The 72,089-nt window shown below is 37.9% G+C and overlaps 1 pseudogene; it reads right to left on the bottom strand.

Moving 5' to 3' along the window:
• Positions 1-32,405: 32,405 nt before the first annotated feature.
• LOC130034158 (RNA-binding protein 39-like) lies at positions 32,406-45,941 on the bottom strand (annotated as a pseudogene).
• Positions 45,942-72,089: the final 26,148 nt, after the last annotated feature.

Below are 72,089 nucleotides of genomic sequence, written 5' to 3' on the forward strand. Positions count from 1 at the left end.
GAGCTTGCCAGGCTCTGCTGTGCATGCAGGATACTCTCAGTAGCTTGCCGTGCTCTCTGAGAGGACCGGGGGAATCGAACCCGGTCGGCCACATGCAAGGCAAACTCCCTACCTGCTGTGCTATCACTCCAGTCCCATCAGGAACATATAAATAGAAAAAAAGGATTTTGTTGCTTGAAAACAACCTAAGTTGGAAAGCACATCCACCAGCTCTGGCTAGAGATCTGTTTCATATAAATGGAATAGGGGTCTAGTTTTATGTCCTGCAGAGAAAGAGTGATCAAACAATTTACACATATTTTAATATTTTTAAGGAAATTCATACATATTCACAAGGGATAATTATGAGAAATCACAATAGAGGAACGTATAGTAAACATATGTTGTGTGTACAGAAAATGGTAGTGAAATATTATCAGGGAGATTTTTTTTTAATATGGTAATAAGGAGCAAGAAAGCTAAGAGGTCAAGATGGACTTACTATGTGTTCTCCACTGACCAGTACTGTGAAAATTTATTATCAGTGCAGAAGTGTTTGCAAACAGTCAATAAATAAACAGGCCAGAGCAATAGTACAAAGAATAGGGCCCTTTCTTTGCATACAACTGAGCCAGGTTCAATTTCTGGCATCCCATATGGTCTTCCAAATGCCACTGTAAGTAATTCCTGAGTACAGGGAGAGGTGGAGTAATCTCTGAGCACCATAGGGTGTGGATCAAAAAACAAATTACAAAAAGAGTCAATAAGTAGAATGCTACAGGGAAGCTTCTAAAGACAGGTAGACTATAGAAGTTTTCTTTTTTTGTATAATTCTTTGCTCTTACTGATTTTAAGATTTTTTTGTCTTGAATCTTGTCATTTTAATTATTAAGTATGTTTATGTGCATCTACTTGGTCTTATTTTGCTGGGAATAGTAGATTTACTGTATCTGAATGTCATGGCTATTGTATTGAGAAAAAAAACTGTCCCTTTTCCTGTTTCTTCTCCATCAAGAACCCCTATTCTGCAAATGTACCTTTTTCTGTTGTTTTACACCCTGTTGTCTTCATTTATTTTTCATGTTGCTAGTATTTTTAGTTGATAGCCTTTATTCTACGATTATATTAATATGATTTTGAGCTTTTATATTTTATGTTGAACCCTTACATTATTAATATTCTATTATCTTTCTAGCACTGCATTCTTTTTTTTTTCTTTTTTGGGCCACACCCAGCGATGCTCAGGTGTTATTCCTGGCTCTGCACTCAGGAATTCCTCCTGGCAGTGCTTGGGGGACCATATGGGATGCCAGGGATCGAACCCAGGTCGGCCGTGTGCTAGGCAAACGTCCTACCCGCTGTGCTATCGCTTCAGCCCCTAGTACTACATTCTTTAGCTCTATTTCATTTCTTTCTCACTTACTCTGTTCTAGTAATTTCCTCAAACATTAATCTCACTTTAGTTATCATCATTAAGATTGGCACATGTAAGCATCCAGGAATTTGAGAAAGCTGCACTATTTTGGGGTTCTTCCATGACTGTTGTTTTGATCTATTACTATGGCTAAATTTTCTGTCACCTCATTATGTCTTATGCTTTACAAGAGTATAAGCCAGGGTTCTGTGTTCCAGCAGTCTGGGTAACTATCATTCACTCAGAGTTATGTAAGCTAGAATGCAGATGGGGACTCCGGGTACTGTGAGTACTTTGTGATCATAAGCGCCTCTTACTAGCTGGAGTGCTCAGATATTTAGGTTTGGTCAGAAACCAGGGTTTTGGTAACTCTTCCCCAGCAATATCTGTAGTGCCAAAGTCAACGGGGCATGAAGAGAAACCTGGATTTCTATAATAATTAGTGCCTGAGTAAAGCTGTGGTGTTAAGCATGATCCTGACAGAGTCTAGGGGTTTGAGATTGATGTTGGTAGGGTGCTGGGTGACTTATGTAAAGTGGGGAGGAGGGAGGTGGCAGGCTCAAGAAGGAAATCTTTCATTTTCTGCTACCCTGTTCATGGCTGGGGGAAATCTAGGACTGACAAGAGCTGGTTGTGAGCCTTGCTCCTTGCAGAAAAAGTCAGCCCTAGAACTTAACTAGGTCTTTCGGGTCCCTGTCTTTTTGTCGCAGAAAAAAAAAGGGAAGGAGATAAGCAGTGATGTATAACAGGTTTTATCTAGAAGTTTTAGAGGATGGGGTGGGGGAGGAGAGAGAAGAAATCATGCTCCAGAGAGAGTGTGGGTTTCTCCAGAGTGGAGAGGGAACCCCAGTACACATATCAGCCTTAGATGTGAAAGTATGAAAATACACATCTTGAGAGGGGAGGTGTGGGTGGCACATGTGCTTGGGCACCACATGTGCCTGGAACGAACACATGGGCACAGGCAGCACATGGAATTCAGCAGCATATGTGCACATTTCCTTTGTTCAATTTGGCTTTTATAGAGTTTCTCCCAAGCTGCCTCACGTGGGGTTTTCTCTCTAGATAAGAGTCTATTGCTAGGGGGCTTGCCAAGGAAGTAGTTTGGAGCAGTTGTTGGTTTTCTTTGCTATATTCTTTCTTGGCCTTTGTTCTTGCTAGAGCTTCTCTTGGAGAAACTGGGGGTAAGGAGTGGTGGTGTCCAGTCTTAGTTGGGTCTATGCTGGAACCAGGTAAAGGTCTTATAAGGCCTTAGTTTCTGCATCCACAAGGTGGGATCCACAAGGTGGCCTAAGGGCTAGTTTGGTTGTATTACTTCTCAGGAGTTCATTGTCAAGAAGGGACCCTTCCCTATCAACCCTGCCTGCCTGCTTCAAGATTATAGCATCTGGCAGTTTCTGGAGCACTAAGGTTAAGAAGGTATGAGTGGCTGATACCTGGAGATTATGATCATGACCTGCATGGACCTGAGTAGTGTTCAACATTTCAAGATCAGTTTCCCAACAGAACTATACAAACTGTAGTGGGTCTGGGAGGTGACCAGTGAATAAAGCTCATCAGGTAGATCTGAGTGCTCATGATGGCTTCTATACTGTGGATGCCTCCCAGTCCCTAGGCTGCCATGATACTGGATACATGTTCAGTGACTGTGAAATCATGTTAGGGCAATTTTAAGAAGTCTGAAGTGTCAGTCTTAGCTGGTGACAAAGACATTATTTTAGGCTGACTATGGAGTGGCAAGAAAACAACAGTCAACAACAGTCAGTCAGTAAGACCCCTTGATAACTGGCTGTGCTTCAGCAGGTATGTGAGATGTTTGCTCTATGTACTGGTGTGGTTTGGTTGCTAAAGTCAGATGAGAATTGAAAAAGACCTGTCCACTTATCTGCCAGGAGTAAATATCCTTGATACTTCTTTATCAATTCCCAGACTATTCTATTTTCTCGTCAGTAGAGTGGTTGGGTGGGGGGGTGATTCTTTAGGATTTGTCCTCAGGGTCCATTAGAACAGTGATATCTTTTACGAATTTGTCAATACTATTATCAGGAAGGTTGTCAGAGGCTGCCAACAACTCCTCCTGAAGGTTGTCAGAATCATGCCAGCAACTCCTTCCTTTGCTTCTACTCTACACTTTCTTGCCTCCCATTGCATAAATACAAGATCACAGGAATGGTTGTGTTCAGCACAAACTTTCACCTTTGTTTCTGAGGATAAAGTTCTATACATTAGCAATCTCATTACAATTTCAATTTATTACCCAATGGAATGTACCCTAAATCAGTTTCTATGTAAATTGATCCAAATTTTGATAAAAATTTGGAATGATTACAGAAAGATATAAATACCTGTCTGTCATCTTGACCCCTTGTCTCTTCTGCCTTTTAATTGATTTTTCCTTCATTCTATCAGTTTTTAAAATATATTTTGGATAATAATCCCTTATATTCTGCTTTGAAAATATTGTCTCCTATTTAATATGTTGTCTGTTTTTTGGTCTTTTTTGCAGTATAGAGACTTTATATATGCATATATACATATATATGCATATACACATATACGCATATATGCATATACATATATACATATGTATATATGTAAATAGTGGGTCAACCAGTCATGCTTGGGAGGCCCAAGTGGCTGTTCTTGACAGTGCTCTGCAATGCACATATTGGTGGTGCTTGGGGCACAATATGGTGCTGGGGATTTAATTCAATTAATCAAATAATGCTTCTACCATTGCAATAAATTCCCAAACCATAGGAGCTTAATGTACTCCTACTGCCTTATTTTTAATATCATATGTTTGGTTTACTTGTTTTGTTTGTCAGTTGGTTTGGGGGCCACACCTAGATGCCCTCATGATTTAGTTTTGACTCTACACTCAGGGTTCACTCCTGGAAAGGCTGGAGAGACTGCATGTGGTGCCAGGGATCGAACTGGGTTTAGCCACATGCAAGACATGGCATTATCTGCTGTAATATTCTCTGGCCCTGTATTGTAATTTGAATTATTGATTATGCATCCCAAGGACCAGAATATCCCTATACCTGTTCATTTTATTTATGAACCTCTAGCAGATATCTTATTCTCTCCCAGATTACTTCGTGTATCACTTTGTCACTGTCACTTTCCTCCTGTTGTTCATCTATTTGCTTGAGCAGGCCCAATAACATTGTGAGACTTGTTACTGTGTTTGGCATATTGAATACATCACAGGTAGCTTGCCAGGCTTTGCCGTGTGGGTGAGATTATTTCAGTAGCTTGCCAAGGCTCTCTGAAAGGAGCAGAGGAATTGAACTCTGGTCAGCCTTGTCGGCCGCATGCAAGGCAAACACCCTACCCGCTGTACTATTGCTCCAGCCCGTGTATCACTCTAGGGAGGAAAATTCAAAAATAGTCATTTTAGCAATAAGCATAAATTCCATCTCACAAAATCTGGAAATAAAAAGTCACACTTTTATGAAGATTTTCACAGTTTTAGCTGCGAAATTCCTTGGTTTCTCTATATACACTCAAATTTATTATGATAAAAATTTTTTGTTTTACTGTTTATCATGGGGGCTGGAGCAATAGCACAGTGGGTAGGGCGTTTGCCTTGCATGCGGCCAACAAGGCTCACTGGAGTTCAATTCCTCTGCCCCTTTCAGAGAGCCTTGGCAAGCTACTGAGATAATCTCACCCACACGGCAAAGCCTGGCAAGCTACCTGTGATGTATTCAATATGCCTTGCACGCAGCCAACATGGCCGACTCCAGTTCGATTCCTCTGCCCCTCTCGGACAGCCCGGCAAGCTACCGAGAGTATCTTGTCCGCACGGCAGAGCCTGGCAAGCTACCCGTGATCTATTCGATATGCCAAACACAGTAACAACAAAGTATCCAATGGAGACGTTACTGGGCCCGCTCGAGAAAATCGATGAACAACGGGAGGACCGTGACCATGTTTATCATGGGCTGGAGTGATAGCACAGCAGGTAGGGCATTTGCCTTGCACGTGACCTACTCGGGTTTGATTCTTCCAACCCTCTCGGAGAGCCTAGCAAGCTACTGAGAGTATCCCACCGCATGGCAGAGCCTGGCAAGCTCCCCGTGGTGTATTTGATATGCCAAAAACAAGTCTTACAATGGAGACATTACTGGTGCCTGCTCGAGTAAATCGATGAACAACAGGAGGACAAAGCTACAGTGAACTGCAGTGCTACTGTTTATCATGTTTTACAACTGTATTGAAGTAATTGTTTTATACTTCTAGTGCTTCTGCATAATTCCTCCACAAGTGTCCCAAGGTTTCTTCCCATGGTTCAGCCTTAGTCTCCTCAGTTCTCTGTTTTCAGTTCTTTTGATCATATCTCCAGATGGATTTCCACCAGCATTTTTCAGATCCCATGCTTTGTTTCTTTATACTCGCATATTAGAGACAATCACCCAGTATTTGTGTTTGACTTTCTGAATCACTCCACTTAGCATGATGTTCCCTAATCAAATCCAAGTTGTAGTAAATGGTAAGATTTCATATTTTCTCATAACTCAGTACTATTCATTGATTATATACACCAAAATTTCTTTATCCACATATCTCTTGGACAATTGGGTTATTTAAATATTTTGCATATTGTAAATAATGCCATGATGAACAAGGTGTGCAAGGTGTGCATACATTCTTGCAAATTAATGCTTTTTCAAGTTAACAGTAGAAGCACTGGGTCAAATAGAAGTTTTAGTCATAAATGTTTTATTAGCTTTGTACTATTTGTGCACCCAAGCTACTTGTCCATGTTTTCTTGTGACCCAATTATTAGCCAATGAATATATTTTTAACTTCTTGACTGCAGGTGGCTGTTTTACTTGAAGGGACTTTCTGGTTTCTACTGGTATTATTTCAGGTTGTATCTAATACTCAAATAAGTTTCTCTGTAGACTACATAAAAACATTTTACTGAAGCAACACAATTTCTTCATTAAAATAAAACTATATTGTTTCTAACAAACAACATTTACCATATATTTCCAGAAAGATAAAAGCTAAAAAACTGGAAAATCTGGCAAAGATTACAGTCAGAAATTCCTTCAGAGTATTGAAAAAGCTGAACACCAGTGTAATTTTTTGTGTTGTTTATTTGGTAGGAATTTTGGCTACATTAATGCTGTGTCAACATATTCAAGAAAACTGCTTTCTCAGATAAGTAGTTACTTAATGCTAAATTTTCTGTAATGGTTCTTCTTTAACACAAACTTAAAAAAAAAGTAGCAAAAGAACAAAATATACAGGATGTTACTCTGCGATTTCTTCAAATTTACTCCAATTAGAATATAAATTGCACATTAAGACGTCAGTGTCCTTTCAAAGGAAGTAATAAAACTCAGGACAAAACTCCATTTTATCCAATGATAGTCTACATATATGAAATTCTTGTGTTGTGATCTTTGCTTAAACACTCTAATAATGCTAAAATTCAGGAAGTGAGGATAGTTCTGTTATATTTTTTGACCTAAAACAATGTATTCATAAAGTTTTTCTCTCTTCTAAAGAAAGAACATTGCTACCAGTTTTGTAGTAAAGCTATTTTAGCTAAATAAAATAATTGAAATTTCACTGAAATGCCCATGTCATAAGGTATAATCATGTATATGTCATATAAAACAAAATTTACCACACGCTAGGGGAAAAGGCAGCTCAGATAGAGAAGGGAGCACCAAATAAAGGGTGTTGGGAGGATCCTCCCAGGATGGGAGAAGCATGCTGAAAGTAGACTATAGACCAAACATGATTGCCACTCAGTGCCTCTTTTGCAAACCACAACACCCAAAAGGAGAGAGAGAACAAAAGGGAATGCCCTGCCACAGAGGCAGGGTGAGATTGGGGAAATGGGGGGTGGGAGGGATACTGGGATCCGTGGTGGTGGGAAATTGGCACTGGTGGAGGGATGGCTATTTGATCATTGTATAATTGAAACCCAAGCACAAAATTTGTAAGTCTACGACTGTATCTCATGCTGTCTCACTAACAAAAATTTTTTAAAAATTAGTTTTGTTGGGCTGGAGCGATAGCACAGCGGGTAGGGCGTCTGCCTTGCACGCAGCCAACATGGCCGACCCGAGTTCGATTCCTCCGCCCCTCTCAGAGAGCCTGGCAAGCTACCGAGAGTATTCGATATGCCAGACACAGTAACAACAAAGTCTCCAATGGAGACGTTACTGGGCCCGCTCGAGCAAATCGATGATTAATGGGAGGGCCTTACTTTACTTAGTTTTGTTGAAGAATATAAAGAAGTTTGTGATTCAGCCCAAAACTTTTTCATGCCATTCTCTACCAGCAACAATTTTCTTGAAGTCACTTCTCTTTGGTCAAGTATAAGAACAGCTTAAAATTCACTGATGAATTAAAAATATTGTTAAAATTTATATTATGTTTAAAGGGTATAAACATGAGGTCTACACACTTCTTGACTATTAAATCATTTTCAGAATTAAAATATATATTAGAGGTCTGTGAAAATATTAACACATAATTTTAGTCTTAGTCATATTATTAATATATCATAAAACTCACTTTTTAATATATAAAATTATATAATGTCTTTAGGATAGAGACATATAACTGTTCACAATATCTATTTTTAAGACATTTTCATTACTTCCTACAATAAAGGTAAAATTCTTTGGTGATCAATACCTGTCTCACTATATATCCTTGTATTAAGCAGCAACTAAAAGTCTATTTCTGTCTTTATAGATTTAGCTATTTAAGAATTTAATTTAACTGGAATCTTATAAGGAGGTATATTTTGTGACTTTTTATTTAACATAAAATTTTCCCTTTTATTTATAACTTTGCTGGGATACAATTTAAATACAAAGTATTTCATATATTTATTGTGAAGATTTGATAAGTTTAAATAAATGATAATATATATTCAATCAAGTTAATAAATATAACTAATACTTTCAAGTGTTCCCTTGCATCCCTTTGTGTGAGTGTTATGAAAACACAAGCTCTATATTTAATACAGTTTGAAGGACATATATGCCTACCTACAGGCACTATATTATAGCAGCATACTATAAATTTCATTGAGCATAAATGAAATTCTTTACTTACTGAATAACAAACGCCTTTCCTCTACATGCTATAAGAAAATACTTATATTTTTATATGAGTTTATTTTATTTCTTTCATTGGAAGTTTGGCGGTTTCACACTAACTTTATTCAGACCATACTATTGACTCTTTGCTCAAGAAGCACTTCTTTTGGTGCCTGGGGTACAGTGGCAGAGATTTAACCAGTTTGGGCTATGTTCAAGGCATGCTTTTCACATTATAGTATTGCTCCAGCCCTTAATTTCACTGTTTTAGATATCTTATATTAGCTGAATCATGCTATGTTTGTCCTTCTGCGACTGACATTTTACTTAGCACTGTTTCTTTTTTTTTATAATTTTATTTTTATTTTTTTCTTTTTCTTTTTTTTGGGGGGTTTCGATTATACAATGATCAAATACCCATCCCTCCATCAGTGCCCACTTTCCACCACCATGGATAAAATCCCTCCCACCCTCACCCCCCCCCCCCCCATCCCACCCTGCCTCTGTGGCAGGGCATTCCCTTTTGTTCTCTCTCTCCTTTTGGGCGTTGTGGTCTGCAAAAGAGGCATTGAGTGGCAAACATGTTCAGTCCATAGTCTACTTTCAACATGCATCTCCCGTCCTGGGAGGATCCTCCAAACACCCTTTATTTGGTGCTCCCTTCTCTATCTGAGCTGCCATTTCCTCTAGAATGCCCGGCTGGCCTCTAAGCTATGGAGTAATCCTCCTGGTTAGCACAGTTTCTTTAGGTTTATATTTGTTGTGCAAATCCATTTTTGTTTTGTTTTGTTTTGTTTTGATTTTTACTTTTTGGGTCACACCTAGCGATGCACAGGGGTTACTCCTGGCTCTGCACTCAGTAGTTACCCCTGGCAGTGCTCAGGGGACCATATGGGATGCTGGGAATTGAACCCGGGTAGCCGTGTGCAAGGCAAACGCCCTACCCGCTGTGCTATTGCTCCAGCCCCAGGAGTACCTTTGTTTTAAGGTCACATAATAAAATTTTATTGTATGCATATAGAAGTTTTGTTTTCTGAAATTTAATTTACAATCAGTCAATCACAGTCTAAAAATGTTATGGAAATGATATTTCAGAGCAAATCCTCATTCATATACCTTTAGCATATATTGCTAAAATGGTCTGATTTTATTATTGCTATTAATCTCTTACTGTGCCTAATTTATAATCTCTGTAACAGGTATATATACAGAGTAAAAATAGGGCTACCTGCTGTTTCAGGAATCCCCTTTGGGGTTCTGGAACATATTTTCCATGGATAATGGGATACTAGTTCATATCACAATTTCTTTATTCATATATCTATTGAAGCTACCTGAGATGTTACTATAGCAAGAATATTATGAATAGTGCTACAATAAAGAGGGAAATGCGGATACTTCTTTAAGAATCTGATTTCATTTGCATCTCCCAGATTATTAGCAATGTGGAGCATGTTTTAATGTGGCTTTTGACCATTTGTATTTCTTTTTTGAGGAAGCTTCTGTTCATTTCTTTTTCCCATTTTTTGATGGTATTGGAGGTTTTCTTCTTGTACAATTCCACTAGTGTCTTGTATATCCTGAATATCAATCCCCTATCAGATGAGTCCTCCCGTTGTTCATTGATTTGCTTGAGCGGGCCCAGTAACGTCTCCATTGTGAGAGAGAAGTCTCCATTGTGAGACTTCTTATTACTGTGTTTGGCATCTTGAATACTCTCAGTAGCTTGCCAGGCTCTCCGAGAGGGGCAAAGGAATCAAACCCGGCTTGGCCGGACTGGCCGTGTGCAAGACAAACGCACTACAACTGTGCTATCACTCCAGCCCCATACGAATTTCCATACGATCCTGCAATACCACTTCTGGGAGTATGTCCCAAGGATGCAAAAAACCACAGTAGAAATGACATCTGCACTTCTATGTTCATTGCAGCACTGTTCACAATAGCCAGTATCTGGAAACAACCCGATTGCCTGAGAACAGACGACTGGTTAAAGAAACATTGGTACATCTACTCAATGGAATGCTTATGCAGCTGTTAGCACTGTAGCACAGTAGCACTGTCCTCCCGTTGTTCATCAATTTGCTCTAGCGGGCCCGGTAGCATCTCCATTGTGAGACTTGTTGTTACTGTGTTTGGCATATGGAATACGTCACAGATGCAGCTGTTAGGAGAGATGAAATCATGAAATTTGCTTGTAAGTGGATAGTCATGGAGACTATCATGCTAAGTGAAATGAGTCAGAAAGAGAGGGACAGACATAGAATGCACTCATTTGTGGAATATAAGATAATGTAACATGAGACTGACACATAAGGACAGTAGAGACAAAGGTCAGGAAGATTGCTTCAGAGTTAGAAGCCTGCCTCAAGAGCTGGGGGAAAAGGCAGCTGTAATAGAGAAGGGATCACTAAGGCAATGATGGTTGGAGGAATTGTTCAGAATGGGAGATTTGTGCTGAAAGTAGATAAAGGACCAAACATGATAGCCTCTCAGTATCTGCATTGCAAACCATAATGCCCCAAAGCAGAGAGAGAGTATGGGTGAAATTGTCTGCCATAGAGGCAGGGGGAGGATGGGAAATGGGAGTACACTGGGGAGATTTGTGGTAGAGAATGTGCACTGGTGGAGGGATTGGGTATTTGATCATTGTATGATTGTAATTCAAACACGAAAGCTTTGTAACTATCTCAGAGTGATTCAATCAAAAAAAGAAAGAAAAAAGGAAAAAAGGAATCGGATTACAATTATTTTGTATGGATACTCAGAATAATTTATGAGCTCAGCAGATAATTCTTTTAATTTTTTTAGATATATGTATGTTGTCTTTCACAACTTTTACATTGATTTACTATCCCAATATTAGTAAGGCAGGGTTCCAATTTCTCTACAACCTTGCTGGAACTTGTTGTCTTTTGCTTGTAAACAGGTTTTTTTAACATGAGAAAACTTGATTTTTCTGATTATGAATTATGTTTATCATCTTTTCACATTTCTATTCTTTATCTTCAGAAAAATAACTGTTCAAGTTCCTGACCATTTTTAAGTATAGCTATTTTGTTTTTACTTGCTATGAAATTGTAAATTTATGATATATGTTGAAAGTTAAGCACATTAATTATACATATATATCTATGTATGTATCCCTGAATTTTTTTTTAGTGAAACACCATGAAGTACAGTTATAGACTTAGAAATTTTTGTGCTTGGGTTTCAGTTATACAATGATCAAGTACCCATCCCTCCACCAGTGCCCATCCTCCACCACCACGGGTCCCAGCATGCCCCTCCCTCCCCCCATCCCACCCTGCCTCTGTGGCAGGGCATTCCCCCTTGTTCTCTCTCTCTTCTTTTGGGTACTGTGTTTTGCAAGAGAGGCATTGAGTGGCAATCATGTTTGGTCTATAGACTACTTTCAGCATGCTTCTCCCACCCTGGGAGGGTCCTCACAACACCCTTTATTTGGTGCTCTCTTCTCTATCAGAGCTTCCTTTTCACCTAACACGTGTGGCTGGCCTTCAAGTCATGGAGCAAAATTCCTGGTACTAATCTCAGCCATTCCTGGGTGTTAGTCTCCCTTTTTGTTGCTTTATGTTCCCCAGATGAATGCAATCTTTCTGTGTCTATCCCGCTCTTTCTGACTCATTTCGCTTAACATGATACTTTCCATGTAGTACCATTTGTATGTAAATTTCATAACTCCTGAATTTTTTTATGTTCCTTAAATTATTTCTTTTTTATCATTTTGATAAATTCTTTTGCCAAGCAGAAACTTTTTGGTTTGACATAGTCCTACTAATTTAATTTTAATTTTGTTGTTTGTGTTTTTATGCAAAACACAATAAATCATTGCCAGAACAAATGTTAAATTTTTTTCTATGACTTTTTCTTTAGGAGTTTAATAGCTTCAGACCATCTTTTGGGAGTCAATGAGGCTAGGCCACACCTGGCAAAACTCAGGGCCTACTCTGACTCTGTGCTCAATGATTCTGGGCACCATATGCAGTCCTGCAGACCATAGTGGAGTCAGGAGCATGTAAGTCAAGTGCCTTAACTCATTTACTATCTCTTTTGGCCCCAGTTTCAGTCCTTAGTCTTTAGTCCACAGGGACAATAAATAAGTCTAGAATCTGATATTCATAACAGTACATTAGAACTGGGTGTTCCTTCCCGGAGTCCCTTGGAGGGGAGCGGGTTGAGCTTTCCTCCCCGCCCCGACCAGGGCTACGGCAGCCGAAGACCTACAGGACCAGCCACCACCATGCTGAGACCACTCTCCGCACACATGAAGGTACTGGCAGAGGGACAAAGCCACGTGGGTTCCGGGGCCGAGACCTCCAAGCCTACTCGAATTGGAGTCGAGCATCTTCCACCCAGATCCTCCAAATTCCAGTAGGCGGGGGTCACACCCACCACCTGGCCCCCTGGCGCCGTGTAATCCCATCAGCGGCCAAGACTCAGAGACTATAAAATCCAGATCCCGGAACCGCGTGGCCGCATTCGCGGGCGCGCGACATCTTAACAGAACTTTTTTTATGACATCTTATTGTCTATTTCCTACTTTGGACAAACTTGCAGGCTATCGAATGTAGCCTGCCCACAGGGCAGAGTCTGGCAAACTCCCCGTGGCGTACCAAATATGCCAAATACCAGTAACAATGATGGGTCTCATTCTCCTAAATAGCCTTGTATATAATCTCAGGGCTAGGATGAAAGAAACGTTACTGGGGCCTGCTCGAGGCAATCGACGAATAACATTAGAACTTGCTGCTGAAAAATCATTTTCCTCCCTATAGTCACTTATGTTTGTATTTAAAAAATCACAATAAGACTAATTCTTTTGTAAAATAAGTTAAATCTTTTTTTGGGGGGGGGTTGATCACACCCGTCAATGCACAGGGGTTACTCCTGGCTCACACACTCAGGAATTACTCCTGGCGGTGTTCAGGAGACCATATGGGTTACTGGGAATCACACCTGGGTGGGCCACATGTAAGGCAAAAGCCCTACCTGCTGTGCTGTTGCTCCAGCCCCAAAATAAGTCAAGTTTAAGTTTAAATCTCCTTAAACTTGACTTATTTTCACATGTGAAACAAGAATACTGATTGACCATATAGGCTATTTTTAAGTCCACCTTTATGATTTTCTGAAACATTTAGTAAAGACTCTGAAACTGAACTTTTAAAATTCAGTCATGTCTAGAAAAAAACTCAAGGAATTTTTATTACATGTTGCCCATAGTATCTATAAAATTGTTTATCTTATTCTCTCCATGATGCTCCAAACATATCTTGAGTTTCCTAAAACCATTAATTGACCTTCCTTATTAATCTGTAAGGGTGGGAATCCTTTAATCTACAAAACTAGCCAGATTTTTTTCTTTAAAAGGTTTTATGAACACCATGAAGTCAACCTTAGTCCTCTAAAATTGTGTGATTGTCTCCAACCTTAAGCACATTTTCAAGTAACATTCTATTCAAAGTCTGACTAAAATAGTTCATTTTTCTAATTGTCTCTTTTGCAAGGAAAGCAGATTCTTACTTATTTTATGCAAATAAATACACCACTATAAAAAGATGAATACTCAAGAAGAGTTTCTTAATGCTAGAGTAATCAAATGGGGAGGAAAATATTTTTTGTTTTTAAAAGTATCATATTAGTGAGGTATGGCTGGAGTGATAGCACAGTGGTAGGGCGTTTGCCTTGCACGCAGCCAACATGGCCGACCCAAGTTCGATTCCTCCGCCCCTCTCGGAGAGCCCGGCAAGCTACCGAGAGTATCTTGCCCGCACAGCAGAGCCTGGCAAGCTCCCCGTGACATATTGGATATGCCAAACACAGTAACAACAAAGTCTCCAATGGAGATGTTACTGGGCCAGCTAGAGCAAATCAATGAACAGCGGGAGGACAGTGACAGTGACAATGAGGTATATGTAGCATTGCACTGTCCTCCCATTCATCAATTTGCTCAAGAGGGCCGAGTAACGTCTCCATTGTGAGACTTGTTGTTACTGTGTTTGGCATATGGAATACGTCACGGGTAGCTTGCCAGGCTTTGCTGTGCAGGTAAGATACTCTCGATAGCTAGCCGGGCTCTCCAAGAGGGGCTGTGCTGTCGCTCCCTTATTGTTGAAGCACAAAATATTAAATAACCAATAATATGTCAAACTAAAAAATCATAATTTTTTATAATTATTTTTATCAACTCATTTAGTCCAACTTAACTATCTTAATTATCCATTTAATCAAAGTGACAAAATATTTAAAAGGCAAATACAGTTACATAGTTGGGAAAGACTAGCGTTTTTACTGGAGAAAACTCAATTTTCTTCATCAAATATATGCAATGTAAGACATTAATTTGGTAAAACACAAACTTTTTGTTTCCTAAGAAATTGCTTAACACATTATAAGAAAAGAAACATTTGTCCTTTTAACAATAAGTCCAAATTCAATTTTAACATCGTGTGCTTTTGATACCAAGGTTCATTTCTGAAATCTCTACGATATATTTGTTCAATTTTTGCCAACTTGGTCACACAATATTTTTTCTCTGCTATGTTCTGTTCTCATCTATGTTCTGTTTTTATCTTCTCCCCTCATAACTCTATTCTACTCCCTCTCTTTCTAACTTTCTTATACATTTAATTGCAGTTCATTATCCCCAATTTCCAATTCTAAACAAGCATTTTACTGTCTGAATTTTCCTTTAATATAACACATCATGTAAGCCTTATATTTTTACTTACCAAAACCATAGCTTACTTTTCTTATTTATTTTGAAAACAGTAATATTCCATATTGTTGCTGATAATTGTAATAACATGCATTTGATTAGAATCATTAACCTTTAGTAACCTCACTTTCTTAAGAAACATAGAATTTGAGAAATCATGAGCTATCTGCCGCATCAGCATTCTTTCTGCTTACTAACAAATATGTTAATATAGCCTTTCATAATTTCCAGAAGTATGTGCTTCCTTCTAATGTAATTTTCTGTATGCAAAGGCCATATTTAATAGTAGACACAATTTCTAACAATAAACACAGATATCTTTAGTCTCTGTAAAAATCAACAAAGCAAAAGTAGACAAACACAAACTTAAGATGAGCAATTAACATTTCAATATTTTATCTTATTTGAAGATCTACAAATAGAAAATGAGATGTGGCGAGCATAGGAAATAAACTACTACTCAACCCTAGTAATAGAGAAAATCTTTCCATATGCAAGAGTGAGAATGGGTGTTCAGGAAATTATGCTATGAGCAACAAATCAAAGAAACTCGAATATAGTATGGTTTCATTCATATTAAAGAGTTAAAAATAATGCAAAGGAATAAATCAAAACCAAGTATGACCATCATATTCTGACTTCAGAATAGTTTAACAGAGGGGAAGAAAAATAAGGGGTGGATAAAATATGTGAAGATCAATCATAAAATGTCATATAGAAAATAGACTTTTAGTGGTAATTGCAATGTAGTAGGTACAAATGTCAAATTATAAAGTTGTATACATGAAATTTACACAATGATTTAAATGAATACTGCCTCAGTAAAAAATACTATGTGTATTTAATGAGTTTTAATTATTCAACTTGAATTAGAAAAATTCTAAGAGTTTAAAAGTCATCAAAGAGATTTGAAAAATTCTTATATTACATTTTATAAATTATTTAAAGTAGATATATTATGCAGAAAAATCATTGTTGAATAAAATTGTTACTACTTCCATTTATTTAATGCTGTTGTTTTAAACAATTTTTCTTGGCTTAATCATAAAAATTCCATGAGATGTTAAACCTACAATCATCATCTTTTTTACAACTTAGAGATAACATGAGTTTATTTGTTTAACAAATCTAAGTAGATTTGCTTAAGTAGATTAAAACTTTTGTGTTTATGTATGTTTAAGGTAAAGGTAAAGGCCCTCCCGTTGATCGTCGATTTGCTCGAGCGGGCCCAGTAACGTCTCCATTGGAGACTTTGTTGTTACTGTGTTTGGCATATCGAATACTCTCGGTAGCTTGCCGGGCTCTCCGAGAGGGGCGGAGGAATCAAACTCAGGTCGGCCATGTTGGCTGCTGTAAGGCGAACGCCCTACCCACTGTGCTATCGCTCCAGCTGACATGTTTTAAGCTGACAAATCTAAAAGTATATTCAATTTCTCCAAAATAATAATATTCTAATTTACAAAACAATGATCAAATCCATACAAACACGAAAAACATCTACGTTAGTTTCAATTTTTTGAAAGAATATTCAATCTAAAGTTATTTTTAATCCAATAAATAAAGCTTTTTTTCAGATTAATTCTTGAAATATCATCTGGAGTTAAATAAGATATCACATATCCATAAAATGTAGAAATATTTAAATCAATAAACTTAAATAAAATGTCTTAAAGCTCTTAAATAAAGTGTATTAAATCTCTCATTTAAGACTTTGTTTTATTTTGTGGGGTCCATATGCAGTGCTCAGAGTTTACTTCTGGTTTGTTGCTCAAGGATCACTCTCGGCTAGGATTCAGGAGACCACATGAGGTGCTAGAAATTAGACCCCAGTCTACCATGTGCAAGACAAGTGCTTTACATGCTGTATTATCAATCTAATGCCACTTTTCAATTGTTTAAGCTTTATTAGGTATAGCAATACAAAACTCACAAATTTTCAAATAGCTGGAGTTCAAACTGAATTCCTGGTAGATCAAATTAAGTTTACTCACATAAAAGTCCCAAAACATTATATTATTATTTGTGGAGAAGACTTCACATTTTTATCACTCTCCAGTTTGCCTCTACATAGGTACCATTATTTCCTGATGAGTCATCCTTTTGATTTTTGAATTTTATATAAATAAGTCTCAAGTTCTAGTGGATATAGAATAAAATTTTTATATCTTATTTATATAGAAAATATTTAACTTTTCTCTTAGAAGGAATATTGGGTCATAGTTACCTATATATAGATATAAAATAATTAAGTTTATTCTTTTATGTCTTTCAATTTATTGTTTTGTCTCCACTTCTCTTGATTAGTGTTGCAGTGACAGGAGTTCACAGACTTAGATGTTATGCTTGCACACTTTAGACTTGATGATCATCAGGAGTTGTTCTCTTTAGTGCTTGCTTGCACTCACTAATTGCATTACACTGCAGATTACATTTCATTGTATCACCAGAAATTAAATATGGCAGTGGAAGTGGAATTGCATTTAGCAAGTCATGCAGTCTCAAGGATAAAACTCATGGCTTCCGGTCTGCTAGTGAGTCAGTCTGCCACTGAACTGGACTTCTCTGTTTTAAATGTGCTGATCTCTTACAATATCTGCCAGCAATTTGAGATGATTAGGAGTGGTATACTTTGAATTACTTCTAGAGCAGCATTATTTGAACTACTTTATTTGTAAGAAAAGGACAACTGTCTTTGATTTCTGAAAAGAATGGGCCTATATCTAGAATTATATAGAAGTGCAAAAGACTTATATAAAAGTGTCAAAGGGATGACCCATCTATACAACTGCATTACTTTTAATTTTCATCTTTATACTGGGGAGATTCCAACTAAAATGGAAATCAAAGATCCCCATGTTCCAGATAAAGAACTGAAATGTAACTTTTGGAAATGAATAAATAAATATTAATGAATCAAAATGTTTATTTCCCCTTAAATAAATGATTCCAATTTAGTTTATTGAAAAATATGCTATAAACAGTTCTGAATTCATTTCAGCAAGATGGAAGAGAAGGATATCTTTTCACTTGTTCCCCCAAATAAATCATTTTGATTGGGGCCAGACAGATAGTGCATGTGCTTGCCTAGCATGTGTTAAACCCCACTGAATGCTATTAGAATCCCTAGTTATTTCTATGGTCCTTCTAGCACTGCCTGGTTTATTCCTAAGCACAGAACCAGGAGTAAGCCTTGAGTACAACAGGGCAAAACTACTCCCCCCAAGTAATCAACAGGATATCTATCCATTAATAAAACAAAATTCTATGATATTGTAGATCTTCAAATTAATTTGGCCTACTGTCTCCTCTTCAGAAAAATAAACATCACACAGAGGTCCTGTTTAAACACATAAAAAAGTGCCAGATAAATGTATCATATTTTACTACAGACTCCCTGGATCTTTCCAGTACCTCCGTTGGGGATGGTATTGCACACTTTGGGAACTCTAGACTACAGTTAAGAATCTACCAAAATAAAGGGCCAGAGAAATAGAACAGTTAGCAAGGCACTTGCCATTTATACTTCCAACCTAGTTCGATTCCTGAAACCCTACTTGGTCCCAAGCACCAACTGAAGTGATTCTTGAGCACAAAACCAGAAGTAAGGGATTGTACACTGCAGTGTGTGGGGCCAAAACCAAACAAAAAAGATCAGGGATGAGGGTGGATAAAGGGGGAGAGAGAAAGAGAGAGAGAATAGCTTCACCAAAACAAGGCTGTTTCATTTTTCCTTCATCAACCATCCTCTAGGTAAACACAACTCAATTCTGAAAAGAATCTCCTAGCTCTGTATTTTTTCACTGTAGAGAAAAAGGTGAGCAATGACTAGCTTTCCAAGGCGTTCAAGGTACTAAGCAAGCTCTATCTAAAGGATACAAGGAGATTTTACTCCACTAGATTTTTCAGGAAAATCAGGATAGATGAGGTATGTGAAGAAGGAAAGGAACAAAGAAGGGTGAGGCTCTAGAAACAGCTATGGGAGGGATTGGCATCGTTGGCTCCAGTGATTTGCTCTGCCAAATATCTCAGCAGCCTCTGCTGCTGAGAAACCGAACAGAACTAGAAGTCACTATGGACATCATGCAATTCTCACTAGAGGACTCTGAATTGTTCACCATCTCAGAGGTCTCCAATATTCATTGCTGCTGAAGAAATAAAGAGCCACTGCAAGTGCTAGCCCATCAGCACTAGCACCAACCCTGACTACAACCTTAGCCACCAGTCTCATCAAGCACATTGATAGTCCTCATTGCATCATTTCTTGCCCCTACACCCATTTTCCCAATGCCACTGGTCATGGAAATGCTGCTGAGGAACATAGTATCACTCTTAGCCACTCTTGATCAATCTTCAGTAAAAAACTCTATGTAGTTGTCAACAACATGGACATATGCCTGAATAAACTCCTGTGACATCACAGGATGACATATCCCTATCCTAAACCCAGAGTAACCAGACACCTAATATCATCTACATACCTGTCACTGCAAAGGTGTGTTCCCATGTAACCCCCAGGCTGTAATCTTGCCATGTTCCCCATACTGCAAGAGAAGGTCTTTCCTAACCACATTCAGTTCTTAAAGCCTGTAAGTGTAAACTGGTTCCTAAAAAGTACAGTTAGTAGGCCGCCTCTGAGCTTTTGGGAAAGCCAGGTATGAGCTGGTGGTGATGGGCCAACTGCAACCTCATGGGAAGGGGGGCGTTCCCGGTTCATCCTTCATGCCCTACCAAAGTCACGAGTTGTGCCCCATGTGCGGCTTTCCGGCACGGCCGTGGCTCCAGAGGCACAAGGACTTAATGCAGAACCTGGAAGCTTGAGGCAGAAAAATGAATGGATTATGCGTTAATCCACAGTATCATGCCTCCCTGGGAGGGAAGGGGCTGTCACTCCCTTCCGCCTTTTTCCCCCTGGGCAGCAAGATGGCGGCCTCCTTGGAGTTTTTTGATAAGCCCGGTATGAGCCAGTGGTGACCCGGCAACTGCAACCTCATGAGAAGGGGGCGTTCCCAGCTCGTCCTTCACACCCTACCGAGGTCACGAGTTGCCCCCCACAAGCGGCTGTCCAGCACGGCCATGGCTCCAGAGCCACAGAAACCAATCTGGTAATTATCTGGATCTTGGCATAAATCCCTCCAGGCTTAATAAGTAAAATATCAGAAATCCAAATTTCTGGACATCATACGGTTCTCATAACCAGCTGTAGAAGACAAATTATTTCACAATGCCATTTTAGCAGTTCTGATTGTTGGGTATAAACTCTAAACAATAGTGGTGCATCTTTTGTTAAAATGAATGTAATCAAAGTAGATAAGTAGAATTTATTTGCCTCACAGGCATTGGGAGGGGTGGAAGGGGGAGTATATTGGGGTTCTTGGTGGTGAAAAATAAGTACTGATAAAGGGAAAGGTGTTTGATTATTGCATGACCGAGACTTAAACCTGAAAGCTTTGTAACTTTTCCCACAGTGATTCAATAAATAAATATAAAAAAAAGTACAGTTAGTATCACAAGTAAAATAGAAACACCAAGAATGAGGGAAACATGTCACTATGGAATCTTTTCCACAAGTTTCATTTCAGAGACCCAAAAATAAGTTTCTAAATAGATCAGAATCAACAATTAATCTTGGGCCTGCACAAGTCTGGAAAATGGAGTACATAGGAGGGAAGCGGGTGAGCCTATCCCAGCCTAATAAAAGCCCCCAATAGATGCTTGTTCCCACAATCCACAATTGCTGCCATACTCCCAGCCGGACTCCACTGTCTCAGGACAAACCTCACCAAGATATTAATCTGCTGAAATTCCGGATATGAAGTTTGTGTGACTGAAATCTCTAGGCTCTCTCAGGTTGGGTTTGGAATGGGCTACCTCTCCCCATATCCCTGAACCTCCCTAAGCTCTGGCAGTCACATCCACAACCCAAAGCTTCTACCAGTTGCAAACCAAAATGCACAAAAGGAGAGAGATAGAGAGCAAGAAGTAAGATGTCTTCCATAGAGGCAGACGGATGTAGAGGTGGGAATGGGTTGAGAAGATGGAGCAGGAGTGGGATATTGGTGGTGGGAAATGTACAGTGATGGAAGGATGAGAGCTGTAGCATTGTATGACTGAAACAAAAAAAAGAAAAAAGAATTAGGGAAACATGGCAGTGCAAAGAAGCATGATAATTTTCTACTACTCAACTTCACAGAAATGGAGTTCCACAAACTATATGAAAATAATTCAAAGCAAAGTACATTTTTATAAGACTTAATTATAGTTTATGCAACATGCTTACAATGGTATTAACATTTATGTTATTGATACATAACCTCACCTAGGGCTGGAATGATAGCAGAGCAGGTAGTGCATTTGCCTTGCATGCGGCTGACTAGGTTTCAATTTCCCCATCCCACTTGGAGAGCCTGGCAAGCTACCGAGGGTATCTCTTCCTCATGGCAAAGCCTGCAAAGCTATCTGTGACATATTTGATATGCCAAAAACAGTAAAAACAAGTCTCACAATTTGTTGTGAGATGTTACTGGTGCCCATTCAAGCAAATCGATGAACAATGGGAGCACAGTGCTACAGTGTTAATCTCATCTAAGCACCACTAAAATGACCAAGACTTTCTACCAACACCATTTTGTTACTTCCAGATGTCTTCAAGTCTGTAAAAAAAACACTATGAATATTTCTCAAAAAAATAAGAATAGAGCTTCCATATGACTCAGTGATTCTACTTCTAGAATCTACTACCCCTGTCAAAAAACATGTTAATTCAAATGATATATGATATATGCATACTTATGTTTATTGCAGCACTTAGTACAATAGTCAGGATATAGAAACAAACTAAATATCCAACAATAACTGAACAGGCAAAGAAATCAATGTACAGATATACAATGGAATACTGTGCATATGTAAGAAAACATAAAATTATACATTTAACTGCAACATGTATAGAACTAAACTATATAACCAGAGGGATGAGAACCAATACTAGATGGTTTCCAAACAATAACTCTAAAGAAGCTCAGCAATCTATAAAGGTACACAGATAAATAACTTCATTGAATCAGTCAAAAAATAGAAAAAAATAAGAATTTCAAAAACTATATAGAAAACGTGAGAAAAAAAAGAACAAAAACCCTGGAGACCATGAATATAATGACTGAGTATTTTTTTCAAAGAGTATGGAGGCCAGAGAGAGGGTAGAGTGGGTAGGGCACTTGTATTACACACTACTTACTGGGGTTCTATCCTGGCTCCCTATATCATGTCCAAATCCTGCAAACCTTCAGCCCTGAGCATTACTGGTTGTACCCCAAAATCAAAAAGAAAAATTAATTTAGAAATAAAAACATAAATAAAGTATAGAACTTCAACAGCACTTTCAATGAAGAGTAAAATAATTAATGAAATCAAAGATACTACTCTCAAATTATGTAGTTGGAGGAGGAATAGGAAAATAAATGAAAAAGTGAAGAAATGCGTTGAATTAATGTGATACAACAAGGAAATAAATTTGCATTATGAAAGTCCCAAAGGGCAGATAAAGAAAGGAACATATAGATTATTTCTCAAAGTTGGTAGGGAAAAATAGGTTTATATTCTGGAAGACCATAAGATCATCAATTGATTAATTGAATTCTCTGAGATCTATTCTCTATCCATAGGTATACACTATATAATTAACCTGAAAATATTGAAAGAATTTTAAAGAACATAACAGAGTAGTTACTCTTCACTACAAAGTCACTGTATAAGTAGTTCAAATCAACAGGAAGTTCTATTAATTGCAAATGGCAGTTGCATGTCACTTAAAGAAGATATATTCTGAGAAAAGTTAGGCAATTTTGAAATTGTGTACATTTCATAATACTAGATGGCATTTTCTACTACACACCTAGGTGATATGGTGTGTAGTAGATATTGGAACCACAGTAACATGTGCACATAATGTTTTTAAGCAACAAATGACTGTATATGCACTCAATGTTGGAACACATAAATAAGAGAAATAGTGACAAATCTGAAGTGAAAGAATTTCAAGAAAATGACACTAAGAGCCTTCAATAGAGCAAATCGATTAAACAGACCTAAATGAAGTGCAAAATAAAAAGAAATCAACCAAACTAATAATTCATCTTTTTAGCAAATAAGACAAACCATTTGCTAAACTAATTCAGAAGAAAAAATTCAGACTAAAAACTCAGAAGTATAAGAAAACATTTAATGGCAGATGACAGTGAATAAAAAAATAATCATATGGGACCATTATGAATAATTATGAGCCAACAAACTGAATAATCTGGAAGAGATAAATATGTTCCTAGATGTATACCACCTATGAAGTCTGAGTTATAAATATATTCAAAGCCTCAAAAGATCAATAGCAAAAAAAGGATATCAGTTAATAATCACAAATCTCCCAAGAAAGAATATCCTGAGACCAGATGGCTTCATGTAGGCATTCTATTCAACATTCAAATAGCAACTAGTATCAAACTTCCAAATTTTTCCATAAAATGCAAGAAGGAACACTGCCAAATTCATTTTCTGTGACTACAATCACCCAGATTCCAAAACAGATGACATCACAGGACGACAATAAGAACAACTAAATAGCTATAGGCCAATATCACTGGTAAACAGCATTGCAAAAATCCTCAGTACTTACAAAATAAATGCAATTGCATATTGAAAGGATTGTACACACTGGCAATAATTCTCTGTATGATGCAAAGGTGTTTCACATATAAAATCAGTAAACATATAATACCAGTAGAATAAAGAATGAAATCCACAATATCTTTTCAATATATGTAAAACAATTATCAAGAATGCTTATTCCTTGCAGACAGATATATACCACTTCCTGTCTTCTGCAAACAACTACTAACATCTCTCCATCCACGAAGAAACTCACAGAATTCCAAAAGCATAGCCAGCTAGCAGGGAGAGGTATTATTGCCTCTTATACTACTTCGACAGTCTATAGCCAACCAGGTTATGCTCCTTTCTTGTAGAAGTACATTACTAAGTGGGACTTAGACCCAAAGCACTTTCAAACATGCTTTAGCCACTAGTCAGATCTGTGGAACAGTGGCAGTCTAGTGACTGCTGGTCACTCATTCTGACATCTAACCCTTGTCAACTGTTCTTAAAATTGACACAGCTATCATCAGACAATTAAGGCACCCTCAATCCTTGTTTTCTGTTCACATTACTTTAATTATAGCCCACAATGTCACTTGGTACCCCAACTTGATCCACCACTCACTACCCAGACCAATTCAAACTTGATAGCACAGCCCACTCACAAAGTCATACTGCCTGCTAAACTTCCCTGCTCAATACTGGCACACAGGAACTTACTGTCACACGTGACCTAGATCCCCAATTGCTATCAAGGCCATTTGAACTGGTGCTTCAGACTTGCAGGTTACTTGCTGCTGCCTACCACTGCATAACACCAGACTCACTTGACCTTGATGCTACAGCCTCTACCAGGTAAGTATGATCCAACAAACCTTAGTCATCAACCGGGAATGCTGATAACTCAATATTGACACATTCAAAACTGAATGTCCTGTCATTTGACTTTGATCCAGGTTGACACACAGGGATTCTAGATGTTGGAGTTACAACTGTTATGCACTAGTGACCTTAAACCTTTGTTCATTGCCCAAGTTCACTCAACCTAAGAATATAAGTCACTGTGGGACAGCAGCAAGTGAAAACCCAGGCATTAGCTAAAGACCTCACAAATTGCTTGAAACTTATGACTGTTAATGCCTAAACTGAGAGATCCTGGCCAGAACAGCTCATAGAACTTCCATGCACTGCTCATAGCAACAAATATTATGAAGAGATATAGGAACTTCCCAATACTTATGGATAAAGACAAAAGTCTGGGAAGAACTCCAAAAACAGCAGAGTTATATAAACTTTCTGAAGAAGACTTCAAGGCAATTATTCTTACTATACTGAGATAAATAAGAGAACTTCAACATAAAAGAAAAATGTATGAGATAAAATATAAAAGTCCAAGCAGAAACCACAGAATTGAATATAGTATTAGAAGTAAACAAATATTTTAGAACTGCTTAAAAGGCAAATGAGGAAAACTGAAGAATCAGTGAAATAAATAATAGAATAGAGGAAATTATAAAAAGGATCATCAAGAAGAAAAAGTAATTCAACAATGCATAAAATGATACTATATCATGATCAAGTGGAATTTATTTCAGACTTGCAAGAGTAGCTAAAGATATGCAAATCAAAAGTCCTAGTGACAGCAATCAAGAAAAGAAAAAAATCCAAATTAGAAAAGAAGTGAAGCTTTTCACTTATTTTATGAAATATGCATAGAAGATATTAAGTATTCCATTAAAATTATTCTCTAGTAACACACTATAGAAATGATCCCTGAAAGTACTAGAAACATTATATCAATACAAAAAACTGATTTTCTACAAATTTTTAATTTTAAGGCCCTCCCATTGATCATCGATTTGCTCGAGCGGGCCCAGTAACGTCTCCATTGGAGACTTTGTTGTTACTGTGTTTGGCATATCGAATACGCCACGGGGAACTTGCCAGGATCTGCCGTGCGGGCGAGATACTCTCGGTAGCTTGCTGGGCTTTCCAAGAGGGGCGGAGGAATCGAACTCGGGTCGGCCATGTTGGCTGCGTGCAAGGCAAACGCAGGTAAGATATTTGCCTTGCACGCGGCCAACCTGGGTTCGATTCCTCCACACCTCTCGGAGAACCTGGCAAGCTACCGATACGTATCTCGCCCACACAGCAAAGCCTGGCAAGCTCCCCGTGACATTCTACAGATTTGATAAACACAAATCCGTTGCATATCCATATGAAAACAAAGAACTACAGAACTCTAAAAAATAACCTATTCACAATAGAATTGAACAAATCAACTACCTAGGAATTAACGTAGCAAATCACTATTTAAAGAAATAGAACAGGATATGAAGAAATGTTATAATGTTTTTTTTGTTTTTGTATCAGAAAACCTGGAATTTGATCATCTTTGAGGCTTGAGCTATATAGTGTAGCATGTATATCATGCTGTACAAGGCTGACATTGCACAAGACTGACCCAGGTTCAATGCCTAGCATTCCTTATGATTCCTGGAGTACTGCCACAGGTGTTTCTGAATGCAGAGCCAGGAATAATCTCTGAGCATCATCGGGTGTGGCACAGAAACCAATAAATAAATGAATGAATAAATAATGATCTCCATGCCCGAAGCACTATACAGACTTAAAACAGTTCCTACCAAATTTCCAATAACTTTCTAATCTTAAAGCAAACTGAACAAATATTACTACATTTTGTTTTAAATGCAAAAGAGCTTGAATAGTCTAAGCAATTCTGGGAAAAAGAATGGAGTCATCATGTTTACCCTCTTTATGATGCTACAAAGTTATGGCAATAAAATGTGGTATTGGAGCAGAAGTAGACATTCAGATATGCAAGAGAATACATATTCCAGAAATAAACCCTCAAAATAAAGGCAGCTAATTTACAACAAAGGAAGGAAACTATAACAAAATATAGAAGGGAAAGATTCTAACAAATGATAGAAAAATAGCTACATGGAGAAGCATATAATTGGATCTCGCAGTATGAATAAAAATTAACTCAAAATGAAGTAAAGACTTGGATATTACACCAAAACCCATAAGACTCATGGGAGAAAACAAAGGGGAAATCATTCTCTGAATATTATGGTTTCAGTAATGTTGTCAGGGTTCAACTCCAACAGGGATGAAATGGAAAATAAAAATAAACAGACAGAATTGCAGCAAACAGTAAGCTCCACAGTGGAATAAACTGTCATTTAAATAAAAAGGCATACTATTGAATGGGAGAAAATACTCACAAATGATAAACCTAATAAATCAATGTTATCCAAAGCATATAAATATATCACAAAATTCACCTTTAAGAAAATAAACAATACCATCAAAAATGGTGAAAAGCGCTTAGAACAATTTTTACAAAATAAGACATTCAGATGGCCAATAGGCACATTAAAAATTCTCCAGAACTAATTTTCAGGGAAATTTCAATCAAAATTACAATGGCATGTTACCTTACACCTGCGAAAATTTCCTATAGCCAAAAGGCCAGGAAAAAAATCAAATGTTGACAAGAGTTAGAAGGAAAGGGAACCCTTATTTGGTGCTAAATTGTTTCACTCTGTATTAAATTGTTTCATTTGTGCATGAAAATTGTTTCATTCTGTATGAAAAACAGATTGATTAGCGGTTCTACTGGGAAGGGTACATAGGGGCAGGTGGGGTAAATAAGTGAATCTTGCTCTGTGCTACTATTTTTCTTTATTATCTGACAAATGGCTCATCAATATTTATATCAGTTTTTGTCTCCATTGTCACTAACACTGGCTTTTAATTTTATTGTAGTTATTTCTGCTCTAATTCATATTATTTACTTTCTGCTTACTTTGCATTTTTTCACTAGATTTTTTTTTTTTGAGGTAAGTAGTAGTTTGAACCACAAACAGCAGTGTTCAGGAGCTGTTCCTATCTCTGTGCTCAGGAATGGCTCCTGAAATTGCTCAGAAGACCATAGATAGTGTTGAGAATCAAACTTGGATCAATTTCAGATAAAGAAAGCATCTTATCACCTATAATATATCTTCAACCATCTTTCTTTGGCTCTTAAGCTATTAGTTGAGAGCTGAAAAGAAAGTTCAGTGGGTAAGATGCTTGCCTTACTTGCAGCCCACCCAGGTCGGGTCCTTAGCAATTTGTATTGTCGCCCATGCCCAGCCAAGAGCACAGGTGTAATCCCTAAGTATAGAGCCAGGAGTTAGCCCTGAACACCACCAGGTTTGGCTCCAAAACAACAATGAAAAATTACCAGTGATCAAGCCAGCATGGCATTGGATTAAATAGAGACTTTCTGACCAATAGGTCAGATAAAAAATCCAAGAACAAACTCCCACATCAGTTTATTTTAAAAAAACTTGTTTGTTGTATCACTGTGAGATAAACCCTTAAAAAGTTGACCACTTCAGTTTCAACAGAATCAAAGGCCTTCTTTAAATCAATGAATGTTAGATGGAGCGGCATCTTGAGCTCCACTACCCACTACTCATGATACTACATACATCTCCCAACCTGAGCCGAATATAGACTATTACTATCTTTCTCCATTTACTATTTGTTTGTAGTATCATGTTCTAAGCTTTATTCTCTGTCTTGGAAAAGTAAGATGTTTTTCCTGTAGGCAGCAAAGCAATGGATTTTGTTTTTTGAAACACTCTGCCTCTCCAGACCACTCAGACCATTAACATGTTGGTTCATTCCTGGAATATGTAATTAAATATACTGTTAGAAGAGCTAGGTTTAATAGACACTTACTGGAGTCTACTCTAGACACTTACTGGAGTCTACTCTCCCAAAAAAGAGTACAAATTCGTCCCCAGTGCATATGGAACATTCTCTAAGATAATCCTCAATATGTCCCACAAAACTTGTGTCAGTCAATGTGTGCCACAAAATATGAGTCAGTAAAATGTCATATATATTAAAATGTATCAAACATTGAAGTCACGCCCACAACCCGCATCCAGCGCGATCTTACAGCACATAGCAGCGAAGAGAACTGGCTGGCAGGCTCCACAACTCCTGGAGAATTTTCCAGGCCCCAGACAGAGCCAATATCACCGGGAGGTCTTAGGTGGGGTAGGTGCTGTCTCCCCGCCTTCTCCAGATGGAATCCCGGCAACCATGAGCTTCTACAGGCATGGCTCCATATGAAGGTACCAGGACTATTTTCCATATGAGGTGGAGGGATAGGTACTCAATCATTGTATGACTGAAACACAAGCACGGAAGTTTGTAAGTCTATAAGTGTACCCCATGGAGATTCACTAATAAAACTTTTTAACAAAATAAAAATAAAATAAAATTTTCCATCTAAAAAAAAGAAAAAGAGTTATGTCTATATTTCAATAGGCTCATAAGAGATAAGACAGGCTTAATATCGAAGTTCAGCACTTAAACCAGCAAGAATGTGCCAGAAAGAGAGCCCAGGGGGCAAAGCACAGGCCTGGCTTGTGGGTGCAGTAGTCATAAATATATCTTGCATTCTACCTGTGTACATGGTGCATTAGCACTGCAAATATTCAATAGTAGTATTGTTACTATTATAAACAAAAATAAAAATAAAAACAGAAGACATGTAAAGCTAGCATGGAGGGTCTTTTGCATGTTGGTGCAGCAAATTTTTATACTAAACTCGAACTCGAAAACTACTGTAACCATATTACTTCAGTAATATGGTAATACTACAGTAATATGGTAATATGGTAATACTACAGTAACCATATTACTTCAACTACAATGAAATTGAATGTAAAAAAATGAAAAACAGAAACTTCCAGTAACTCAGATCACACATAAAGGTGAAAAGTTATAAAACATAACACAGAAGTACAAAGAATCCAAAAGGACTACAATGATCAAATTTGTGCCATTAAATTAGGGAAATATTAAAAACTTGATAAATTGACAAAGCTCCTGAGTCTGAATCAGGAGAAATACAATATCTGAATGGTTCCTTTTCAAGTATGACAATTGAAACAATAAACAAAAGTCTCTGGGAAAACAAAGCCAGGGGCCAGAGTGAATAGAGCAACTTGGGTGTTTGCTTTGCAAACAGCACACTGGATTAGATCCCCTGCACCACTTATGGTCCTCTGACCCCCTCCAGAAGAGATCCCAGAGGTTAGAGCCAGGAATATGCCCTGCATACTTCCCGGAATGACAAACCCCTTAAGAAGAGGGAAAAACCAGGTCCAGGTTTTCTAACAAGGTAGTTCTACAAAACCATTAAAGAAGACCTATTATCAATCCCTTTTAAGCTTTTCCAGAAAACTGGAGAAACTAAAATTAATTTTTTTTGTTTGTGGGCCTCAGGCAGCATTACTCAGGGTTTTCTCCTGGTTGTGTGCTCAAGGATCATTCCTGACATGTTCTGGGAACCATATAGTGTGCCAGGGACTGAAACTATGTCAGTCGTGTGCAAGATAAGTGTCTTACACACTGTAATATCACACTGGCCTCCCAGAAACTAAAATTCTTCTAAGCAATTTCTATGAGATCAATATTATCCTGACAGCAAAAGAAGTTATATGCATCATAAAAAAAAACTTCAATCAATATCCAAAGAAATATTGAAGCAAAAGTTACCTACACAATATTAGCACCCTGAATTCAAGAATACATTGATAGAAAAAGACATCATTACCAAGTGGCATTTATTCCAGGGACAGAAGGAATATATGCAAATAAATTAATAAAATTTATCATGCTTTAAAAATGAAAGACAAAAGTCACATGATAAACTGTATAGATGCAAAGAAGACTTTTATCACAATACAACACTGGATTATAATTTAGAAAATTTCTAACAAAATGGGTTAAAGAAAGAATTTACCTCATTTGAGCAAAGTCTATGTAAAACAAAACCACTACTAATATCATACAATATGGTAAAACTTTAAATCATTGTTTATAAGATCAGAAAAGGAAGAAGAATGTCCATTCTCACAACTATTAATAATAACATTAATTATATTAATATTATATCAATTATATTGTATCATATTAATTATAATTATACTAACATCACTGTCACTGTCCCTGTCCTCCTGTTGTTCATTGATTTGCTCAAGCGGGCCCAGTAACATCTCCATAGTGAGACTTGTTGTTACTGTGTTTGGCATATTGAATACGTCACGGGTAGCTTGCCAGGCTTCGCTGTGTGGGCATGATACTCTCGATAGCTTGCCGGGGTTTCCGAGAGGGATGGAGGAATTGAACACGGCTTGGCCAGGCCAGCTGTGCACAAGGTGAATGCCCTACCACTGTGCTATCGCTCCAGCCCACTATTAATAATATTAATAATCAGAAAAGTACTTAGGCAAGAAAAAGATAGTACTAAAATTGATTATGAACTATCAATATTTTTGGATGCAATGATAACAAACATAAAAAAACTTTAAAAACCATATCACAAAACTTTTGGAAATTATGAAACTGCCATGAAGTTGACAATCAATATACAAAAATAATGCATGCTAACAATCAGGTATGCTAACAATCATGAATGCTAACAGGGAACTAGGAAAGATATAACCCACCCCATTTTAATCTCATTTAAGATTTAAGTAAAAAGAAACAAGTGCTGAGAAGAAGAATTCACAAGAATCAATTTAATAAAGAAAGTTAAAAATATATAACTAGTTCCCGAGAACAGACGACTGGTTAAAGAAACTTTGGTGCATCCACACAATGGAGTACTGTGTAGCTGTTAGAAAAGATGAAGTCATGAAATTTAGATACAAGCAGTACTACATGGAAAGTATCATGCTAAGCAAAATGAGTCAAAAAAAAAGCGATAGACATAGAAAGATTGCATTCATCTGGGGAACATAAAGTAACATAATAGGAGACTAACACCCAAAAATAGCCGAGCTAAGTACCAGAAGGTTTACTCCATGGCTTGGAGGCCAGCAGCACAAGCTGGGGAAAAGGCAGCTCAGTTAGAGAATGGAGCACCAAATAAAGGGTGTTGGGAGGATCCTCCCAGGATGGGAGATTCATGCTGAAACTAGATTATAGACAGAACATGATTGCCACTCAATGCCTCTTTTGCAAACCACAGCACCACAAAGGAGAGAGAGAACAAAAGGGAATTCCCTGCCACAGAGACAGGGTAAGCTGAGGGAGATGGGGGGTGGGAGGGATACTGTGATCAGTGGTGGTGGAGAATGGGCACTGGTGGAAGGATTGGTACTCAATCATTGTATAACTGAAACCCAAGCACAAAAATTTATAAGTCTACAACTGTACTTCATGGTGTTTCACTAATAAAAATTTAAAATATATGTATATATAAAGCTACAAATCACTATTAAAAGAAACAGAGAATGACATAAGGACTTAGAAAAATATTCCATGCTTACAGTCTAGAAGAATCAATCTGTTGTTGTTGCTGTTCTTATTAATGCTTTCACTTTTCTAAGTAATAGGAGTTGTACACAAATGACAGTGAACCCTTAGGTCTTTCTTTATATATAATAAAATATAACTGAAAATTAATCTTCAAGTAACAAAGTAGTTTTTCACATAAGGGGTCATACCTTCATCAACTTGGAACCAGTAATTGTGTTGCTGTCACATAAACTGGAAAGAGGATGTGATAACTTAGAGGAGTTACATATGCTACGCTATCATTTTACCAGCAAGCCAGCTGCCATCAATGCATTAACTGTATCAATGGCTGCGGCACTCTCCAGGCATATACACATTGCCCTGAGCTAAAATTTTGTCAACATAAATATGAATCACTCCTCCATGTTTACTACATTCTTCACTCACATCATCTTTAATTTCTGTGCCACATCCCTCTTCTTGTGTTTGAGGATTTCCAACATATTAGAGAGTTGGACACACTAATTGAACAGAAGCAAATGCAGTTAAAGCTTCAGTCTGTTAGGGAAAGCCTTGCGTACAAAACTACAAAAGTACCAAATGCCAAAAAAACACTCACTTATAGAGCTTACCACACTGCTGATGAAATCTGCAAATCTATACTTTATGGAATTATCACTAAATATTGGAAGTGTCTGGTTGTTCTCATCCACTCCATTTCTCCAGTTCATCACTGTCTAAATATGAACTAGCTGTCATTGGAAGAATTGGTTCTTTCAGTAACATGATCCATTTTTGTTGGCCTCTCCCCTAGCTAAAATTCATTCAGGTATTAAGATGTTCTTGGCACATTCTGAATAAAAAAAAAATGGGGGGTTGGAGATACAGTACAATGGCTGGGACTCTTGCCTTGCACATGGTTGACCCAGGTTTTGTTTTTTCTCGGCATGCCACATGGTCCCCTGAGTACTGCTAGGAGTAACTCCTGAGAGCAGAGCCAGAAGTAATCCCTTAGCATTGCCAGATGTGACCCAAAAACAAACAAGAAACATGTAAAAAATTCATACCCCTTGGATCAACTTGTTTCACTATCCATCATGTGCTGAATTCTTTCAATCCTTTGAAAGTTCAAAGATTCCCCAAAGCACATCTGTATCCAGTTATGTTAAAATGTAAGCAACCCGAGTAAAACTTCATAGATCAAGTGCTTCCCTTCTTCCCTTTTGAAGACTGTTTGCCATAACCTTAACACTGTTTTCTGCCTGGGTGCCTGCACAATGATCTGCACTCCTAAAACATGCTGGCCAGTTAATCCCATTGCTAGAGGCACTGAGCTGGCATCAACAAACTCCACATATGTGATTCCACTGGAACAAATGAAATATCTGTCAGAAATCATACTCACATCTCAAATCTTTTACTGTAAAGCAGAATGGGTATGTGTTTGTGCAGAATTATGACTTCAGAAGCAGAGAGTCCACTTATGCAACAGCAACGGGGAGGTATCTGAAATGGCAATCACTGATTCCTCATATACACATTTACACACCCAAAATTAGCATTATTAAAATGACTATCTGATCTAAAGCATTTGTGCACATTCACTGTAATCCCTAAGGAAATGTTAATGGCATTTGTTAGGGAAACAGAATAAGTACTACCAAAATGGTATGCAAATTCTAAATCTACTAAACTGCCAAAGTGATGAGTAAATAAGTAGTTAGAGGGCACCGTGTGAACTTCTGAGCAATGCAGGATATAGTCTGGTGGTACAGAACACTGCCAAATTGAACCTAGTACCCAGCCTCTGCAACACCTCATAACGTGTCATGTAAATATCAGGTCAACACCACAGGGCCAGACATCTTTGAGAGTTTCCCTGGGGCCCCTAAGCACCACTAGAACTCACCTCTAAACATTTCTGAATTTTCAATTATTATAAAGTACTTTAAATTACTATCACTTCAAATTACCATAGAGCTATAGTAATCAAAACAGTGTGGTACTAGAATAAAAATAGATATTCCTTTCAATGAAACAGAATTGAGTCCAAAAGTAAATATTCATATTTATTCCACTTCATATATATAAGGAAGTCAAGAAGAAAACAATGTAGACAGGAAGTTCTCTTAAATAAATGGTATTTGAAAATTGGATAGCCACTTACAAAATAATGAAATCATACTGCAAACATAAATTGCCTCAAACAAATGGACTTAAAGCTTAGATGTTGGAGATTGAAGAGCTACACAACAAGCTGAGCTTTTTTTTTTTTTCCACACAGAGCTGAACTTTGAATCTAGAAGTCCTGGATTTGATCCCTGACACCTCAATATCCCCCAAGTAACACAGAGTGATCCCTCAAGAACAGAGCTGAGAAGCACCACATATGGCCCCCCAAAAGAGAAAAATTAGATGTTGAGGTGGGTTTTTTTTAATCACATTTAACAAAACATAGGCAAAATACTCCACGATATTGACTTGTATATATTTTCAATTATTCTACTCCATTGGCAGGAAAACAAATGAGACAACACCAAACTAAAAATAATCTGCTATGCAAAAGACACATTTTGTTTATTTTTTGAAGAGAAGCTCCATTCAGCTGTGCTCACAGCCTTGTTGCTCTATGCTCCAGGGTCAGGTAGGACTGAGGGGAGCATACACAGTGTCAGAGATTAAACCTGAGTCAGCAATGTGCAAGCAAGCACCCTACCCACTGTACTATAGCTGTGGTTCCAAATATGCTTTTAATAAATATATATCTTTTGGAAAGTAATAAATAAATAATTTCATATACACACATGGGTTGGAGCAATAGCACAGCGGGTAGGGCGTTTGCCATGCACAAAGCCAACATGGCCGACCCGAGTTCAATTCCTCCACCCCTCTCGGAAAGCCCAGCAAGCTACCGAGAGTATCTCGCCCACACGACAAGGCCTGGCAAACTGCCCGTGGCATATTCGATAAGCCAAACACAGTAACAAGTCTCACAATGTTACTAGGCCCGCTCCAGCAAATCAATGAATGGGAGGACAGTGACAGTGACAGTGACACACACATACACCATCTAACAAAGGGTGATATCCAAGATATATAAAGACCTGACAAAATTCAACTGCAAATAAAAACAAACAGCCTGACCAAGACATGGGAAAAGAACAGACACTTCTCCAAAGAAGACAAGCAAATGGCCAACAAGCAACTGGAAAAAAAAATAATCATTATTGATTATTAGGAAAAAAACTGAAATGGTAGGGAGACGTCTCTAGACACATGGAGAATTGTCTATCTTAAAACAGGCCAGAAATATGAGTGCTTCCAGGACTGTGGAGAAAATATATCCCCGTTTACTGTTGGTAGAAATGTAAATTGTTTTAACTTCTATGTAAAAATTGTAGAGATTTCTTAAAAGTTGAAATTAAACTTAATTTATGATCCAGAAATTCTTTTCCCTGGTATCTATTCCAAGAAAACAAAAACACAAAATCTTAATATCAAACAGATGAAAAAACTCTGTTGTCACTGCAGTACACATACAATAGTAAGAATCAGGAAATAACCCAAATACCCAAAGACAGATAAGTTGAAAAGATGTGGTACTTATACAGACTAGAACATAACTTATCTCTAACAGGAGAGCTTACAATTTGCTAGAACGTGGATGAACCTAGAGGATGTCACGTTAACAGAAAAAAGTTGAAAGAGAATGACAATGTCGATCTTACTCATATGTGGTATGTAAAGAAAAGAAAAAAGCAAGGACAAAGACAATGTCCAGTGAAAACAACCTTTAGACACTAAAGGAAAAAAGTGATAATGTTAAGCGTAGCAATGTAGCTATATAGAGATTTAGTTATAGAGCAATGTACCACACAATATTGAAAGTTGTAATGTCTAATATAGCAATGTCCAATCACAGTAGTAATTACAATACTCAAAAAATGAAAACAACTGCAGTGCCAATTTTTTAAAAGAGATATGTCCCATTTATGCAATGGAATACTACTATGTAATTAAAAGGTGAAATACTTGCCTTCCACAACGTAGTAAAATGAACTTAAGAAAATTATGTGAAGCAAAATAAAAGGATCATGCTGGATTCTTAGAAAACTGATTAAGTAATGTAAAGTAAAGGCCCTCCCGTTGATCATCGATTTGCTCGAGTGGGCCCAGTAACGTCTCCATTGGAGACTTTTGTTGTTACTATGTTTGGCATATCGAATACGTCACAGGGAGCTTGCCAGGCTCTGCTGTGCAGGCGAGATGCTCTCGGTAGCTTGCCCGGCTCTCCGAGAGGGGCGGAGGAATCGAACTCCGGTCGGCCATGTTGGCTGCGTGCAAGGCAAACGCCCTACCACTGTGCTAAAAAATGTAGAACAGTGAGCATTAATAATAGAACAAACATTTAGCTGGAGAGATAGTATTGTGTTAATGTGCTCAGATTATGAGCAGCCAACTTTCTTTGATCCCAAGCACCGCATTTGGCTCCCCAAGTACCAACAGGAGCATCCTTGAGCACAGAGCCTGGTGTAAAGCTTGAGCACCACCAGGTATGGCCCCAACTCTGTCCCCACCAAAACAATAATAGAACTAATGTTATCTGAGAATGGATGAGGTTTTGTAGATAAGGAGGATTTTATAAAAACAGTGAATTTCTTTTTTGCAGTAATAATAATTTATACATACTCTTTGCCGTTTGCACTTAATTAAATGCATAACAATAATGTCACATTTTATGCATATGTACAGATAATAGTAAGTAAACAAATGATGTTTCAATAGACCTAAATTATAATAGGTGTGAACATTGAAAATGTGGTACTGAGCAACATTATACAGAGTTTTCAAATGAAGTGAACTATAAAATTACCACAATTTTTTTCCCGTCTCTTAACAACAACAGAAAATTGGCCATACCTGGTATTGATCTCTAGTCAGGGATCACTATTGGCAGTACTCAGGGGCATAAGATACAATGCCATGGTCAAACCCAGGTCAGACATATGTAAGGCAAGTACCTTTTTTTTTTCAAAAAAAAAAGTAGGAGTACTGCTATTTATTCAGCCATTGATTAAGCTTATTGAACTGGGCATGAACTCCACTAATGCAAGAATCTTATCCATTATACTGTCTCACTGGCTCTGGTTCATGATTCTTCATCCCTTATCCACTTAGAAAATAGCATTACAGAAAGCAAAAATATTTTGTGGGAAAGATTTTCTTCAGGAGAAAATCGGACTGTTTTCATCCATATCCATGCTGTTGTCGCAGGAGTTGAGAGAGGATTTCAACAAAATTTGGGAGAGAGCTACAACAAAATAGTTTCGGAAAAAAATGACTACTTCCTTAAGCAGCTGGTAGCAGTGCATAGAATAGACACCATTTGAAAGTGGGCTGCTACCAACATTTTAATTTGACTATACCTTAGGGTCTTCAAAGTAAATTTGAAAATTGGACATGAAAGGACTAATACATCTGCAGATGAAAAGCAAAGGCAAGTTCTCCGAACACAACTAAAACAAAAAAAGCAATAGTTCCTTAGAGAGAGATAACAAAATATCAAAAACCAAATTCTGACAGCTAGAATTCAAAGAGTAAATCATTACAATTGTTTTTCTCCTGTTATTCTGAATTTTAGGGAAAAGGGATTAGAAATTTTTATTTTCCTCTGTTAATTGGGCACTATGAACAGATATTTGGAAGAGCAGAGTTTGCTAAGAATTCTTACCTCTCTCTGGTTGCTGCCCGTTTTTTCATGAATCCTTCTACACATTCTATAGTGGTCCCAGCATACATTGTCAGAAATTCGAGAGGGAAAAATAATTTTCCCTCAACCTTGTGAAGTTACTTTCTAGGGTTCCTGTAACAAAGGCAAGCCAATAAGAGAAAAAAATAGCAAATAGGTATCCATTAACACATAGTATCTCATATATACATTGGAAATATCCATGTAAAAAGACTAACTCTCCTGAATCTTTTTCCTAACTCTCTTGGAATTTTTTTAAAGTTTTGCTTTAAAGTTACTATTTGTTAGTGTTATAAACATTTTAATACTTTTTTTTAAAATGTAACTCATGAAACTTGCTTATTTTGTACTTCCTTCACAAATAATTTTGAACTCTATGTTGTAGTATCACAGTCTACTTCCTCAACTCCTGGCAGACCTCAATCTCAAATATAGGAAGCAATTTCAAACAGTGGGTTGAACAAGAGAATAGCTATTCACCTTGTCCCAATATTGGACTTTTATTTATTTATTTATTTATTTATTTATTTTTGCTCGAGCGGGCCCAGTAACGTCTCCATTATTGGATCACCGGGAGAACCGTTACAAAGCTTTCAGGTTTAAATCTTGGTCATACAATGATCAAACACCCATCCCTTCACCAGTGCATATTTTCCACCACCAAGAGCCCCAGTATACCCCCCATCCCACCTCTCCCCCTTCCTGTGAGGCAGATGATTTCCACTTAACTCTCTCTCTCTACATTGATTACATTCATTATTTCGACAAAAGATACACCATTATTATTTGGAATTCCTCCCCCCCCCCCCCAAGAATCAGACCTGCTGAAAAGGCATCGTGAAATAATTTGTTTTCTATTGCTGGTTACGAAGATATATGATGCCGCACGCCCACGATAGTGACTGCTCAATTTTGGATTTCTGGTACTTTACTAATTAAGTCTGGGGAGATGTCTGCCAAAAGCTGCATAGTTCTGAGATTGGTTTATGTGCCTCTGGGTCCATGACCATGCCAGAGAGCTGCTCGTGGTGGGCAACTAGTGGTCTCGGCGGGGTGGGAAGGACATTGCCAGTTCTATCTCCCATCCCATGAGGCTGCAGTTGCCCTGTCACTGCTGGCTCATACCTGGCGACCGTGCTGCCAGAGGGGAAAAAAGGCAGAAGAGACAGAAACCCTTTCCCTCCCCGGGGGTCACAGCACCGTAGCTTAATGCATAGTCTATTCACATTTCTGCCAAAAGCTGCTGGGTTCTGAATAAAGTCCGTGTGCCTCTGGGTCCATGGACGTGCTGGAGAGCCGCTCCTGGACTTTTATTAAGGGTTGGCTTCCAACCAGTAATATTAGAATATAGTAATTTGACAACTTAATATAAAATGATATGGTTTATTAGGGCTGGAGAGATAGCACAGCAGGTAGGGCATTTGCCTTGCACATGGCCAACACAGGTTCAATACCTCCGCCCCTTTTGGAGAGCCTGGCAAGCTACCGAGAGTATCCCGCCTGCACAGAAAAGCCTGGCAAGCTACCCATGATGTATTCAATATGCCATAAACAGTAACAACAAGTCTCACAATGGATGTTACTGGGCCCGTTCGGGCAAATCGATGAACAACGGGAAGACAGTGACAGTAACAGTGATAATTTATTAATAACTATAAGGTTTTTACTCCTGTTTCAGATCTGATTTGCTCCTCCAGAGATCCAACAGATTTCTCTCAGCTAAAGCTTTTTAAATTTTTTTTTATTGAATCACAGTAAGATAGTTACAAAACTTCATGTTTGACTTTCATTCATACAATGATCGAACACCCATACCTCCACCAGTGCACATTTTCCACCACCAATGCGCCCAGTACCCCCCATCCCCATCCCACCCCTCCCCCTGCCTTTACGGCAGACAATTTCCCCCATTCTCTCTAATTTTGGGCATTATGGTTTGCAGTTTATTTTACTCAATGGTAAACTCATTCTTCTGCCTCTTGGGCAGTATCAGTGTAGCAGCAGTATAGAACAGTGTACACACTTTCAGTACACTGTGAGATATATCAACTTTCAACTAATCCTCATCATATGTCATGCCCTGCTTCTTTGAAACCATTCAGGGGGGCCTTGAGAAAGCAGAGTGAGGGAGGTAGCATGGAGAAAACAGTGCTCCCACTTTTCTGCTCCTCAAACCTGGCCACTAAGAGAACTGCCTGGTGTGGGTCAGGACTGGTAAAGGTTGGCTCTAAATACCTGCACAGCCTGGACACTCTCATCTCACTAGCCCTAGGAGGCAGCTGTCTTGCTATCCCTGACTTTTAATCCACTTGTTCTGCACAGAGCTAGAATGGGTCTCCACCATCAGAGTTTTGGAGGTAGCTGTAGACTCAAGTTGGAGCAAGATATTGATCTTTGTGGGAAACAAACTGTCAATTCTAACGTCAGCTCAGGTGTATTAGGTCTGTGGCCTTTCTCTCACAGAAGCAATTTCAGAAGGAGGCAAACAGTGAAGCAAATAATTTTTATTGAAAGAAATTTAATTAGAGACAGGCGAGAGGAAAGAAATGCTTCTTCAATAGAGAACTTTGGCTTCTACAGAAAGAAAAAGCAGAGAGCGGCTTTTGGAGAAGGTTATCTACAATTTCTCCAAATTGTCTTGGCCTGGAATTCTCTGCGTACATAGAAGATAATCTGGATGTTGTCACAGGGAAAACCTTGACTCTTAATGATCCTTCCATATTCTGGTCATGACCTTTAGAGTCTCCTATAGGTTCTTCTTTTCTGAAGGGTTCATTCTTCTCTGGGCTTCTTCATCTCCAAAGAGCTCAAGATTTGCATCACAAGGAAATATGTTCTTCACTCCTTTGAGCTACTTCTGGGAGGGGAGTTTCTTAAGTTTTATTATTCCCCATAAGTTCTCCACTAGGAAGCCTGCTGTGCATCTGGCCTGGAATTCTACATATCAATGGTTTTCCAGGCTGCTGAAATGGGTCTTTTGTCTCAATAGCCTTGTGCATTTGGGCTGATTTAGTATCCAGTGGTCTTCTCCTCTACATATAGTACCAGGGGACTCCAACCCCATTTATCTGCCTGAAACATTTTTATTTTAATCATATTTCAGAAGATAATAAAACGACATCAGTCTATGTATTCTGTAGATTATGTTTATCCAGAAGACTTTGGACATGTTTTTTTCACATGATGGATATGCCATCATCAGAAGTTTCCTTTTAGATAAGAGGTGGGCATGCATGTGGTTTTCTAACCTCTTCAGCGACTGAAAAAATATTAGAATGATCTGTGACATGTCTTTCTTTCATATTTATGATTGACTTAAAAAATTTAGCTCTTTACATTCATTTCATCACAGCTACAAGTCTATTGCTGTTAAGAAGTAAAGTTATTCTTCAGGCAAGGATCACATATTTATATATGTATATGTAAATAAACTTTATACATAAAACATATATTATGCATATAATATATAAAATAGAAGACACATGTATTTATTGCATAGTAAACTTAATATAGGAATTAATATTACTATAACTTACAGTCAAACCTTCAGTGATCTGATTAATTCACCCACACATTCTTTTTTCATCAGTATGTATACTTCAAATCTTGATTTGTATTTTGATTGATGGTTTAAACTGTACAGAACAATTAGGAGCAATTCTAGGTGCTTACAATTATTTTTAAATATATACCTATCAATTATCTTTACAAAAATATACCTACTATGATTTTACATAATTTTAAAACAGTTTATGCCATTAGTCATAAATAGAGCAGGTACAGAAAAGTAGATCAAGTAAGAAAAATAGTAAAACTGAGCTGATTGAGGTGAATGGGGTTGGGCACATCCAGTGGTACTCAGAGCTTCCTTCTTGCTCCATGCTAAGGACTCACACTTGGCAAGGATAGAGATGTGCTGTGTTGATATTCAAACCCATGTCTATAATGCAAATACCCTGCCTGCTATCCTACCACTCAGATCCCGCAATAAATATTTATATTGAGACTGAATATGAGATCAAAATGTGGGCGTGTGATGTGTGTGTTCAGTGGACAAGAGCCGCCTTCCCACCCTGCCAACATGATGTCTGTTGGTGGGCCCCATGGTGGCTTATGTGAGGTAGAGTGGGGGTGGGAGAAAGACAATCATTTTCTCCTGATCTACCTCTGCCACCCTAGGACCCAGTGTAACTGGGATCTTGTCTCACCTCGCAGAAAAAGAATTTTAGGAGCAGATGAGCAGTAAAGTATAACATTTTATTTGGAGGTTTTTGAAGTGAAAGGAGAGAGAGAAAGGAGAAGAGTGGAGTGTTCAAAGAGAACGTAGAATTCTCCAAGGGCAGAGAGAGCCCCTACACACATACCAGCATTTAGATAGGAAAGCACACACATCAGAAAGTGAGATGCAACCAACATGTGTTCAGCCGTCATATGTGCTTGACCACGTAGGTACAAGAACTTCTTTTGTTCAAGGTGGCTATTATAGGGTTTTTCCAATATGCCCCCGCTATGGGGCTTCTACCTAGGTAAAAGGGAGGGTTGTTAGGGAGGTTGCCAAGGAGGTTAGGTTTGACAGTGGTGATGGGCTTCCTTAAAATTCCTTTCCTGGCCTTTTGTTCCTGCTATAACTTCTGTAGGATGGGGGTCTAGCAATCTCTGGGTCTGTTGCTGGCCAAAAGAAAGTTTTATCGGGCCTTAGTTCCTGTTTTCTGTAAAGTTTGCTTTTTGTCATGTCAGAGCTATTGATAGTATTTCCCAGAAATTCATTGTCATTGCCTTGAGGAAAGGGACCTTCCCTGTCTACCTGCCTACATCAAAGGGACTAATAAAGGGAATGGTCAAATGTCTGCCAGATGGGTGGGTAATCAGTTGCCATTTATTCAAGTCTCAAAGCAGTAGTTATAGAGAAATTATGAAGAGTTGGAGGTATAAATTAAACATAGGTGTGGTTGAAAATTATCATAAACAATGAACAGATGTAATTCCCTTCCTTCATGGGAAGTTCTTGGGGATTAACTCAAGAACAAAATCTCATCTGGATGCTAGCACTCTAGATTCCTTCTAGAAGATCCACCTCTAACCAGAATTCCACCTACGAGTGTGTTACTTTCTCCTTTCCTTATCCCTTATCCATTTAAACAGTCATCTTAAATTTATTTTAAATATTTCTTGTCATTTTGTACGGACACAGTAAGAGATATATTAAGCTTAAAGGGTGACTCTTTCTGAGGACATCTCTCTATATATCTCAGACTACAGTCCTCAGGTCAGGATAGTCTTTCCTAAGCCCAGGAGGGTCCTTATTCACCTACTTTTTTGGGGGGTCATGACAGAGTTTTTTTAATGTCTGTGCTCTTATCATATATTTTATGGAACTTATCCTGCCACTCTTCCACTCTTCAATGACAGGGTAGCTTACATCTTCCCCTGGATCCATCCTTGTACCTCTGAAGGACCCCCATTTAGGGTGTTAGGAATTAAGGGCAACTGAGGCTTAAATCAAGTAAATATGACAGATGCCTAGGAGTAAATATTATTCGAAGTTAACTCTCAAGTTAGAAAAGCATAGCATTAACTGTCTTCCTCTGTTTGTACAAAATGGACATTTCTCTAAAATCACTGGATCACTTGACATCCCGTTACTCATCGATTTGCTCGAGTGGGTGCCAGTAATGTCTCCATTCATTCCTGTCACATGCTAGTGTAGCCCAATGGTGTCTGCTCGTTCTAGGAACACAAAGAGCCTCAAACTGTTCGACTTCCTCTACCTAGGTACATGTAACTGTTGCATTCGGAAAAGTTCATCCCACTGAGAGTGAATGGAACAGCACATGATGTTCTTGAGGGTGGGACTCAAGAGTTTCGGTGAAATGGTATCATCCTGCCAAACCTCTCTCTTGACATGGATGATCACTTCCTTGTAGAATAGTGAGATCCTGGTGGTGAATCCTCAATATAGCTCACGGAGGATCTTGATGTATTGGGCTTGAATGTCCTGATTGGCTAGGGCTTCAATGACCGCTTCCGTCTCAACAGAATCAAAGGCCTTCTTTAATCAATGAACGTTAGATAGAGGGCATCCTGAACAACCGAGAAACCGCAATGAGCTTGGTTATTGTATGGATATGGTCGGTCTTGCTGAATCCTTTTCGGAACCCGGCTTGAAAAGGACATAAAGGAAAGAGAAAAGCAACATGCTACCATATATACTAAATCCAGAGTCTTCAGAAGAATCTGACTTTACAAGTCACAGAGTCTGATTTGGGGATGTTAGTGATTAACAGATAGGGGAAGCATAACTCAAATAAGAGGGTAAATATAAACTTAGAGGACTGGGAGTCCTTGATGGAATTAGGTATGCCTTGGGAGCACTGTGATGGGAGTCACTCAATAAACCTAACCTCCCTGTAGGGGAAGAAATGACATATCAATGCTATTCAACAACTGAATATTTTATTTTCAAGTGTAAGCATATTTTGGGCCTCTCTTTCCACTAGTTTACAGCATTCTTACTTTGTTGCATGCATAATAATAGAGCAGCCTTGGTATATAGGGAAATGTTTATAGAGAAGAATATATATATATATATATATATATATATATATATATATATTGGAACCTTAAACCAGTCCAAAGACATGAAAGATTGGATACAAAACACCCATCTCAGAAGTCTGGAAAACAATTGGGATGCAGAATTTCAGGTTGGGTGCAAGTATGGCTATCCAAAGGGAGAGGTGACTGAGAGGTGAGTGATCCCCTGGGAGGAGAGGCTCCAGAAAGAGGAAGTCTCAGTTTACCCTTGTCTGCTGTGAGCAATTCCACTTCTGACTGCCCTCATCCTCCATATTTTACATTCTGCAAATTCTTGGACTCTTTCTGATAAACAGGGAGTTAAAAATTGTCCACCATAAAATTCTTTCCCAGAGTTTAGGCTTACCTGGAGGCTATGATAATGTGCAGTACATAAGTCAAATGGCCAGCCAAGGATCTGCTGGATCCTTGCATTCTCTGTAACATACTTGTCAATTGATAAGAAATGTAAAGAACCCAATTTTCAGTAAAAGGGCCTACACACAAAAAAACTTATCTTTAACTTCCCTACATTCTCTATAATGTGAAGATCAATTTTTCCTACAAAAAGACTCATAAAATGAGCCATGGTTAACTTAGTCCTATTGCAAATTCCTCCCCACATGGGGAGATCCTTTTCGTTTCTCTTCTAATTTACAATAGACATTTCTACCTTCCAACTCTGAGTCTGAGCATCTTTATTACTGAATATTTTCATATTGAAGAATCTGTAAATCATGAACAGAGATCTGCCTTCATAGTCCCTGCAGCATTCCCATAAGTGGAACAGACCAAAGAATATCAAAAGAAGACCATCAGCTCCTCCAAGTCTCGCCCTTGACAACCACCCTAGCAATGGGCTGGTGGAGGTCAGAGTTGCAGAGCTAATGAGAGGAGAGGAGATGAATAGAATTCAGCAACAGAGCTCCTAGGCAGGGTTTTCAGGTCTTATTAGAAGCTGTGGGCCTCTCTGTGGGCAAAAATCATGTAAAATGCATCAGGTTGAAACAGAAACGGGGACCTAAGAAGTGGGCTCCCTTTTAGTTGGTTTTCTTGGACAATTGATGATTACCAGATCCTATTTTACAGAATACAGTGCACCTCTGTCCAGAAACTCAGGCGCCAGTGAAGTTTTTACTGGATATGGTGCACCTGTTGTTAGGTGCACAATTCCAGAAACTGAGCCCTCAGTGAAGTTTTCCAGCAGTTATATGGTGATTGTGCTACCTTACTGCCTCGTCTCCTGCCTCAGAACATTATTCTGTAGATTAATTTTTCAAAGGAAAAGGGACTTATCTCTTTGGCCCTCATTTGCTGGGGAGGCATATTTTCTTATTTTACCTTGTGGCTTCTGTGGATGGCATCTGCCTTAGATGTATGTTTTCCTTCTTTTAAAGCTTCTTTCTTTTCATCCTGGGGAAGTGGCATGGGATGTGTTCTTGCACTTTTTACTCTGGGGAAGCCTGAACTCTCTCTTGAGCAGGTATCTCTCTTTTCCTATTTCCCAGAATAAACTTAGGGGGTCCCCCAACCTCCTTGTGAATTTTTTTCTCTGAGGGAAGGTGATGGATCTGTAAACCCTGGCTAAGATTTAGAAACCGACTCACCTTTTTCGCAAAGAGTAGTTCCTTGCTCCAGCCCAGGTTTCATAACACCCTACCAAGAAATCCTGTGATAGTAATCATATACCATATGCACCAGAAGTTGTGGAACACAGGTGTGCCTTGATAACCACCTGTGGGCTGGTGGGACTTGAGATCTGTACTGTGCATGTGCTCACAGCTGCCTCTCATCAATTCTAAATTTCCCCAGGCACTTCCCTGTTTGAATGCTAGTAGAGAAGGAAGAGTAGATGCTCTTCTCTAGACTACCTCCTCTCTTGTCCCCACTTCATGTTAGCCATCTGGGGAACCTTAATCTTTTGCTGGTGGGAGTCCTTTCTTCTCTCTGCATTATATTGTGAATTTCCTTTACAAAATTTTTATATAATTCTCATAGCAATTCATTTTATCAAGTCATATACTTGTTTTATAGCACAGCGGTAGGGCATTCGCCTTACAAGCAGCCAACATGGCCGACCCGAGTTCGATTCCTCCGCCCCTCTCGGAGAGCCCGGCAAGCTACCGAGAGTATTCGATATGCCAGACACAGTAACAACAAAGTCTCCAATGGAGACGTTACTGGGCCCGCTCGAGCAAATCGACGATCAACGGGAGGGCCTTTACCTTTACCTTTACCTTATATTTCCTAGTAAGAATAGCCCAAACAGTCTAAGTTAGGTTGTGAGAAATGTGGACTATGTGAAAAGAAAAAGCAGATTTAAATTAAGTTATGTTACTCACTGTATGATCTTAGGTAATTTTCTAATTAACTTTGTCAAACTCATTATTTGTGAAAAGTACAATATACCTTTCCTCCCCGCCCCGGCCAGGGCTACGGCAGCCGGAGACCTCCAGGACCAGCCACCACCATGCTGAGACCACTCTCCGGCCGCGCGACATCTTATTATCTCATTCCTACTTTGGACAAACTTGCAGGCTGTCGAATGTAGCCTGCCCACAGGGCAGAGTCTGGCAAACTCCCCGTGGCCTACCAAATATGCCAAATACCAGTAACAATGATGGGTCTCATTCTCCTAAAGAGCCCTGAATATAATCTCAGGGCTAGGATGAAAGAGACGTTACTGGGGCCTGCTCGAGGCAATCGACGATTAACAATATACCTATCATTCAGGATAATTTTAATAACTAATCAATTTAACTATGTGACTAGTTATATAATTATTCTAATAAATGCTGCAACATGTGCTTAGTTATGTAGTTATTCTAAATGCTGCAACATTATCAATGATACACCTGTTGCTATAGTTTTTCATAGGCTATGTCTGATTTTTATTTTGTATGTCCATATTACTCAGAATAAGACTGTTTATGGCTCATCAAATAACTGGATCAACATTCTAGTCAGTGTCTGCTCTTGTGACATTTGGTTGAGCATTTCTATAATATTTTGAGGATTTTTAAAAACAATCATTAGCTCTAGCCCAGAAATTACAGTCTCATTTGGCATTTACCACACTTTCTGATCAAAGGTTTCTAGCAATAGCAGGGCAAGTACTTCCAGGTAAACTCAAAGGATTTACTCCTGCACACTCATGGTATTTATGGGTAAAAAATGGAAGTTAAGACCCTAGCAAATAAGGGAAAATACTGTTCTTTCTACTTTAAATGCACATACTCTCAATGATTCAGACAGGTAGCAATATCATTTTTCTTTGAGGAAAAAGGAAGATTTAGAGAATATTCGTACTCTCAGATACTGTCAGCAGATGGCCTGTGCACGTGCTGTGATGCCCTAGGCTGGCAGTACACTTTCTATGCTTGCTAGAGAGCAACCATGCAATGATTAATAGCCAGCCATCAAAGGCATTTCTCAGTCTTGGTTTATGAAATTAAGTAGCTGCCAAGATTTTTCTTTTAATGCCTCTGACTCCTCTGCATCTTTCCTGATAACTGACCACACCTGAGCTTTTAAAGCCTAGTTGGCACCAAATGAGTGTTACCCAATTGACACTTTTATTCTGGCTTTGTTTCTAGGGCCCTTTGGCTAAGAAGCACTCTTTAAATCTCAGCTTTGTTTGTTGCAGATGTAGACCCTTGACTTGTTTACAAAAAGGAATCTGTGTAAGCTTGCCAAGGAGCTCATGAGGCTGTCTCTTGACTGTCTGAGCAGTGTCATCATTGTCCTTGAGGGGGAACACCTGCTGTGCTGCCAGCACCAATTAGCTCTTCTCTCTCTCCCCTTTTCACTCTCCAGGAGAGATACTCTTCATTTCATTGTGTTCTGAAGTTCCACAGGATTCTTTTTAAAATTGAATGAATCAAAATACAACATGGTCTTTCAAAAAAAGGGGGATGAATCCTTGGTTACAGAAAATATGTGGTCTTCTGTGGCATAAACTATGCAAGCAAAGGATGTGGCTTTAAATGTTTCAAAGAAAATGAAAGTAAAACTGCAGATTTTATAAGTCATTTGTGTAAATCGGTAAAAAATTACAATTACCTTATAATCTAGCATCAAGTTCCCTATCACCACTTTAGTCTAGTGTGAAAATTTGATTTAAATTGGGTCAGACATATAATGAGTCGGTCTACTTCCTCAAAGCAAGTCTTTTTAAGTAGCATGATACTTCCCTGATACAGAGATCCCAAGGACTAACATGGGAGATTATAGACTGATGATCATATAAGAAATAAAACTGCTCGTTGTAGATGCATTTTGTTTCATCCAAACGAAGTTGTTCTGTGCAATATTTTTATTTAGTTGTGCAAATTAGAAATAAGAAACTTTCACATAATATTCCTCGTACAATTAATAATCTTTCACACTGTGCCTGTTCCTAGGAAACATATAACTCTAACAGTCTTTAAGAGAAGCATGTTCTTTCTTCATCATTCAGTTGTCTCTCAAACTGGAAAGTTTAGTGTTGACTGTCATTTATATTATTGAATGTGACTTTTTAGGTTTCAATCTATAGATATCTTCATGATGCATTTTGATGTGCCATGTACTTAGGTTTCAAATGATAAATCTCTAGATTTGTAGATGTAGAAAATCTGCGAAGATTGTTTCACATGGATAGAGGAAATATATTCATGTAACCATTTATTTAGTTTCCTATTGCTGTTGTACAAATTGGTAGAAACTTATGATTATATCATATATTTTGATGTCATATATCTTCAAAGGTAAAACTTGCTGTGGACAGGTCTGTTCTTTCTTCAGAAAGGGCTCAGAGTTCTTCCAGGCTATGAAGGGAAAATGTATATTCCTGGTTATTTTTTGCATATTCAAGAGAGTGTTACTCATATCATACTATATTCCCAATGACTGACTTCTTTTGTCATATCTCCTACTGTATAAAGGTTATTATGATGAAGTTCATCAAGATAATACAGGATAACACACTGCATCAATATACTTGCAGCTGGAAAGATAGTAAAGCAGATATGGTTTTTATCTTACATGTGTCTGACCTGGATTCAATTCTTGGCAACCCATATGGTCCCCTGAGTCACACCAGAAGTGATCCCTGAGTGCATAGTCAGGAGTAAGACCTGTGTACCACGAGGTTTGGGCCAAATCCCCTTCCTCCTGTAAAAAAAGAAGATACTTATTCACATATACGAAGAAACTTTTCCCAGGTTAGGTTAATTATTTACATGTTTTAAGGATAAGGATATAGACAAGTTTGGGCTTTTATTTGCTTGTTTCTGGTTTGGGGCCACAGCCAGAAATGCTCCAGGTTTATTTCTAGCTCTGCACCCAGGGATTACTCCTAGCAGTACTCAGGGGACCATAGAGATGCCAGGGATCGAATCCAGGTTGGCTGCATACAAAGGAAAAACTCTAACCATTGTGCAATCTCTCTGGTTCCAAGAACGTCATGTCATCACTCAAGTCAATCATTCATGTATATGGTGTTATTATTGGGGACGGTTTATTTCAACTATCTTTAAAATGTAAATTCAAGTCACTTTCTTTGCTCTCACTATTTGTGAATAGGAAAGCCATGGACTTTTGGATATTGATTTTATAGCCTGCAACCTTACTATACAAGTCTATTGTTTCTGGGAATTTCGAAAGTGACATAAAAAAAAAAACAATCCCGTTCAAAATTGTGCCCCAGAAAATCAAGGACCTAGGAATCAGCTTAACTAAGGAAGCAAAAGTTCTGTACAAAGAAAACTACAAAACGCTACATCAGGAAATAAAAGAGGACATGAGAAAATGTAAAGATAACCCCTGCTCATGGATCAGAAGAATTAACATTGTCAAAAATGGCAATACTTCCCAAAGAACTGTACAAATTCAATGCGACCCCTATAACGATACCCGTGACATTCTTCAAAGAAATGGAGCAAACACTCCTGAAATTCATTCGGAACAATAAGCCTCCACGAATAGCTAAAGCAATTCTTGGTAAAAAATAATGGGAGGAATCAACCGCCTAACTTCAAACTCTACTACAAAGCAGTCATAATTAAAAGAGCATGGTACTGGAACAAAGACAGAGCTGCAGATCAATGGAACAAGGTTGAATATACCTATATCTCCCCTCAAACATATGATCATTTAATCTTTGATAAGGGAGCAAGAAATGTAAAGTGGAGCAAGGAAACCCTCTTTAACAAATTGTGCAGAGAAAACTGGACAGTTACACGCAAAAAATGGGCTCAGATCTTTGCCTAACACCATGTACAAACGTAAGATCAAAATGGATTAAAGAACTCAACATCAGACCAGAATCCATAAGGTAGGTACATTGAGGACAAAGTTGGCAAAAAACTCCATGACATTGAAGATAACGGTATCTTCAAAGATGTCATGCCACTGGCCAAGCAAGTGAAAACAGAGATAGACAAATGGGACTATCATAAACTAAGAAGCTTCTTCACCTCAAAAGAAATAGTGACCAAAATACAAAGACAGTCTATAGAATTACTTGATCACTTGACACCCCGTTACTCATCCATTTGCTCACATGGGTGCCAGTAACGTCTCCATTGGTCCCTGTCGCGTGCTAATGCAGCCCAATGGCATCTGCTCATTCTAGGAACACAAACAGCCTCAAACTTATCGTTCAGGGTCTTGAAAAAGAAGTCTGACCATCTTGTAGATGGGTGGCCATGCAATCTTTTAACGTCCCATGGAATCCAGTCCGTAATGGAACTGGTCCAGTGGTCGTCTCCAAATTTCATTATGTATCCAGCCCATCTGATTTTCGACGCCTTGGCAAACAAGGCAGGATATTCGTCCAATACACATTCGACAAGGGGTTGATATCAAGGATATATAAAGTACTGGTTGAAATCCACAAGAAGAAAATATCCAACCCCATCAAAAAATAGGGTGACGAAATGAACAGAAACTTCCTCAAAGAAGAAATCCAATGACTAAAAGGCACATGAGAAAATGTTCTACATCATTAATCATCAGGGAGATATAGATCAAAACAACAATGAGATACCATCTCACACCACAGAGACTGGCCCACATCCAAAAGAACAAAAGCAACCGGTGTTGGTGCGGATGTGGCGAGAAAGGGACTCTCCTCTGCTGGTGGGAATGCCGACTGGTACAACCCTTTTGGAAAACAGTATGGACAATTCTCAAAAATTAGAAATTGAGCTTCTATTTGACCCAGCAATACCACTCCTGCGAATATATCCCAGAGAGCCAAAAAGTATAGTCGAAGTGACATCTGCACTCGTTTGTTCATTGCAGCAGCATTTACAATAGCCAGAATCTGGAAAAAACTGAGTGCCTGAGAATAGATGACTGGTTAAAGAAACTTTGGTACATCTACACAATGAGGTATTATGTAGCTGTGAGAAAAGATGAAGTCATAAAATTTACATACAAGTTGTACTACATGGAAAGTATCATGCTAAGGAAAATGAGTCAGAAAGAGAAGGACAGACATAGAAAGATTGCATTCATCTGGGGAACATAAAGTAACAAAATATGAGATTAACACCCAAGAATAGCCGAGATAAGTACCAGGAGGTGTGGCTCGGAGGCCAGCCACACATGCTAGGGGAAAAGTCAGTTAAGATACAGAAGGGAGCACCAAATAAGGGGTGTTGGGAGTATCCTTCCAGGATGGGAGATGCATGCTGAAAGTAGACTATAGATCAAACATGATTGCCACTCAATGCCTATTTGCAAACCACAGCACCCAAAAGTAGAGAGAGAGAACAAAGGGGAATACCCTGCCACATAGGTGGTGTGGGATGGGGCGGGGACGGGGTTGGGAGGGATATTGGCATCAGTGGTGGTAGAGAATGGGCACTGGTGGACAGATGGGTACTCGATCATTGTATAACTGAAACCCAAGCACAAAAATTTGTCACTCTACAACTGTACTGTACCTCATGGTGTTTCACTAATAACTTTTTTTAAAAATGTAAATTCCCAGTAAAGAAATACTACAAATTTACCTCTGGCTCTAAACCCATGGGCTCCAGTGTAGCTCTGCGTGTCTCTTTGGACTCTGTGGCATTAGTACTTCACTCCTAGCTCCATCCACCAACTCCACAGGAAAACTACACAAGGCGGTGCTGATGATAAAAAATTATAGAACCTTAAATTTCAGCTGAAGTAGAGGCAGAGCCAAGACACAATGGGCCTGAAAATCACAAGCCAGTAATAGCACAAAGTTTGTGGAGAGCACTGTGGGGCAGAAAAAAAGAGCAACACTTGGAGAGGTTTGGCATGGGAAGAGAATTCTAAATATTATACAAAACAGCTTCTAGAAGCAACAAACTTATATAGAAAGATGGTATTAAGTCATGAAATTTGTTTATAAGTGGATGGACATGGAGGGTATTATGCTGAGTGGAATCTTGCAACAGATGGAAGGATGAGAGGAGGGCTGTTAGACAACTATTATTGTCAGAAATGATCACTCAGGACAAGATCAGAGTGCTGGAAGTAGGTAAAGTGATTTACAAGATAACCTCTCAGTACCTATGTTGAAAGCCATAGTAATCAGAAGGAAACGGAGAGAAAGAAGAAAAGTGCCTGCCATAAACACAATCTGGCATGGAGGGACAATTGGGGAGGGTGTCAGAAGGGAAACTGGTGATATTGGTGGTGGGAAAAGTACTCTGGTGAAGGAATGGGTATTGGAATATTGTATGACTGAAACCCAGTCATGAACAAATTTGTAACTGTGTATTTCATGATAATTCAATTTAAAAAAATAAAACAAGCTTGATCTTGCTGGACCTGAAATCATTAACTATATTAAGGAAAACATAGGATGAATACTTCATGACATCTAAAAAACAACTTTATGCCATTTTCCAAACAAACAAATGCCAAGATGAACAAATGGGACTATATTAAATTAAGAAGCTTCTGCACTGTGAAAGAAACAATGGCCAGAATAAAAAGACAAGCTACAGGCTTGGAGAAAATGTTTGCCTACTACTCATCTGACAAAAGGGTAATATCCATGATTTATTAAGTATTTATAAATCCTAACAAGAAAAAAATTAAATGCCGAAGGAAAAATCTCAAAAAAGGCATACAGATAGCCAATATATCTATTAAAAATGCTTTGTACACCATCTCATCAGGGAAATGCAAACCAGAAACCATGAAGATTTCATCCCATACCAGTAAAAATTGCACATCAAAAAGAGCAAAACCAGTTAGTGTTGTGTAAATTTGTGCTAAAAGAAACCCTTACACATAGCTGGTGAGAATGTAAACTGGTAGGGGGAAACTCTTTGGAAGGCAATATGAACACCTCAAAAACCTAAGAATTGAGCTTCCAGTAGCTGGGGACACATCCTGCATCTCCACCTTAGATGAGTACTCTTGACTGTCATCATATGGAAAGTTTCTGTCCTCCTGTGAACTAATTACTCTCTCTCTCTCTTTTATACTCATGCTCTCTAAATCAAAGTTCTTTAGATCGCATGTACACACACACACACACACAAATTTTAGATTCCCCATGACTCAGAGCAATTACATTTTTTTAATTCAATAAAAATCTTATTTTATTTATTTTTTTAAATCTTAAGACCCTTGTATTTATTTTATTTTATTTATTTATTTTTTAATTTTTATTAGTGAGACACTATGAAGTAAAGTTGTAGACTTACAAATTTTTGTGCTTGGGTTTCAATTATACAATGATCAAATACCCATCTCTTCACCAGTGCCCATTTTCCACCACCACGGATCCCAGTGTCCCAGTATCCCTCCCACCCTCCATCCCCCCCATCCCACCCTGCTTCTGTGGCAGGGCATTCCCTTTTGTTCTCTCTCTCCTTTTGGGTGTTGTGATTTGCAAAAGAAGCAATGAGTGGCAATCATGTTTGGTCTATAGTCTACTTTCAGCATGCTTCCACAATGGAGTACTATGTAGCTGTTAGAAAAGGCAAAGTCATGAAATTTACATAGAAGTGGTACTACATGGAAAGCATCATGGTAAGCGAAATGAGTCAGAAAGAGAGGAACAGACATAGAAAGATTGCATTTATCTGGGGAACATAAAGTAACAAAATAGGAGACTAACCCCCAAGAATGGCCGAGATTAGTACCAGGAATTTTGCTCCATGGCTTGGAGGCCAGCCACACATGCTAGGGAAAAGTCAGTTAAGATACAGAAGGGAGCACGAAATAAGGGGTGTTGGGAGGATCCTCCCAGGATGGTAGAAACATGCTGAATTACACTTCTTGAGTTCTATTATAAGAGCCCCCAAACTCTATTTTGAAAATTTATTTTCACTCCTATGTTCCTTGTGTCATTATTCATAATAGCCTAAATCTGGAAGCAACACAAGTGTTCCAGAAGAGATTGCTGGATTAAGAGACTAAGATGTATATACATAGTGGAATACTACATGGCTATAAGGAAAGATGAAATAATGCAATTTTGTATGATGTGGATGGATTGGGAGAGTTCATGCTGAACGAGGTCACTCAGGAGAGGGACAGATACAGAATGAGCTCTCTCATATGTGAAATACAGAGGAAAAAAGGTAAGGGAATAACACATGGTCAAAAGCAACAGTACATAAGAAAGAATTGATCTATAGAACTGAGCTTACTATGACAGAAGTTTGAGGAGTTCATTGGAGGGACACTGAGATAATGGTGGAAGGACACAGACACTATGGTGGAGAGTGTGATGTTAGAGCATTATATGCCTGAAACTCTATCAATAGCAGGATTGCCAATCACATTTCCTCAAATAATATGTAAAAATTAGCTTGCTATTTAAGGCATTGGAAATTATCCAAAATATGTTCTAAAATCAGAACTTAGTAAACCATATTAAGAGAAATGCAAATGTAAAGTATACTCAACTACTTGGAGCTTATGCAACATTATTTTAAACAAAAATTGATTAAATAAGTTACATGATAATAAAACTACTTTGAAGAAAATGAAAATACATGTACTTAATAGATCTTCAAAAATAATCAAAATCTTCAGCATGAAAAAAACCCAGAACCAGATAGCTTTTCTTGTATATTCTATAAAAAACTCAAAGGGATTCACATTAATGTTTATCAGACCTTCCCTAAATTTAAAAGTAAAGTACATTTACCAAGTCATTTTATGAAAGCTGGAATTTTCTGATAGCAAAATCAAATATACTTTACAAGTGAATGAAAACAAGCCAAAACTCATGTGAATTCTGATGCAAAAATACTGTCAAATTCTAATACATTGAGTCGAAAAACATGTTAAAAATGGTTACACACCATGATCAGGTGCAATTTATTTCATGAATGCAGGTTCAGCATATGAAAATGAATCAACATGACATACTACATTAATGGAAAAAAATAACATGATCATCTCAATTCATGCAGAAGCACTGACAAATTCAACAACCTTTTGTGCTGAAATAATGACAACACTATATAAACTACAATCAGAATGCAGTTGCCTTAATATGATAGGATGTGAAACATATTCAATTAATATCGTAATGAATGATGAAAAACTAAAACTTTCTATTTTAATAAGGGAAAATAATTTGATGCCTACTTTGTCACTGTATTTTAAAATGTTCTGTAGTTTCAACTAGAGAACTTGGGCAGAATAGATGATCTAAGTATAAAGAAGGTGTAAAATTATCTACACTTGCATACAACATTATACTACACATAAAATTCTGAGAATTTACAAAAATTGAAATTGATAAATGAAGTTATCAAAGGTGCAAAATAAGATTTAGATTCAATGCACAAAAAATCAGCTGCATAAACAATCTGAAAAGAAAACTGATTGAGGTATTTTCACTAAAATAGCACCAAAAGAATAAAGCATTGGGCTATAAGTTTCACGAATAAAGTTGATATTTTCTGAATACTTACGTCTCTCAATTTCAAATGTAGTTGATGGTGTTAGTAGGTAGCACTTTTGAAAGGTCATAAGGGAAGAGACCACTTAAATGGGATTAATGCCATTATGAAAGCAACTCCAGAGAGCTGCCTCATGTCTTCTGCCATAAAAAATTAAAATCACAATGAGGATCCCTGGCATAGTATATAACCCAGGGATCTGCCTTAAGCACCGAGCCAGGTCCAATAACCACTAGGAGTGACCCAGCCTTGCCCCAATCCCCATAAAAATGAATAGTGAAAAGACTGGGGGGGGTTTATTGGGGTTCTTCATGGTAAAAAATAAGTATTGGTAAAGGGAAATGTGTTTGATATTTGCATGACTGAGACCTAAACCTGAAAGCTTTGTAACCTTTCCCATGGTGATTCAATAAATAAATAAATTAATTAAAAATAATAATTATAAGCATAATAAAAATAATTTTATATTGTTTAAAAAATCATATGAAAAAAAAAGAAAAGACAGCTATCAGAAAGCTGGTCTTCTTAAGTGTAGCTTGAAGGTAGAGCACTTGACTTGTATGTATGAGGTCCTGGGTTTTGTTTCAGTACAGATAGCTTTTAAAAAAATGGGAAAAAAGAAAGAAAAATGATCTTCAACAGATATTAATATCTGTTTATTTTAAACTACTCATTTGAGGTATTTCTCTTATGAGAGCAATGTGAATGAACTAAAAAGGAGATGGAAGATACTGGAAATTAAAATATTACTGAAATAAAACTTAAAATCTCGAAAATACAGACATTCAACATTGATCACTTCATTACTTGACATCCCGTTACTTATCCATTTGCTCGAGCGGGCACCAGTAATACATCCATTCGTCCCTGTCACGTGAGAGTGTAGCCCAATGGCATCTGCTCGTTCTAGGAACACAAAGAGCCTCAAACCGATTGTTCAGGGTCTTGAAGAAGAAGTCTGACCATCTTGTAGGTGGGTGGCCATGAGGTCTTTTGATGTCCCGTGGAATCCAGTCGGTAACGGCTCTAGTGCAGCAGTCATCTCCAAATATTATTACATGTCCAGCCCATCTGATTTTCGATGCCTTGGCAAATGAGACAGCATCCCTGATTCTTGACCGTCAACGAAGGTCAGAACTTCGGATTCTTTCTCTTATTTGAGTGAAGTGTGATACTACAAGCATAGCTCTTTCGATTCCTCTTTGAGATACCCAAATAGCGTTCACATCCTATTTTCTTAGGGCCCAGGTCTCTGAAGCGTATGTTAATGCAGGAAGAACAGTGGACTCGAAGAGTTGTGCCCAGAGCCAGAGGTTCTTTGTGCTCTTAGTTATTTCTTTGATGTTCTTGAAGGCGTTCCAAGCCGTTCTCTTCCTCCTGCACAGCTCAGGTGCCAGGTCATTCATCATGTTGACTTCTCAACCTAGGTACACATAACTGTTGCATTAGGAGATGTTCATCTTGTTGAGAGTGAATGGAACTTCAGGAACAAGACTGTTACTCATAAACATTGTCTTTGTTAGATTCAGCTTTAGTCTGACCTTTCCATACTCACAGTCGAAGTCTGCCAGCATTTGCACCACTTGGCTGATGTTTGGTGTTATAAGAACAATGTCATCAGCAAAAGCGGAGGTGGTGTAGTTGCCTACTGTCTATCTTCACTCCCATTTCTTCCCATTCCAGTCATTGCATGACGTTCTTGAGGGTGGCACTGAAGAGTTTCGGTGAAATGGTATCACCCTACCAAACCCCTCTCTTGACACGGATGATCACTCCTTGTAGACTGGTGAGATGCTGGTAGTGAATCCATAATACAGCTCACAGAAGATCCTGATGTATTGAATTTAAACGCCCTGTTTGGCTAGGGCTTCAATGACTGCTTCAGTCTCAACAGAATCAAAGGCCTTCTTTATATCAATGAACATTAGATAGAGAGGCATCTTGAACTCCTGAGATACCTCAATGAGCTTGGTTATCATGTGGATATGGTCGATTGTGCTGAATCCTTTGTGGTACCAGCTTGCTCACATGGTTTTCCTTCATCTAGTGTTCTGCCAGTCCTGTTCCGGATGACTCGAGTGAACAACTTGTAGATGACAGACAATAGGCAGATAGGACAATAGTTGCCAGTGTCGTGGATGTCTCCCTTCTTGTACAGTAGTACAGTCCTGCTGTTTTTCCATTGGGATGGCACCTTCTATTCAGACAGGTAGCATGTGAAGAGCCAGGCCAGTGTATTGATGAATACTGATGGCAGGTTCTTCAGGTGTTCAGGTCTGACCTTGTCTGGGCCAGGTGCCTTTCCCTTCTTTACCAAAGAAATGGCGTGTCAGATTTCGGAAGGGAGAACGTTGGGAAAGACATATCCATTATATCCAACATTAACTGTGTTAAAAGACAGAATTGGGGATATAACAATGCTCCCTAAAACAATCTACAGAATGTTTGGAATTCCTCTTAAAATGCCAATAACTTTTCATTTTCAAAAATAGAAAAAAAGTCAAATCTAAAAGTTAATATGGAAGTGTAAGGGATGCCAAACATTCAAACACTTCTAATAAAAACAAAATTGGGCAGGATGGGAAGATGGGGAGATAAAGAACAGTGGTGGAGGCGTTTACCTTGTACTTGGCTAGTTCCAATTTGTTTTCTAGCACCATATATTGTCATCTGAAAAATAACAAGGAGTGTTCCTGAGCACAGAACCAATAAACACCAGTTATCAATTTTCCATAAATCCTGTAAAATTGATAAATAAGACAAAGACTAAAGCATAAAGATAGTTACTTAGGTTTTGTGACCTGCCCCTAGCTACAGTGCCACCAGAAACTGGCCACCAAGTGGCTGAAACACAGCTGTGCTTTATCCATAAGGACTACTGAAAATTCACAAAATCTTAATTTGGTATCAAACTACCCTACGAAAGTCCTCACCATTAGAATAGAGAACTACCTCCATGCCTTCCAGTACTGCTGAAATATTTTAACAAGGCAGTAGAGATATAAACAGCAGACGCATAAATAGCGGACTGATAATGTAAATAGCGTATTGGGTCAGCAATGAGATTCTCAAATCTGAAGCTCTATTGTTTGCACCCATGAAACATTTAGAAGAATGAAAAAACAGAGAAATTCAGCTGTATCAGCAGAAAGGGACTAAAGGTTAGGTAAGTCCTTAGTTAATAAAACTCCTTGATCCTGGTAGAAGAAAATCTCAAATCAACATTTCATACTTTAGTAATGTAAATAATGGAAGCTTTGGAGGTGAATTTCAAACAACTAAAAGAACAATTGTTTTAGAATATTAAATAATACATTCAAATATAATTTCAGGAGTTAAAGAATAGAATGTCAAGTCACAGCAATGAAAATCTGAATGCCAAATCTGGCTCAGCGAAGTTGATGACAAAATGTAAGTCATCGACAAAAAAGAAGAGAAAGAAGAAAAGAGATGCTACAATGGAAGAAAATGTAAGATACTTAGTGGAAAATAACAAGAGAATTATAGGAATACTGGGAAAAGAAAGGGAACAAAGGAGAGAAACAAGTGATAGAAGAGATAATTGCTTCAAAAATCTCCAATCTCTGGAGGAAGATTTGTGTAGAGATTCAAGACACCCAAAGAGTACCAAGCAACACAGACACAATCAGAACAGCACCAAAACATAATATAATCAAAATGGCAAGGACTGAAAATAAAGCTATATAATTTAAAGCATCAAGAGAGAAGAAAAACTTCAAACATGAGGGCAACAACATAAAAATTACAGCAGATTTCTCATATGAATCTAAGCATGAAAAGAACAGAATATCACATTCAAAGACCAAAGACCTAAATGAAAAAAAAAATTAAGCTAGAATACACGACCCTGCAAAGTTGTCATTTAGATTTAAAATAGGAATAAACATATTTTCAGACCAACAGGACATTTTGAAACAAAATTTGAAACAACTCTGAAAAAAATTACTGAAAGACCATCTGTAAAAAATGAATGGCTATTGCAAAATCAACTAAATACCACAGAGAAAAATGGCAACACATCCATTTCTATCAAAAATATCACTTAATATCAATGAACTGTGTGCTCTCAAAAAGGCATAGAGTACCTGGATGGGTCAGAAAACAAAATACTATTTTCTTTTGCTCACAGAAAAAGCATTTGAATTAGTAAGATAAACAGGCTCAGAATGAAAGAATGGAAAACAACTATACAAGATAGCATGTTGTAGGGGGAGAGTGGGTACAGTTATACTTATATCAGACCAAATAGTATTTAGATAAAAGAAAGTTATACCAAATAAAAATGACCATTATGTACTGGTAAGAGGTCAATAAATCAGAAGATCAACTTTCATGCATCAAATAAAGATTTGGCAAAGTTTCTAAAGAGATTTCTCACTGCTCTAAATAAGCAGATTAACAGAAATACAATAGTAGTGGGGAACTTCAACTTTTGCCATTAGACAGATTAACCAGAGTATCTATACTATAGAGAAACAAAAGTCCTAAATGAGAAACACGGAGAACTTTTGACAGATATAGGACTTTCCATCCTCATAAAACTGAACACAAATTCTTCCCTATATTCTATACATATCTGGGGAACAGAAGGTATCAAAGGTAAACATAATATTGACTGGGTTACAAAAAATAAAATGTTACCAGCTATAGGGCAATCCTCCTGGACCTTGTATCTACTGTCCTTGAGTGTCAGCCTCATGTAATGTTATTCTATACTCCACAAATGTGTGCAGTCCTTCTATGTCTGTCCCTCTCTTTCTGACTTATTTCACATAGCATGATACTCTCCATGTCTATCCATTTTTAAGCAAAGTTCATGACTTCATTTCTCCTGACAGCTGAATAGTATTCCATTGTGTAGATGTACCAAAGTTTCTTTGACTAGTCTTCTGTTCTAGGGCACTTGTGTTGTTTCCAGATTTTTCCTATTGTGAACAGTGATGCAATGAACATATAGGTACAGATGTCATTTCTACTTTGCTTTTTTACATCCTCAGAATATATTCTCAGAAGTGGTATTGTGGGGTCATATGGAAGCTCAATTTCTAGTTTTTGAAGGACTGTCCATATTGAAGGCAGATGGAGTAAAGAAGAGATCACTGAGAAAATTATGGCTGAAGGAATCAGTCAGGATGGTAGATGTGTTCCAAAAGTAGATAATGGACAAAACATGATGACCTCTCAGTGTCTGTATTGCAAACCATAATGCCCAAAAGTAGAGAGAGAGTATGGGGAATATTGTCTGCCATGGAAGCAGGGGGAGGGTTGGGAAGGGGATTATACTGGGGAGACTGGTGATGGGGAATGTGCACTGGTGGAGGTATGAGTGTTTTATCATTGTGTGATTGTAACCCAAACAGGACAGCTTGTAACTACTCATGGTGATTCAATAAAATTTAAAATTAAAATTAAATAAAATGTTAGAGATGGAGATAAATGGAATTGGAGATGGTGATAACACGTATTCAGGAAGTAATTAGGGGCAAGGCTCAAGGGTATATAGAATCTAGGTATCTATCTCTCTTTATAAACCTTTAGACCCAACACCACCTTAAGTGTGAAACCAAACTGCAAAAATGAAACTTAAAATGTTTCTCTTAATGAGACAGGTTGGGGAGCAGAAAGGAAATTATAGTCATTACAGAGATTACAGTTGCTATCAACATAGCTAATACAAGACACAACTGCATCTTGTTTTCAGTATAAGATCGTGTGTAATCTTACATCAAAGAAATGGAAAGCTGATGGAACTAAGCCAACTATGTCCGTTTATTTCTATGCAAATTTACCAAAACCACAATAAATTTAAAATTCTTTGGGCTATTAGAGGACTGTTCAATAACATTAATATGCTTTCATATTGCAACTTCTGGTCTGGAGAAAATTGTTTTATTTTAATAGTCTTCTGGCTTGTGTAATTGTAACCCATTAAACTTAGCAATTGTATCTATACTAGTGTTGTGACTATTTACCCCCATGGAAAAGATAAGCAATTTTGCAGAAGTCTTATTTCCTCCTATACCAATCACAAATCCTTTTGATGCATTTCCAATACTACACTTATTCACTATAGATTTTTTTCCCTGCAGAAAATACTGGTATAAATTGTGTATCACTCCAAAATCTTCTCCTATTCTAATTTCATGACTGATGTTATATCTAGCCACTGTATTCAATATTGTAGAATATCTGTAATGAAAATAATGGCCATATTTATACACCGAAACATAGTATTTCAACCACTTGATCATTCCCACTTGAATATGTTGTCTCTTTATGAAATGGCCATGAAGTACAGAAACTAATTCTACTAGGAAGTTAGGTCCAAGATCACAGTCACGGTCCTCCCGTTGTTCATCGATTTGCTCGAACGGGCCCAGTAATGTCTCCATCATGAGACTTTGTTGTTACTGTGTTTGGCATATCGGTTACATCACGGATAGCTTGCCAGGCTCTGCCCTGTGGGTGAGATACTCTCGGTAGCTTGCCAGGCTCTCTGAGAGGGGCAGAGGAATCGAACTCGGGTCGGCCATGTTGGCCACTTGTAAGGTAAATGCCCTACTGCTGTGTTAAATTACCTTGCTCTTACCAGTTATGAGATCAAATTTTTCCCCATTTCATACACCTAAATCTCAGAGCTCATGATAGAATTATCATTTCTTTAGCAACTTCAGTATGGGCTTTCTTTAAAATGATGGTAGTTTGGAACCAGAAAGATAGTGAGTACAGTGAATAGGGTGCTTATTTTTCACAGGACAAACCCTGGCTCAATCTCCTGGCACTATATATGATCCTCTGAACCCACCAGAAGTGATCCCAGACTGTGGAGCCAAGAGTAAGACCTGAACACCACTGGATACTGCCCCAGAGCAAAATGGTGAGAATTCTTTCAGATAATTACTGCTTTCAAAGAGAATGGGCACTGGTGGAGGGATGGGTACTCGATCATTGTATAACTGAAATCCAAGCACAAAAATTTGTAAGTCTACAACTGTACCTCATGGTGTTTCACTAATAAAAATGAAAAAAAGACAAGTCTTTCATGAACCTTGATTTTCAAATGATTTAGAGTTCACAGATCATACAATTATTAGAATGCAGGTCATAAATGTGACAAATGCAATTTTAAAAGAATTCTTTCTATGAAAGTTTTGCCAGGCAAAACTATGTTCCCTGAATATAACAATTATAACAAATTCCTTAACAGAGACTTACAGATATTGGACAAAAGAGGGCAGATGAAAACATTTTTATTGAAGTACAATCAATGCTTAATATTCTATTTTTTTCAGATATGCCTCATAATTATTTGATATGTATAAATATAGGAAAATATATTGACAAAAAGTTTAATTACCATCAATCTCCAAACAAAATTATGAATCTTGAAAGATAAGAACGTTGAAGATATTTTCACATAGCATCTTTCAAATATGTAGAGAAATATTATTAATTGTAGTCACATTATAGTCTGTAGCATACTTATTAGTATTTACCTGAAAATAAATTGTGTTATTAAAATTTTATACCAATAAAGAAACTTTGGTACATTTACACAATGGAGTACTATGTAGCTGTTAGAAAAGATGAAGTTATGAAATTTACATACAAGTGGTACTACATGGAAAGTATCATGTTAAGCGAAATGAGCCAGAAAGAGCGGGATAGACACAGAAAGATTGCATTCATCTGGGGAACATAAAGCAACAAAAAGGGAGACTAACACCCAGAAATGGCTGAGATTAGTACCAGGAATTTAGCTCCATGACTGGAAGGCCAGCCACATGTTCTAGGTGAAAAGGAAGCTCAGATAGAGAAGAGAGCACCAAATAAAGGGTGTTGTGAGGACCCTCCCAGGGTGGGAGAAGCATGCTAAAAGTAGTCTATAGACCAAACATGATTGCCACTCAATGCCTCTCTTGCAAAACACAGTACCCAAAAGAAGAGAGAGAGAACAAGGGGTAATACCCTGCCACAGAGGTAGGATGGGACAGGGGGGATGGGTGGTGGGGAGGATGCTGGGACTCATGGTGATGGATGACGGGCACTGGTGGAGGGATGGGCACTTGATCATGGTATAACTGAAACCCAAGCACAGAATTTGTAAGTCTATAATTGTACCTCATGGTGTTTCACTTATAAAAAAAACAAAAAAAAATTTATACCAAATTGCTTTTGGTTTTCAGCAGCACAGAACATCTTGTTTTTTTATCTTTTTTAATTTCAATCTATGTGTGTCCTTATATCTTAAGTAAATTTCCTTGTAAGCAACATATAATTTTTATGTAACTGTCTTTAGATTGGAAAAGTTTGTTCATTTACATTAAACTTATTGTCTGACAGGTATTCATTTATTGCCATTTTTGTCAATCATTTTCTGTTTGTTTTGTACTTCCTTTCTTTGTGTTTCATTCTTCTCTTGCTCTATGTGGGAAAAAGAGCCAAAAAAAAGCTATTAATTTTAGCTTTGTCAAGATTTCAAACAGGCAAATTTTCCCTAATTTTGCAACTATAAACTTAAACTTAACGAAAATATTTCCTACAAGAACAACATTTGGCAATTTCCAAAACATTGTTTCTGGAGGATAATATGCTCATAAGTTATGATCTCTTTAGAAATAAGCATTTGCATAATTATATCATTTTATTATTTTTAAATGAATATGCCTGTAGAAAAGTTGAAATTTTATTATTATGAACATTCAGGTGACAAGATCTATATTCTTTGAATAACACTTCACTATACTTGATTTACAACATATATACATAACCATACACTCATTACATTATCAGTTACTTTTAAATTTTAGACATCTGTGCAGTTCTCTCTTCATATATAAGTATGTTACGTTAATAATTATTCAATATTTATGTGAACTACTCTTCTTTTAATGAAAAATGTATATGCATAGAGAGGCACATTTTTTTATTTTTTTTTATTAGTGAAACACCATGAGGTACAGTTATAGACTTACAAATTTTTGTGCTTGGGTTTCAGTTATACAATGATCAAGTACCCATCCCTTCATCAGCACCCATCCTCCACCACCACAGGTCCCAGCATCCCTCCCAACCCCCACCCCCCCATCCCACCCTGCCTCTATGCCAGGGCATTCCCCCTTGTTCTCTCTCTCTTCTTTTGGGACCTGTGTTTTGCAAGAGAGGCATTGAGTGACAGTCATGTTCGGTCTATAGTCTACTTTCAGCATGCTTCTCCCACCCTGGGAGGATCCTCACAACACCCTTCATTTGGTGCTCTCTTCTCTATCTGAGCTTCCTTTTCCCCTAGCACGTGTGGCTGGCCTCCAAGTAATGGAGCAAAATTACTGGTACTAATCTCAGCCACTCCTGGGTATTAGTCTCCCATTTTGTTGCTTTGTTACCCAGATGAATGCAATCTTCTGTATCTACCCCGCTCTTTCTGACTCATTTCGCTTAACATGATACTTTCCATGTAGTAACACTTGTATGTAAATTTCATGACTTCATCTTTTCTAACAGCTACATAGTACTCCATTGTGTAAATGTACCAAAGTTTCTTTAACCAATCATCTGTTCTCAGGCACTCAGGTTTTTTCCAGATTCTGGCTATTGTAAAGAGTGCTGTAATGAACAAACAATTGCAGATATCACTTCGACTATACTTTTTTGGAGAGGCACAAATTTTAAGAATTATCTAAACACTGTTTGGATAAATACTTTCATCTATCTAAGCCATATCTCTATCAAAGTCTAAGACACCAGCACTGGTCTAGAAAGGTTCCTGATGCCCTTCCTAACTTATTTCCTTCCCTAGTACTCTGAAAAAAAAACCCCAAGTGTAGTATTTCTCTTTTAGAAGATTAAATAAAAATAGAGCCATACTATAATAGGATATAGACACTGTGGAATTTTTTTTATATTCTTTCGTTCATCACAATGTTTTTTGCATTTGTTCATCTGTGTAATAGTTCTTCATTCCCTGTTACTGCTAAGCCAGCATTTATCTGACAAATTTGAACTCGGTTTTCAATTACATGGTTGTATGTCCTGTAAATGAATTGAATAGATACATTTACTAATTACTTCCTCTTATTTTTAGATTTTTTTATTGAGCCATAGCGAAGATACACAGTTACAAAGTTGTTCATGATTGAGTTTCAGTCATATAATGTTCCAACACCAGTGTTCATTATATTTCTCACCATCAATGTCCCCAGTTTCTCTCCAGTTCCCTCCCCACATCCCTCACCAATACCCCTCCTGCCACCTGCCTCCAATGCTGGAACGTTTCTTCCACCTTTTCTTACCCTCTCTCCTCTCTCTTTCATTTTGAGCATGAGGGTTTAAATACAGATACTGAAAGGTTATCATGTACATCACTTTGCCTGCTTTCAACATTCAGCTCTTATCCAGAGTCATCATTTCTAACTACTATTCTCACAATGGTCCTTTCTCTATACTAAATGTTCTTTAATGACACCACATTTTGTTTTTTAAAATGTTTTGCAGGGGCTGGAGTGATAGCACAGTGGGTAGGGCGTTTGCCTTGCAGGTGGCCAACCCTGGTTCAATTCACAGTACCCATATGGTCCCCAAGCACCGACAGGAGCTAATTTCTGAGTGAAAAGCCAGGAGTATCCCCTGTGAATCACCATGTGTGACCCAAAAAGCAAAACAACAAAAAAAGAATGTTTTTCAGTTTTGGTAGCACAGTTACAAAAGTGCTTAAGCTTGTTTTATTGATGTATAAAGTTATTGCACTACCAAAGTGCCCATAACCTACCATCACTGACTTAATAGTATACATCTGTTCCTATATCCATTCCCCGTATGATTTGTCCTCCAACTGCTTATCAATACTTTTATAATCCAAGGTCAGGTTTTATTGATAATGTCTATTCCCTTGTTTTGTGTTACCTCTCCCTTATTTATTTAACTTTGTTCTCTGTAGTTCTATCCATATTGCAGAAAATTGCATGATTTCATCTTTTCCGTTTTTTTAATTTTTGGGGTCACACAGGTGGTGCTCAGTACTTACCCCTGGTTCTTCACTCAGGGATCACTCCTGGAGCACTTGGAGGACCACGTGGGGTACCAGGAATCAAACCTGGGTTGGCCACATGCAAGGTCAGCACCATAATCTCTGTACATTGCTCCTGCCCTAGATTTTATTTTTAGATGTATAATATTATATTATTTATTAATATTACATTATCAACATTTTGTTATTAATTTGTTTTAATATTATTTACATCGAGTTAATTAATATTCCGTTATTAATTTATTGTAAACTTAAATAAATTTTCTAGACCAGAGAGGTAGTTAAATGGGTTGGGGTCTTGCCTTGTGTGTGGACAATCTGGGTTAGATGCCCAACACAACATATAGCACCTGTAGAACTGCCAGGAGTGACATCTGAGCACATAATCAGGAGTAATATCTGAGCACAGACAGTTGTGGTAAAAATCAATGAAAAACAAATACATTTCCTTTAGGACAAGACATGATTAAAATATTTATTTATTGTTTAATAGCATGTCCTGTTTTTAGAAATGTCTACATTTTGTTCATTTTTCTTAGTTATTGATATATTATGAGTATATAGGAGTTCTACATGTAACATGCATAATATATTTTGTAGGTACATGTTTTGTGACTGTATTTTCCTCTATGTGATTTGTTTATTCATTTTGAATTATTTCTATTTTTTTATCATTTTTTTATTAGTGAAACACCATGAGGTACATTTATAGACTTATAAATTTTTGTGCTTGGGTTTCAGTTATACAATGATCAAGTACCCATCCCTCCACCAGTGCCCATCCTCCCCCACCACGGGTCCTAGCATCCCTCCCACCCCCTATCCCCTCCCCCTGTCCCACCCTGCCGCTGTGGCAGGGCATTTCCCCTTGTTCTCTCTCTCTTCTTTTGGGTACTGTGTTTTGCCAGAGAGGCATTGAGTGGCAATCATGTTTGGTCTATAGACTACTTTTAGCATGTCTCATTATTTCTATTTTTAACTTAATTTATAATTTATTTCTCAATTTTGCTTCTTCTTGAGGTAACATTGATTACCAGGTAATTAAATGTTTATGTATTTTAAGGAGTAAAATGCTATGATACCACACCCACTACCACAAAGATAATATCTCTCCAGCATAGACCATGGAACCTTTTAGCCAATTCCCCTGGTAACTCAATTCAATGGTCAGTCTTAAAGTTAGTTTGCATCAGACATTAGCTATACCTTTATTATATGAGGGAGATGATTTTTCTTATCTTCCTTATTTATCCCACTGAGTGTGATTCCCTCCAATTCCATTTATATAGCAAAGAAGAGATTTTTTCCCTATACTTAAGTTGTGTTCCATTTTGTGTATATATATATATATGTGTGTGTGCGTGTGTGTGTATATATATAAATATATATATATAATTATTTTCTACTCATCTGTTCTTGTACAATTGGGTTGTCTCCACACATATGCAATTATAAACATTGTGCAATTAATGTATATGTGTATCTATCTTTTACGATTTTTGTGTATTTATTTTGGGGTTTGGGCAAAAGAGTTCATGGCTTACTTGTTACTCTTGTGCTCAAGGGAAAAAAAAGAATCATTACTGTGATGCTTGGGAGAACTGTATGTGATAACTGGGTGTCAGCCACAATCAAGGCAAACCCCTGTATCTCTAGATGCTGTTCATTGTAGTTTTGATACATATAGGAAAATATGTATGATGAGATTTAAATCTCATCATACATAATACATATGTAAGATGTAATATGTAAGATATGTAATATATGTAAGATATGTAAGATATGTAATATATGTTTGAGGCCCTCCATGTTCCCGGAGCGAAGAGATGCCATTGGGCTACACTAGCACGCGACAGGGACAAATGGAGACGTTACTGGCGCCCGCTCGAGCAAATCGACGACTAACGGGAAGTTAAGTGAAGTGATTAAGTGATAGGAAAATAATTTCTGGATTACATACAAGTTAGGTTGCTAATTTTCTTACAAGTCCCCAGACTTTTTAGCTAGAGATGGAAACTGAGTTTCTTTTTTCTCCATGTCTCTGCCAGCACTTACTGTTTTTTTGTCATTTTGATAGAGGCCATTCTCACTTGATGAGGTGGTTAGTCATTGCTATTTTGATTTGAATTTCCCTGATAATAAGTAATGAAGAACATTTTTGATGTTCTTGTTTTTTATGTGCTTTTTTGGCCATCTGCACGGATAAATGACTATTCAGCTCTTATTCCTATTTCTTTTTTATAATTTTGTTATTGTTGTTAGTGAGTTTTGTGAGTTCTTTATAGATGTTGCATATCATTAGCCCTTTGTCAAATGTATGGTGCATAAAGTATTTTTATTAACGTTTATTTTTCTGCCAAATAAGTAAAGTCACTAACTATATCACAGAAATCAATATCATGGAGTATTTTATCTCTACTATCGTTCATGTTTTTAATTCAGGTCCAACATTTAAGGGTTTAATCCATTTTGAGTTAACGTGATGTAAGAAAGTGTTCAATTTTATTATTTTGCCCATGCCTAATTTTCCCATCACCATTCTATACACTTGCATTTTATGCATTCATCCCCTTATACTTTTTTTTGTTGTTGTTTTTGTTCTGGGGCCACACTGGGTGGTGTTCAAAACTAACTCCTGATTCTCCACTTTGGGATCACTTTTGGCAAGACTCAGGGGGACCATGCAGAGTGCTGAAGATCAAGCCTGGGTTTGCTCTGTTCCAAGAAAATGCCATTCCTATCGTACTATTTTGAAAGTCCTTTAAATACTTGGCTTTTTAACACAATTTAAGTCTAATTTTAAAATATTCTTTCACTTCTAGTTTGCTATTTGAATAAAGAAATGAAAATTTTTAGGCTGTAAATTTACTCTATTAGTTTTATTTGTTTATTTTTTGAGGAATTTTATTGTACCTTTAGGGTATTCTTTGTATATTATCATGTAACCTGCAAGTAGTGCTAGTAACTTTTCCAGTTTGGATCACTTTTATTATTTTTTGGTGTCTAATTTCTGTGGTGTGGTGTTCCAATACTATATTGACATCTTTTCCTTGAGTTGATGTTATAGTAATAGCTTTCATTTTTTTGTTTTTACCAATTAGTATGGGCTGGAGCAATAGCACAACAGGTAGGGCATTTGCCAAGTGGCTGACCCGGGTTTGATTCCTCCACCCCTCTCAGAGAGCCCAGCTAGCTAACTAGAGTATCCCGCCTGCATTGCAAAGCCTGGCAAGCTACCCGTGATGTATTCGATATGCCAAAAACAGTAACAACAAGTCTGAGAATGAAGACATTACTGGTGCCCACTCGAGCAAACCAATGAACAACAGGAATACAGTGCTACAGTGCTACAGTGCTACCATTTAGTATGATGTTTGCTGTGGGTTTGTTGTATATAGCTTTTGCTATTCTATAGTAGATTACTTCTATCTCCATTTTGCTGAAAGTGTTTATGTTTGTTTTTTTGATTTTGGACTACTCTTTGCAATCCTTAAGGGTTACTACTGATTCTGCAATCAGGATTTATTTCTGGTGTTGCTTGGGAGACCCAATGTGACCCTGTTTGGCAGCATGTGACACAAGCGCCTTATCTGCTGTGCTATATTTCCAACCCCCTTTTGACAGTTTTTAATCATAAATGGATGGTGCACTCTTTATTTTCAACCAAACAGGTCTATTGAAACCTGGGGCACAGGTGCCCTTGCGCTATCATAATCTTATACTACGGGTTATACTTAGGCCTACTTGAAGTTGACACTGAGTGTCCATGGGCTTTTGTTACTAGAACCTGTGGAGCCTGGCAATGGGTGCTGAGTAGATAGATCTGTTCCTGCATAGCAGATAAGACCTGTCCCTGTGTAGATAAGACCCAGTAGGAAGTGTCTGGGTCCATTTTACAAGCACCAAGTTATCCGGTCTTGAGTCTGTCACCTAACCTAATTGCATGTAGACCTAAATGGGATTGGGCCAGGGCAAAGCAGAGTTGGAAAGGTGATAGTTCAGTAATGGTAAACTTTATGTGATGGTAAACTTTATGTGATTGGAGCATCCTCTTAAGCCAAGACCCCCTATAAAATATGTGTGTATGGGCAGTAAAGTGAGTGACCATCAGCTATCTCCTGGAGTGGTTTCTTAGAGCACCCATCACCCTTTGCCCCTCTTCTGCCCGACCCGGTGTGCAACATGTCTGGGCACATTGCGGGAAAAACTGTTCCCCAACAAAAACCATTCTTGAGAACCAACTAAGCCAGTTCAAATTTGTTGCACAGATGCACCTAGGAATGGATAATATAGAATCCTCAGCTGCCCTGTAGATTATTTTGAAATTGATGCAGTGGTTCCCATAGGGAATCCAGAGCTCTAAACCCTGTTTTCTGACACTATAAATCTGTATGTTATATAGATGCCCAGGAGCTTGCAATTTTAAATATTTGGTTGCAGTGCAAAGTCATTCAAACTTATTGCCATTAGCCTTGGAACACACAACATGACAGAAAGCTAATGAATTTTGCTTGACCTTGACATTACAGTGACTGCTAGGTGATCACAAAAACAAACCCACCAGAGGTTTCACACATCTTCTCGGTTCTGTTTCGCACTTGAGATTACAAACTCCCAGTTGGCTGCACAGTCTTG

This window comes from Sorex fumeus, unplaced genomic scaffold (assembly GCF_029834395.1).
Source record: "Sorex fumeus unplaced genomic scaffold, SorFum_2.1 ptg000058l, whole genome shotgun sequence".
Classification (NCBI taxonomy): domain Eukaryota; kingdom Metazoa; phylum Chordata; class Mammalia; order Eulipotyphla; family Soricidae; genus Sorex; species Sorex fumeus.